The sequence below is a fragment of the Ornithorhynchus anatinus genome, chromosome 11 (genome assembly GCF_004115215.2).
Source record: "Ornithorhynchus anatinus isolate Pmale09 chromosome 11, mOrnAna1.pri.v4, whole genome shotgun sequence".
Classification (NCBI taxonomy): Eukaryota; Metazoa; Chordata; class Mammalia; order Monotremata; family Ornithorhynchidae; genus Ornithorhynchus; species Ornithorhynchus anatinus.
Genome location: NC_041738.1, coordinates 13,853,766 through 13,924,056, shown reverse-complemented (window position 1 = coordinate 13,924,056; position 70,291 = coordinate 13,853,766). Strand labels below are relative to the sequence as shown.

General features: G+C 55.8%; 1 protein-coding gene across 3 annotated transcripts; it reads left to right on the top strand.

The window, feature by feature from the left end:
- The first annotated feature begins 32,881 nt into the window (after positions 1 to 32,881).
- CCR7 (C-C motif chemokine receptor 7) lies at positions 32,882 to 51,766 on the top strand. 3 transcript variants are annotated; one of them, XM_039913620.1, is made up of 4 exons: positions 34,119 to 34,887; positions 35,600 to 35,657; positions 40,554 to 40,606; positions 49,656 to 51,766. In XM_039913620.1, the coding sequence occupies exons 3-4, from the start codon at positions 40,562 to 40,564 to the stop codon at positions 50,748 to 50,750; spliced, it is 1,140 nt and encodes a 379-aa protein (XP_039769554.1). In that variant the 5' UTR covers positions 34,119 to 34,887; positions 35,600 to 35,657; positions 40,554 to 40,561; the 3' UTR covers positions 50,751 to 51,766. The 3 variants fall into 3 exon arrangements, with proteins under 3 accessions (XP_028930344.1, XP_039769554.1, XP_028930345.1); XM_029074511.2 differs by lacking the exons at positions 34,119 to 34,887; positions 35,600 to 35,657 and adding an exon at positions 32,882 to 32,973; XM_029074512.1 differs by lacking the exon at positions 34,119 to 34,887 and having other exon boundaries at positions 35,291 to 35,657.
- Positions 51,767 to 70,291: the final 18,525 nt, after the last annotated feature.

The following is a 70,291-nucleotide window of genomic DNA, read 5'->3' as shown; positions in this document are numbered from 1 at the left end:
AACTAATGAATGAGCGGTCAGTAAGAGTCTCGAGGGGAAAACGGGGATGACGTTAGAAGGCCCCTCCCGAGCCACGCGGATGACGCCAGGGAGAAAAACATCACTCGCGTTAAAAAAGAATGAAGCGATATCGGTTAGGCACTTAATACGTCCCAAGCATCGTACCGAGCACTGGAGTTTATATGAGGTGATCCGGTTGGACACAGTCCCCATCCCACAAGGGGCTCACAGTCTACGCAGAAGGGAGAAGAGGTATTTCACCCATTCTTACAGACGAGGGGACGTAGGCACGGAGAAGTTGAGTGTCTTGCCCAAAGTCACGCGGCGAGCAAGGGTTCGAACCCGGGTCCTCTGAGTCTTTCCACTAGGCCAGGGTGCTTCTCCGCGCTCCCTCCCTCCACCATGGGAGATCTGTCTTCGGGCGGGATGAGACGTTGGTCTGAGGTAGGAAGCGTCTTGCTCGGGATCCACCGTTCTACACCTTGATTCTATTATTCTGTTAATGAGATGTACGTCGCCTCGATTCTATTTATTTGCTATTGCTTTAATGAGATGTTCATCCCCTCGATTCCGTTCATTGCTATCGTTCTCGTCTGTCCGGCTCCCCCGATTAGACCGTGAGCCCGTCAGACGGCAGGGACCGTCTCTGTCTGTTACCGATTTGTCCATTCCAAGCGCTTAGCACAGTGCTCTGCACATAGTAAGCGCTCAATAAATACTATTGAATGAATCAATCAACCCCAAGACCCTCTAAGCAATGTCCTGTAGGCCAGCAAGCCGGTGCTAAGCCACCGCTTAGCAGAATTCCAGCCCTGAAGCGTAACTGCTGTAGGGACCAGCTTTTACTCTACAGGCGGGGTGGGGGGACACACGGCCCTGCATCGATACGAAACTCTTATTAATTAAATCGGTGATAGTTAAAGCGTTCACCCTGTGCCGAGCACTGGGGTAGGTGACCAGCTAGAAGTCAGGCCCTGTCCCACACGGGGCTCGCGGCCTAAGGGAGCGGGGAGGACTTTTCCCTCCGCTCCCTCTCTCCTCCCCCTTCACCTCCCCTCGGCTAAGCCCCCTTTCCCCCCTCTCCCTTCCCCTCCCCTCAGCACCGTGCTCATCTGTATATATTTTTATTACCCTATTTATTTTGTTAATGAGGTGTACCTCCCCTTGATTCTATTTATCGTGATTAGGTTGTCTTGTTTTTGCCCGTCCGTCCCCCCCGATTAGACCGTAAGCCCGTCAGTGGGCGGGGATCGTCTCTGTCTGTCGCCGATTTGTCCATCCCCAGCACTTCGTACAGCGCTCTGCCCCTAGGAAGCGCTCAGTAAATACTATCGAATGAACGAATGCTATTGAACCCCCATCTGACAGATGAGGAAAGGGGCGCGGAGAAGTCAAGTGGCCGGCCCAGGGTCAAACAGCCGGCTAGTGCCGAGCTGGGTTTGGAACTCAGGTCTTCTGATTCACGGGCCTGTGATTTTTCCATCAGGCCGTGCTGCTCGCTGTTGATGTAGCGTGCCCACCGCCGGGATCTTGCCCAGACAAGCCCCTTTCGGGGGGACCAGAAACCCTCACCACTCCCCGCCCCGGCCCTCGCGAGGTGTGGGTAAAACCCCTTCTCCCTCCCGACGCTGCCCAAAACAACCCCGAGCCCTTTCCAGAAATAAATCGCTCAGAAGTGAGTTGTCACCGCGTGCGTTTTGTACACAGAAACTTCAGTGTCTGACTTGGGTAATTTTTCACCCGATTGTGGTTTCCTGCCAATCTGTGAGCGGTTGGAACATTTAGCAGGCCACCCTAGGCGCTTCCCGACAAGTGCAAACATCAAAATGGATGCTGCTCACTGAAGCCGGCCCTCCAAACACGATAGAGCTCTTCCCGTGTGTTCTCGCTGATTTCTTTCCCACAACGGGTTCGCCGGTGGGAATAGACTGCCCCCACCACCCTCGGCATCGAGCCGCTGCCCTGGAGAGGAGAGAGGCTGCTGCTTTGAGCCTCCAAAATGGCTCCGGGGTACGGCGGGCTCGTCCCGGGGAGACCTGCCCCTTGGTTTGGGTCGGGTACCTCTCCCGTTTCCACCCGAGCCCAGATCGTGGGTTTCCTGTCACGGCCGCCGGCCTCCGAGCCGGTCTCGGGGGTCCGACGTGGGCCGTGCTCATCCGGCCAAGGGTCCGGGCCTGCCCCGCTGGTCCCCCAGAAGGACCTCCCTCCCAAGATGGGACGCCCCCCCCCCCCATCCCACGTCCACCAAGAGAATTCCTCGGACCCCACGGGCGGCCAGTCACGTCCGTCGCGTCAGCGTCCGGTCACGTGTGACCATCTCCCCGGCCCCGGATGGATTTCGGGATATTTGTTATTTGTTGGGTTTGGCTAAGACGTGAAACCTTCCAGCATCCATGAAATCCCAGCACGTCCAGCTCCACCCCAGACGCCCCCCCGCCCAGCTAGATCTCGATCGTCTAGATCGGGCCCAGAGGCAGGAGGAATGAGAGCTCAATCGATCCCTCCAGCGAGGGTACGGCGCGTTCTCTGCGTCGGCTTGCGGTCGACCCCCTGAATCAGGAAGACTGTCATCTGTAGAACCGAAGGCAGGGGTGTTTTCGGTCTGAGTCCCTGCAGGACCCCGTGGGTCTCGGGAGTTGTGATTCATACCGGGAAGGTTCGGGGCCCCTCCCAACAGCCTCTCCTTCTCAGTCAGGACAGCCGAGCTTCGCTCATCTCCACCTGAAGGTTCGCGGTCCGGACCGGGGCCCGCCGGGTCGGACGAGGGCACGGCCGACGGGGAAGTTCACCTCGGGACGCGAGGAGGGCTGGAAAGTAGGGCGCACGGTGCGCCCACCCAACGGCCCAGGCCGGGTTTGCGGGGGACCATCCTGAGCGGGTCTTGCTCCGCGTGGTTCTGCTGCAAGTCAGACCGGCCGAGTTTTGCGGCTTCGACAACCTGTTCCCTTAGAGGATGTAGCTCTAAAGACTCGCGAGCGCAAACATCGAAATGGATTTTGCTCGTTGAAGCCCGCTCACTGTTCTTCTCCGCTTGGGCCCGGGCCTCTACCCTCCGCCTCCGGTTTCGGGACTTCCCATTTCCCCGGCACCGAAATAATCCCACCCATGGGTACGCCCCCACAGTCCCTGGGGTCCTCGGGCCTTCTCTTGCTCTCCCCCCGACCCCCACGCGTTTTTCGGGGTCGGGAAAGGTTAACTCCAGATATAAAAGAAGAGCCAATCGGCGCCCTCAGGATCTTTCACGCCAACGCCTACGGACTGTTCACTCTCCCTCAAGCCGGGATGTGGGAAGCCTCGGGGCTCCCGGGGCCACCCTCCCCCACCCCCTACCTTTTTTTTTTTTGGTGTGCGTTTAATGATTTAGTTGTGTTACCAGCAAATCCTCTTAGCGAATGACTCCGGCGAATGACTCCCTGGCCGGGCAGAACCGGTTCTCAGAGCAACGCTTAATTCTCAGTGGTTTCTGCCAGGGAGACTGAGGTGCCCCAGCTGCAAGTATAAACATGCCAAGTGGGGAATTCGGCCAGCGATGAGCGTGTCTGCCGTGAGCGCGTCTGCTGGAAGGCCCCACACCCGGTGACTGCGTACCCGGGAAAGTCCCCAGAAAAGATCCACGGCGTTAGAGGGGCAAATGACCTCAGAAATCTCAAACGTGGGGAACCGGGCAGCCCGGAGGGTGCTTGCGGGAGGGAGGGAGGGAGAGAGAGCATTTCTGTCAGGTGTCTGTGACCACAGTGAACCACTCACGGGGTCATTCTGGAAAAAAAAAAAATCCGCCTGACTCTAAGGAACAGCCTCTCTGAGGTTCCGAGGAGGAAGGGGCCCCGGTTCACAGATGGGTGGCCTCCAAGAGTCTAGTGCAGCCGTAGGAGATGGAGTCCCGGAACCGGATATCGCCCCCGTAAAGGCGCCGTGGAAATGGATTCATTTTGACCCTCAAAGAACGGACTCCAGCCTCCCTCCTGCCCCCCTCCACCTTCCCCACGCCCTCCACTGCCGCCAACGCAGACGTGGGGGCGGATCTCCCCTTTGGGCACTTGCCGCCTGGGGGAGGACACGGGGGCACCCAGGTGGCTCCAGACTGGCTTCTTCCTGCCCTGGGAATAGAAGGAATGCCAACTGGGTGCTCCTGCGATGGTTATCTTGTCCTCTTTCCCAGGAGAGAGAAGGGGAGGGAGCCGGTCCCACAGGAGGGGGGCAGCCGGGCGGGAGGCCGGGCGGCTCCCCGCCCTTGGCATTCCCTACCTGGGACCCACCGCCGCCTCAAGGACGGGTATAGTCAGAGCACTCGGCTCCCCGTCGGCCATCTGCCAGCCTGGCGGGTCCCAAAGACAGAACCCCGAAGATAATAATGAGGGAAGAAGAAGAAGAAGGAGAAGAAGAAGAAGAAGAAGAAGAAGAAGAAGAAGTGAAAATCATAATAATGATGATAATATTCGTTGAACGCTCACTATGTACCAGATACCGTACCGAGTGCCCGGGCGAGTACAAGCAAATCGTTTCGGACGCGGTCCCTGTCCCAGGTGCGGCTCACAGTTTCAACCCCCATTTTACAGACGAGGTAAACCGAGGCTCAGAGAAGTAAAGCGCCTTGCCCGAGGTCACGCAGCAGACAAGTGGCGGGGCAGGGGTTAGAATCCATGACCTCCTGACTCCCAGGGCCGTGCTCTAACGGGGCAGCGGGGCGGGGGCAGAAGATGCCGAGCCCCTCTCCTGGAGGCCAGGTCAACCACCCCCCAGGCCGGAACTCAACCTCGAACTAGAGTGTCCCCTACCAGGTGGACCAGGGGGGACCCTCACCTAAGGTCCCATTGGGTCGCTCAACAAAACAGAAGCATTCCTTGAACCCGCAGAGTACGTTCACTCTGCCCTAGCGCCGTCACATCCTTGATCTCATTTTCTCTCCCCCACCTTCCCTCTAGGGTAGGAGGGAGGACCTCTCGGCACTTCCCACTCGGCCATACGGCTTCCTTCCACCTGCCCCTCCCATCCCCGAGGAGGGGAGGCGGAGGTTTAGGGAAACTTCTTAGAAGCCTCAGCCGAGGGGCCCCGGATTCATTCAATTAGCATTTATTGAGCGCTTACTATGTGCAGAGCGCTGTACTAAGCGCTTGGAATGGACAAATCGGTAACAGATAGACACGGTCCCTGCCCTTCGACCCCCAGAAGCCCTCCCTCCAGTCAGTCAGTCGTATTCATTGAGCTCTCAGCTCTAAGAAGCAGCGTGGCGTAGTGGACAGAGCCCCGGGCTTGGGAGTCAGAGGTCACGGGTTCCGATGCCGGCTCCGCCACCTGTCATCGGTGCGACTTTGGGCAAGTCACGTAACTTCTCTGTGCCTCCGTTCCCTCATCCGTAAAATGGGGATTAAGACTGTGAGTCCCCTGATTACCTTGCATCTACCCCAGTCTTAGAACAGCGCTTGGCTCGTAGTAAGCGCTTAACGAGTACCGTTATCATTATTATTACAATATAGCAGTAAATAGACACAATCCCTTCCCACAGCGACCTTAGAGTCTAGAGGGGGAGACAGACATTAATGCTAAGGAATGAATTACAGATACGTACGTAAGTGCCGGGGGCCTGGATCGGGGGGATGAATAAAGGGAACGAGTCGAGGCGACGCAGAAGAGAGTGGAAGAAGAGGGAAGGAGGACTTAGTCAGGGAAGGCCTCTTGGAGGAGGAGATGTGCCTTCAGTAAGGCTTCGAAGAGGGGGAGAGTAATTGTCTGGCGGATATAAGGAGGGAGGGCGTTCCAGGCCAGAGGCGGGATGTGGGCGAGAGGTCGGCGACGAGATAGATGAGATCGAGACATAACGAGGAGGTTGGCATTAGAGGAGCCGAGTGTGTGGGCTGGGTTGTAGTAGAAGGGTAGTGAGGTGAGGTAGGAGGGGGCAAGGTGATTGACCGCTTTAAAACCAGTAGTGAGGAGTTTGTGTTGGATGTGGAGGTGAATGGGCAACCACTGGAGTTTCTTGAGGAGTGGGGAAACGCGGCCTGCACGTCTTTCCTAGAAAAATGATCCGGGCAGCAGAGTGAAGTATGGACTGGAGTGGGGAAAGACGGGAGGCGGGGAGGTCAGCGAGGAAGCCGATACGGTAATCGAGGTGGGATAGGATGACAGATTACCATAGTAAGGACGGATTTTAGCGCCTTCGCCAAGGTGGAACCGACTCCATTTAGTGCTGGATTGCTATGCGGGTTGAACGAGAGAGAGGAGTCGGGGACGATGCCGAGGTTAGGGGCGCGTGACACGGGAGAGACGGTGGCGCCGTCTACGGTGATGGGAAGGTCACGGGGAGGACGGGGTTTGGGCGGGGAAGATGAGAAGTTCTGTTTTAGACATGTTAAGTGTGAGGTGACGGGAGGACAGCTGGTTAGAGCTGTCTTTGAGGCAGGAGGAGATGCAAGACCGCAGAGAGGGAGAGAGATGTGGGGCGGAGATGTAGATTGGGTATCGTCAACACCAAGAGGCGGCAGCCGAAGCCACGGGAGCGAAAGAGTTCTCCGAGGGAGCGGGTGGAGGTGAACAAGAGCAGGGGACCCCGACCTGAACCTGGAGGGATCCCCACAGTTAGGGGGTGGGAGGCAGAGGAGGAGCCCGTGAAAGAGACCGAGAACGAGCGGCCAGAGAGGCAGGAGGAGAACCAGGAGAGGACGGCGTCATGAGGCCGACCCGAGATAACGTTTCCGGGAGAAGGGGGTGGTCCGACGGTGGCGGAGACAGCTGAGAGGTCAGGGGGGATCAGAAGCAGCGCGACTCAGTGGAAAGAGCCCGGGCTTGGGAGTCAGAGGTCAGAGGTTCGAATCCCGGCTCTGCCACCTGTCAGCTGCGTGACCGCGGGCGAGTCACTTCACTTCTCTGGGCCTCGGTTCCCTCATCTGTAAAACGGGGATGAAGACCGTGAGCCTCACCTGATGACCCTGTGTCTCCCCCCAGCGCTTGGAACAGTGCTCGGCACGTAGTAAGCGCTTAACAAATACCAACATTACTATTATTAGGAGGGAGAAGAGGCCATTTGGTTTGGCAAGGAAAACAGTGATGGCCTTTGAGAGGGTGGTTCCTCTGGAGTGAAGGAGATAAAAACTAGATTGGAGGGGGTCAAAGAGAGAATTGGAGGAGAGGAACCTGGGACGGTTGGACGCTCGAGGAGTTTGGGGAGGACTGATAGGAGGGAGATGGGGTTCTAACTGAAGAGAGACGTGGGGTCCAGAGAGAGTTTTTTTCAGGTCAGGGGAGATATCGGCACGTTTGAAAGCAATGGGGAAGGAGGCACTGTAGAGCAAACGGTTGAAGATAATAATAATCATTATTATTATTATTATTACGGTATTTGCTAGGTGCTCACCGTGTGCCGGGCACCGTACTAAGCGCTGGGATGGATACAAGGTAATCAGGTTGGACGCAGTCCCTGTCCCACACGAGGCTCACGTTCTCAATTCCCCATTTACAGGTGAGATAACTGAGGCACGGAGAAGTTAAACGACCTGCCCCAGGTCACTCAGCGGACTGGTGGCGGAGCCGGGATTGGAACCCATTGACCTCTGACTGCCAAGCCCGTGCCCTCTCCACTAAGCCACGCTGCTTCTCAGGTGGAGGGGGTGGAGTTTGAGAGAAGGCAGGAGATTTCCTCTAGAGATACTGCTGGGAAAGATGGGAGACCTGAAGAAGGGGCAGGGGAGAATTTTAGGGCGATCGTGCCCGGTAGACTCAGTTTTCTCAATAAAGTAGGTGACCGCGGTCATTAGGGGCAAGGGGTCGGGGGGGAGGCGGGGGCGTCAGGGGGTTCGAGGAGGGAGTTGAAAGTCCGGAACAACTGGCGAGGGCGACGGGCACGGGTGTCAGTAAGGATGAGAAATAATTTCGCCGGGCAGAGGAGAGGGCAGAGTTAAAAGCGCCGGGCTGCGGCTTTGAAAGCGAAAGCGGCTTCTGGGTTAACAGTCCTTGAGTCCCAGAGATGATTGATTTCCCTTTCACGGATGTAATAATAATAATTATCGTTTCTGTCAGGTGCTTGCTGTGTGCTACGGGACTGTGGGAAAGTCACAACTTCTCTGTGCCTCAGTTACCTCATCCGTTCTGCCCTCCTCCTCTCCTACCGGTCCTCCCCACGGAGGCTCTGCTCCCAAACCTGCCGGGAGCCCCGCTCGGTGGGGAGGACCGCCCGGCGAAAGAAGGGGACGAGAAAGGGCCCGTGGCTGAGGTCGTATCCGTGTCCCTGTGTGGTTTAGCGGAGAGATGACGGGCCTGGGAGGCAGCGGACCTGGGTTCGGATCCCCGCTCCGCCCCTCGTCTGCTGTGTGACCTCGGGCAAGCCGCTTAACTTCTCTGGGCCTCGGTTACCTCATCTATAGAATGGGGATGAAGACCGTGAGGCCCCACGTGGGGCAACCTCCCCAGCGCTTAGAACGGTGCTTGGCACATAGTAAGCACTCAACGAACGCCATAATCGTCATTATTCTCAGCACTGATATCTCTACCCACATCAGCCGGGTCTCCTAACTGCAGCAGAGAGCACAGGAAGGGAGGGAACGAGGCGAGGGGAACAGACCAGAGGAGAGGAAGGTGAGGCCTCCACTCTAGCAGGCTACAGGACTAGGGGTTCTGTCTTTCCCGGGATTGAACCCCTCCCTCCCCAGCCTCCCCTTCCCACGATTTCTTGTTCTCCAACCCTCCTAGACCGCGAGCCCGGGTGGGGCAGGGGCCCCATCCGATCTGATCATCTCGTGTCTGTCCCGGGGCTTAGCGCGGGGCTTGGCCCGCAGTGAGACGCCCAATGAATCCCATCGTTATTTCCCTCCCTTGAACCTGGAGAAGAGGGGGCCAGGGGACCCCACCCGTACGCACCCCCCAGGATCCGTTCCTGAAACTCAAGAGGCAGAGAACCCAAGCCCCCTTGTCTCCCCGAGAGAGGAGGGGGTCTGGGGAGCCGTCTAAAGGGTCCCTTTGGGAGCTCTAGAAGCATCCCGGGGTCTGGGGAGGGAAGAGACCCCTGGACCCGAGCTGGACCTGGCCCGATCGGGGCCTGGGGGGGGCTGAGTAAATGACCCAGGTTCCTGGAGGGCAGGGGACCTTAGGCCTGTTCTCAGACCCCAGACCCCGACACGAGGCCCCTGGAGACTGTAAGCTCACCGTGGACGGGGAACGTGGCTGTTTAGTGTTACACTGTACCTTCCCAGATGCTTAGCACAGTGGCCCGCACGCAGTAAGCGCTCAATAATTACGACCGAACGAAAGGACACGAAACCCAGCCACCGGGGCTGCCTCGGCCTGGCCCAACCCCTGGCCCGTGAGCTCCCCGGGGGCAGGGATCGTGTCGCTCAACTCTGTCGACCGTCCTCTCCCACGAGCTCAGTCCAGGGCTCTGCACGCCCAAGGTGCTCAGTAAATACCACTGATGGATTTGTGGCTCAGGCCACTTGATCTGTTCAGTGGAGGGACCCTCCCAGCTCTGCTCGGGGATGGAATCTATTAGGGGATGGAAGCGTGGCCGGCTGGGGAGGGGAGAAGAGAGAGAGGTCATTGCGAGGAGTCCTTTTTTTTTTTTTGATGGTATTCGTTAAGCACTTACCGTGTAAGCACACAATCACCATACCCCCTCCTATCTCACTTCTCTACTCTCCTACTACGACCCAGCCCGCACACTTCGCTCCTCTATCGCTAATCTTCTCACCGGACCTCGATCTCATCTGCCTCACCGCCGACCTCTCGCCCACGTCCTGCCTCTTGCCTGGAACGTCCTCTTCGTACTCGAAAGACACCGACTCTCCCCGCCTTCAGAGCCTTCTTTTAGGCCCGTCTCCTCCAAGGGGCCTTCCCCGACTGAGCCCTCTTGTCCTTTCCTTCCACTCCCTTCTACATCGCCCCGACTCGCTCCCTTAATTCATCCCCCCTCCCGGACCCACAGCATCCATACGTAACTGTACTTGCTCGTATTAATATCCGTCTCCCCCTCTATACCGTACGCTCACCGTGGGCGGGGAACGTGACCGACACGGCTACGCCGTACTCTCCCGAGCGCTCGGTACAGTGATCTGCGCGTAGTAAGCGCCGGATGCATTCGATTCACTACGTGCCCGTCACCGCGTTAAGCGCTGGGGTAGATGCGGACTAATCGGTTTGGCCCCAGTCCGCGTCCCGCATGGGGCTCACGGTCTCGATCCCCATTTTACAGATGAGCTGACCGAGGCCCAGGGAGGTGCAGCGACTTCTCCAAAGTCACACGGCAGACCGGTGTCAGAATCGGAACCCAGGTCCTTCCGCCTCCCAGTCCCCTGCTCTACCAAGCCGCTTCTCCGAGGTGGGTGAAGAAGGGAGTCGACTGGAGGGCGGCGGGATCGGGAAGAGGATCGGCCGGGAAGGGGTCCACCCCGGGCCTTCTTTACTGATGGGAGTGATGACCTGACTCCCACCTCTCCTCCTGTCGGGGACCACCAACCTCCCGGCTCCCCCCACCCTCCCAAACCCCCTGTCACCACCACCGGGACTCTGTCCCCAAGGCAGGATTGCAGAAGACAGGGACAAGAAGACCCCCCCCACAGCCCGCCCCATCCGGCCGCAAGTTCCCGATGCTCACCCGGAAGGGAAAGGGCTTGGGCCGGGCGGCGGAGGGGGTGGAGATGGAGTCGGGGGAAGGCGGGGGAGGGGGCACCAGGCCCTCAGCCTGGCTCAGGCAGAGGGTGAATGGTGGAGGAGGGGAGGGGAGAGGAGGGGAGGGCAGGGGAGAGGATGCGAGAGGAGGGGAGAGGAGGGGAGGGCAGGGGAGAGGAGGGGAGGGGAGAGGAGGGCAGGGGAGAGGAGGGGAGAGGAGGGGAGGGGAGAGGAGGGGAGGGCAGGGGAGGGGAGGGGAGGGCAGGGGAGAGGAGGGCAGGGGAGAGGATGCGAGAGGAGGGGAGAGGAGGGGAGGGCAGGGGAGAGGAGGGGAGGGGAGAGGAGGGGAGGGCAGGGGAGAGGAGGGCAGGGGAGAGGATGTGAGAGGAGGGGAGAGGAAGGGAGAGGAGGGGAGGGCAGGGGAGAGGAGGGGAGGGCAGGGGAGGGGAGGGGAGGGCAGGGGAGGGGAGAGGAGGGGAGGGCAGGGGAGGGGAGGGGAGGGCAGGGGAGAGGAGGGGAGGGGAGGGCAGGGGAGAGGAGGGGAGAGGAGGGGGGGTAGGGGAGAGGAGGGGAGGGCAGGGGAGAGGAGGGCAGGGGAGAGGAGGGGAGAGGAGGGGGGGTAGGGGAGAGGAGGGGAGGGCAGGGGAGAGGAGGGCAGGGGAGAGGATGCGAGAGGAGGGGAGAGGAGGGGAGGGCAGGGGAGGGGAGGGGAGGGGAGAGGAGGGGAGGGCAGGGGAGAGGAGGGCAGGGGAGAGGATGCGAGAGGAGGGGAGAGGAGGGGAGAGGAGGGGAGGGCAGGGGAGAGGAGGGGAGGGCAGGGGAGAGGAGGGGAGGGCAGGGGAAGGGGGGTATCTACAGGTAGTTTCTCCTGTTGTGTGGCCACTTAGCTCCACCACCTGGGCAGTGTTCGGCATAGCAGCCGTGGCGTCTCCCCAGCCCCTAACTCATCGGGCTACTCATTGGACTCTGTGGCCGGACCCGCGCTAAGCGCTGGGGACCATACCAGCCGGCTAAATGAGACCCGGTCCCTGTCGCCGCAGGGCTCAGAATGGAAAGACCCGGTTTCCACGAGAGTAGCCCGCCTCGGCCCCTGCCTCTCCCTCGGCCTAGAGACCACTGGGGCGGGGGGGCGGGGGGCGATGGAGGTAGCCCCAAGCCGGCTGGGCTTGCTGCCAAGCGGTCGAGCGAGCCGTGAGGCCGCGGGGAGCCGGCGCACGGCAAGCACTCAGTAAGCATCGTCGACTGACTGATGAAAGGGCAGGGACCGTCTCTCTCCGTTACCGATTCGTCCCTTCCGAGCGCTTGGTACAGTGCTCCGCACATAGTGAGCGCTCAAAAAAGACTACTGAATGAATGAAGACGATCGGCTGGGGAATCTGCCCCTTCTTTTCGATCGTGCATCCGGTCAGGCGTATTTATTGAGCGCTTGCTGGGTGCGGGGCACTGTACTGAGCGCTTGGGAATGTACAATTGGGCAACGGGTAGAGGCAATCCCTACCCGGCGACGGGCTCACAGTCTAAAAGGGGCAGGCAGAGAGTAGGAAGAAACAGGTAGACAGGCGTCGGTGCCATTCTCTCCTTCCCCGCACCACGGGCCGGGCGCGGAGCCCCAGGACTGCTGTCGGGGCCTCCGGGGCTGGGTGTGGAGCTCCAGGTGACCAGCGGGGCCCCCGGGACTGGACGCGGACCCCCGGTCCGCCAGCAGGGCCCGGTGCGGACCCCCGGGGCTGGACGCGGACCCCTGGCCCGCCATCAGGCCTGGGCGTGGAGCTCCGGGGCCCCCAGAGATGGGTGCAGAGTCTGACCTAGATCTCGAGGTCCCCGGGGCTGAGCGACGGAGGCCTGACTAGCAGCGCTTCTCCCTGGGGTCGGCATCACCTAGCAGAAGGTGTTGCACAGAGCTGCGCGAGCGGAAAGCCGCAGCAGATGAGAGCGAAGGGGGTGAAGAGCGCCCAGGAGGCCCACGTGTGGAGAGCAGAAAGTCCCCCGGGGCGTGGGAGCGGAGCGGTGACGAACTCCTGGCTGAGGCTGGAGACTCTCTGCAGCTGAGCGCCAGGCCCCTCCACATCCCCCCCCACCACCCCGGCCTGCTCCAAATCCCAAAACCCCTCGGGGAAGGCCGGATCTGCTCCTCTCCTTCCTGTAGGCTCTTGGCATTCCGTGGAGTTTCACGAAAACCTGAACGGGAAGTAAACAACATCCCTAAGAGATCTCCACCGACAGGGTTGCCTACGTGCCCTCATCGCGCAGAGCTCTGTACCGGGCCCCTGCCGCGGGCGGGGCTCCGTGCTGGGTGTCTACTGTATCCCGAGCGTGACACCACACCCCTAACCGAATGCAGAGCACTCTACCAGGCCCCTGCTGGGTGCAGAGCTCTGCCCGGGGCATCTACCTCGTGCGGAATGCTGTACCGGGCCCCCGCTGCGTACAGAGTTCTGTACGGAGCGTCCGCTATATCCCGAGCGCGATACTAGGCCCCGAACGGCGTGCCGAGCGTCGTACGGGGTCCCCGCCGTGTGCAGGGCTCGGTCCCGGGCATCTGCCTCGTGCAGAGTGCTGCGCCGGGCCCCCGCTGGGTGTGCGGAGTTCCGTTTGGGGTGTCTACTCTACCCCGGGCATGATCCTAGGCCCCGTCTGCGTGCAGACACCGTATGATGCTCCCGCCGTGTGCAGGGCTCTGTCCCACGAATCTACCTTATGCAGAGCGCTGTACTGGCTCCCTGCTGGGTGTGTAGATTGCTGTACGAGACCCTTACCGTGTGCAGGGTCCCGTACGGGGGGGTCTGCTGCATCCTGAGCCTGATCCTGGGCCCCTACCTCTGTGCGGAGCACTGCGCCGGGCCCCCGCTGTGGGCGAAACTCTATCCCAGGCAGCTACCTTTTGCAGAGCGTCGTACCGGGCCCTTACCGCGTGCGGAGTTCTGTGAGGGGTGTCTGCTGTACCCTGAGAATGATGCCAGGCCCCAAACTGCGTGCAGAGCACCGTACGGGGCTCCTACCGGGAGCAGAGCACCGTACCGGGCCCCTGCTTGTGTGCAGGGCTCTGAACGGGGGGGTCTCCTAAATCCTAAGAATGATACCAGGTCTCTACTGGGTGCAAAAACACAGTTCCGGGCTCCCGCCTCGAGGGCAGAGCCCTGTACGCGGCCTCTGTTGTGTGCAAAGCGCCGTGTTGGGCATCTGTCGTGTGCAGAGCACAATAGCGGGCCCCTGCCGGGTGCAGAGCACGGTACCAGGCACCCGTTGTGGGCAGGGAATGGCGGTGGGTACCCACTGTGGGCAGAGCGGAGTACCAGGCACTCGCTTCGTGCAGAGGGCTGTCCTGGGAGCCCACCGTGTGCAGAGCGCCGTACGGGACGCCCACCGTGTACAGAGCGCCCGCAGCGCTCCGGAAGGGGTGTTTGTTGCGTGGAGAGCACTGTGCCGGCCACTTGGTGAGCAAACGCCGCAGACAGCCTGATAGGGAAGCCAAGCAGCGAGCAGCCGCCAATTCGGAAGTCGGTCCCGACTTAGAGGCGAAGTAAAAACACTGCAAGCCCACGAGAGAAAGAAACCCATCCAGGAGACGCCAAGTCCTCGTGAGTCGGGGCTCCAGGTGCCGAGCCTGTTGGCCCCTCCGGACGGGAGGGTGAGGGCCCTCCGGCGACACGAAATCTCGTCCACTTTTAGAGCGATGGGAAGACGGGGACCGTGGCCGCAGCTGTGACTGCCTCTGAACCACAAGGAACCCGAAACTGCCCCTTTACCCACGCTGCCTTGCCGCCCTTGTTGGATTCATCTTGGTCCTCGTCCCCTAGATTTTTTTTTTTTGGTTTTTGATGTTTCGACTCTCCTTAGGCGGAGCCAGAGACGGTGTTGTTTCCCAGCGCTTGGATCGGCCCTTCTGAATCCTCCTACTCTTACTCCCCTTCTAGACTGTGAGCTCACTGTGGGCAGGGAGCGTGTCTACCAACTCTGGCTGGTTGTTCTCCTCCCCGCGCGGTCCTCTGCGAACGGCTAGTGCTCGATTAATACGATCGATTGATTACTCTGCTACAAGCAGACTGGCGTAAGGAGGGAGGGCAGGTGAGTCAGGGATGGATGGATGGATGGATGGATGGATGGATGGATGGATGGATGGATGGATGGGGGCCAGGGGTGTGTGGGGATCTGAGGGGGTGATTTGGAGGGGGTGGAGAGCACGCGGATGGGGTGGCCATGTGGACCGAGTGGAGCGTACGGGCGGGGTGGACCGTGTGACCGGGGGAGAGTGGACGGGGTGGTCGGTGTGGACGCTGCGGAGGCCGCGTGGGGTTTCCCGGCGGATCGCTACGGTTTGGGAGCTTCGAGACCCTTCTCAGCGGTCCCGGCTGCCTGGCGGCTCCGGGACCTGGGCAGACACCGAGGGGGCGGGGTCGAAGACCGGCCCGGGCGACCACGGGGAGACGGCGAGGGCGTCTCCCCTGGCCGTCGGCCCAGCCGGGGACACCCGCGCTCCGGCCCCGTGACTCCGTCGATCGTATTTCATCCGATCGGTGGTATTTTTGGAGCTCTTACTGTGCGGCCGAGCGCTACACTAAGCGTTTGGGAGAGGAAAACAGACTTGGTAGCTGCATTCCCTGCCTACAAGGAGCTTACAGGCTAGAGGGAAGGCAAACCTTAAAAATCAGTGAAGGATATGTAAATCAGTGCTGCGGGGCTGAAGTTGGGGGCGAATAAAGGGTACCAAGCCAAGTGCGAAGGTGAAGCGGAAGGGAGAGGGAGTAGGGAAAATGAGGGATTAGTCGGGGAAGGCTTCTTGGGGGAGACGGGATTTTAATAAAGCCTTGAAGGTGGGGAGGGGTGGTGGTCTGCTGGATATGATGGATCCCCCACTGCCCTGGATGGGGCCTGGGAGAGTCCCATCCGCTTTCCCGTGCCCGTGAGACAGTTCAGCGGAATCCCAGGAATCAACTGTCGGCCACTGCTCCCAGCACCGAGATCTCAGGTGCCCCGGCTCCGGGCCCAGAAATCATCATTTATTCATTTATTCATTCGATCGTACTTACTGAATGTTTACTACGTGCAGAGCACTGTATTAAAACACTTAGGAGAGTGCAGTCTAATAAGGAGCAGACCCATTCCCTGTCCACAACGAGCTTACGGTCTAGAGAGGGGAGACGGACGTTAATAGGTGGGGCTGGGAGGGGGGACGAACAACGGGGGCAAGTCAGAGCGACGCAGAAGGGAGTGGGAGAAGAGAAAATGAGGGCTTAGTCAGGGAAGGCCTCTGGGAGGAGATGTGCTCTCGGTAAGGCTTCGAAGTCAGGGAGAGTAAGTGTCGGTCAGATTTGTGGAGGGAAGGCACTGCGGACCAGAGGGAGGACGTGGGCGAGGGGTCGGGGTGAGACAGATGAGATCGAGGCGCGGTGAGAATGTTAGCGTGTGGAGGAGTGAAGTGTGAGGGCTGAGTTGTAGTAGGAGCGTAGCGAGGTGAGGTAGGAGGGGACGAGGCGATGGGAGTGCTCTACGGCTAACGGCGAGGAGTCACGGCCAACAGCCTCCCCTCCCCCAGCTCCCGGCCCCCGTCTTCCCGGTCCAACGTTCGCCACGCCGCCCCCGGAAGGGTCAGACAGGAGAGGAAGTGAGCGCGGAGCCCCCAGCAGAGCCGAAGCCCCGACGATAGGCCCTCTCGTGTCCCGCCTCCAGAGTCGGAACTCTTCCGCTTCCGGGAAGCTTCCAAGATTGAGGGTTCCCACCCCACCCCTACGGGCCCTGCCTCGAGTTCAAGTGTCTCCAGCAAGCCCCCTTCGGCCCGGGGCTCCCGTTGGCCTGGACAGTTGAAACCGCTCTGCCCTTTCTGTCCTTTGAGTTTGCCCAAATCCACGCCCTGTCCTCTGTCTTCCATTGACACAGTGTACGTGCGTTTGTGTGGGTCCGTCCGTCCGTTCCCCCCCCACCCCGATCTGTAGAGTTCGTGTGTGAGAGGTCGTTCATTCACTGAATCGTATTTATGGCGCGCTGACGGTGCGCGGGGCCCCGTGCTGGGGGCTTGGGAGAGTACGGTGTGACGACAGACACGTTCCTGCCCACGACGAGCCGACGGTCTAGAGGATGTGTCCTACCTCCCCCGTCGGCACTCTGCTTGTGTGTGATCTACGGTACGTGCTGGGCAAACAGGGCTCGACTGCTGCTGCTACTGTTACTGTCACTGCTTCTAAGAATAATAATAATACCGTTGGCATCTGATAAGCGCTTACTCTGTGCCAGGCACTGTTCGAAGCGCTGGGGTAGTTACAAGATAATCAGGTTATGCCACATAGGGCTCACGGTCTCCATCCCCATTTTCCAGATGAGGTAACGGAGGCACCGAGACGCCCGGGGTCACGCAGCCGACAAGCGGCAGAGCCGGGATTGGAAGAAGAAGAAGAAGAAGAAGAAGAATGTTGGTATCTGTTAAGCGCTCACTACGTGCAGAGCACTGTTCTGAGCGCTGGGGTAGATACAGGGGAATGAGGTCGTCCCACGTGAGGCTCACAGTCTTCATCCCCATTTTACAGGTGAGGGAACAGAGGCCCAGAGAAGCCAAGTGACTCGCCCGCAGTCACACAGCTGACAAGGGGCAGAGTCTGGATTCGAACCCATGACCTCTGACCCTCGAGCCCGGGCTCTCTCCGCTGCTTCTCTACCGATGGCTACCGCTGACGGCCGGCGTGAGCCGGGAGGGGAGGCAGGTCGGGAGAGGGCTTCCCCGGCCCCGGGCTGCCCTTCCAGGGGCCGGGGGGCCGGCTCGGCTCGCTCTGCCCGGCCCGGCTCTCCACCCTCTGGGGGAGCTGGTGAATGCATGTACGAGTGAGTGTTTGACCTCAGATAAGCAACCCCCCGGTGGCCTCTCCCTCTCTCCTTCCTTCTTAGCCTGTGAGCTCCACGTGAGACGGGCGCTGTGTCCGACCCGTATCTCCCCCGGCGCTTAGAACAGTGCTCGCCACGGAGTGACGAAACCTCCTCCCCACTGGCTTTAAAGCAGTCCGCCACCTGGCCCCCGCCCACCTCAGCTCGCTACCCTCTTTCTACGACTCAGCCCGCACGCTTGGCTCCTCTCCCGCCAGCCTGCTCGCAGTGCCTCCATCTCGCCGCCGACCCCCGGCCCACGTCCCGCCTCTGGCCCGGAACGCCCTCCCTCCTCAAATCCACCAGACTCTGCCCCCCTTCAAAGCCTTCCTGAAGGCCCACCTCCTCCAAGAGGCCTTCCCAGCCCCTCCTTTCCTCTCCTCTCCCCCCCCGTTCTGTGCCGCCCTGACTTGCTCCTTCCCTTCGTCCCCTCTCCCGGCCCCACGGCGCTTCTCTACACATCTGCAGTTTTTTCATTTGTACTGAAGTCTGTCTCCCCCTTCCCCGTAGACCGTAAGCTCGCCGTGTCCGTTTAGTGTCGTACTGTACTCTCCCAAGTGCTTAGTACACTGCTCTGCACGCGGTAAGCGCCCGCTAGCTACTAGTGAATGAAATACCGTAAAACGAAACACCCGCCCTGCCCTCCCCGGCTTGACCCAACCGGTCCCGGGATGGACAAGACGGGCAGATCTTCGACACGACAGAAGCCCCGAATGAGGCCCGGGAGGCGGGCGGACGGGGAGAGGGACAGTCAGAAAGACACTCCCGGGGGGGGGGGGGCACAGCGGCTCTCCCTCCCCACTTGTTTTGCTTTCTCGATGGAGGGATTTTTGTTTTCTCATTTTCTACTTCTTTGTCTTTCTTAACCCCAACGCCCCGCGACAGTCCCTGGTGTGTTTTTGAAGTGGCTTTTTGTTATTCTGTTACACCTTCTCTCGTCTCCGTTGCTGGGGAAAATACTCTGTTAGTTTGAAGTAGGGGAAATAACCTGAGGTGCAGCCCTCCCTCTCTCCCGTCTCCTCACGTAGAGGCGGGGCTAGGGAGAGGGAACTTTCTAGGCACGGGGTCTGGGGCGGAGAAGGGACGGGAGACGTCGGCCGCGCCCCGGCCCACCTTGGAAAGAGACCAGGCCGTGGGCTGAAGCTGGCCGAGACGTTTCCTCCCTCCGGGACGGCGGCAAGATTTATCGGGCCCTTTCTGTCAGTCGGTCGTATATGTTTGAGCGCTTACTGTGTGCAGAGCACCGTGCTAGGCGGTTGGGAGACTACTACGTAACAGACCCGGTCCCTTCCCACGGGGAGCTTGCGGTCAAGAGGGGGAGGCATAAATATAAATATAAACGCGGACGGAACACTGGAATGGCCCCCTGGTCAGTGCAGAGCACTGCCTGGACGTCTACCGTGCCGGCTGCTTGTGGTTTGCGGAGCACGGAACGGAGCGTCTACTTTGAGTGGAACGCTGTACTGGGCACCACATGACACATAAGGCAGTACAGCTGATATGTTTTCATCCCTTTTCTGGACGCCTACTGGGTGCAGGGCCCTATACTGACTGCTTAACCGTGCAGAGCACTCTACTAGGCACCTAGCCTGTGCGGAGCACTTTACCGATCGCCTCTGCTGTAAGCAGAGCGCTGTACTGAGTGCTTGTGGGGTGAAGGGCGCTGCGCTGGCCGTCCACCACGAGCACTACGCTGGGCTCCTACTGAAGGAACAGCCGCTAGACTTTAAGCTCCTCGTGGGTTGGGTCCTCTCGATAGAGCTCCACACATCGAAGGCCTAGTGGATAAAGCCCGGGCCTGAGAGTCAGCAGGTCCTGGGTTCTAATCCCGGCTCCACCACTTGCCTGCCGTGTGGCCTTGGGCGAGTCGTTTCGCTTCCCTGTGCCTCAGTTACCTCGTCTGTAAAATGAGGATTCAGACTGTGAGCCCCATGTGGGACAGGGGCGGTGTCCAACCTAATAATAATAATAAAAGAATATTGAAGCACTTACTATGTGCCAAGCGCTGTACTAAGCGCTGGGGTGGATAGAAGCAAATCGGGTTGTCCCCTGGGGGGCTCGCAGTCTCAGTCTCCATTTTACAGGTGAGGGAACCGAGGCCCAAAGGAGCGACTTGTCCAACGTCCCAGGGCAGACAGGCGGTGGAGCCGGGATTAGAACCCGTGACCTCCTGACTCCTAGGCCCGAGCTCTATCCACTACGTCATGCTGCTTCTCAATAATAATTGCATTTGTTAAGCCCTTACTATGTACCAGGCACTGTACTAAGCGCCGGGGTGGATACGAGCAAATCGGTTTGGACGCAGGCCCTGACCCACAGGGGGCTCACAGTTTCAAACCCCATTTTACTGATGAGGCAACTGAGGTAAAGAGAAGTGACTCACCCAAGATCACACAGAAGACAAGTGGCGGATCGGGATTAGAACCCATGAACTTCTATCCACCCCAGCCCTTAGCACAGCGCCTGGTGCATAGTAAGCACTTTACAAATATCATCATCAATCATCATAATGAATACTATTAATTGACTGATGGAAAGTCAGTTGCCGGCAGAGCAATAGACCGGGCGCTTGGGAACATCCTTCCGAAGAGAAAGGTGAGGCCAGAGGTTAAAGGGGGAGACGGGCAGATACCTGGGAGCCCATGCGGTCTGTTCAGTAAACATTTAACGGATACTAGTATTATTAACGATAACAATAATAAGGAAAATACTTGGGCGGCTACCGGTCAGAGTCAGCCCGAAATGACAGGGTGGATCGGCGGGGTTCAGTGGAACGAGCCCGGGCTTGGGAGTCGGAGGTCACGGGTTCGACTCCCGGCTCTGCCGCCTGTCGGCTGGGTGCCTGTGGGCGAGTCACTTCACTTCTCTGTGCCTCAGTGACCTCATCTGGAAAATGGGGATTTACTGCGAACCTCACGTGGGACGACCCGATTGCCCTGTACTTCCCCCAGCGCTTAGAACAGTGCCCTGCACCTAGTGAGCGCTTAACAGATACCAACATTATCATTATTATTATTATCCGGGCAGGGCAGAGCTGACTGATGGGATCGGCCAGGGAAGACTTCCCAAAGGTGACCTGTCCGTCCGCAGGGAGGGACGGTCCGGTCTGTCCTCGATTTCCCTCTCAGTCGGAGTCGCGCGGGGCGGGGTCCCGCGGGCACCCGCGTCGGCCGACCGCGGGATCCGAGGGGTGGGGGAGGGATGGCGGAGGAGGCAGCAGAAGCAGAGAAGCAGCGTGGCTCAGTGGAGAGAGCCCGGGCTTTGGAGTCAGAGGTCGTGGGTTCGAATGCCGGCGCGGCCGCTTGTCAGCTGTGACTCTGGCCGAGTCGCTTCACTTCTCGGTGCCTCAGTGACCTCATCTGTAAAATGGGGATTAAGACCGTGAGCCCCACGTGGGGCGACCCGATTCCCCTGTGTCTACCCCAGTGCTTAGAACAGTGCTCGGCACACAGTGGGCGCCTAACAAATACCGACGTTATCATTAAAATGGGCGACGTCCCGGGGTCAAGCCTCAGTACAGTGCTCTGCACGCAGTGAGTACTTAATAAATACGGTTGGATGAACGAATGACCCAGGGAAACCTGAGGAAAATTCCAGTCTTCCCTCCTCCCCGTGCCCACCCTCCGAGGCTCCCTCCCTCACTCCTCCCCTTCTCTTCCCAACTTTCCCTTCCTTCACAGCCTGCCCTCTCCCTCCCTTTCTCCTGCCAGTTGGGCCCTTTCCTTCCTCTTCCCAGAAAACAGTGAGGGAGGCTTAGCTGACAGGGCAGGGGGTGAGAGGCGGGAAGCTCAGGGGGAGACCCCAGCCTCCTTCCACCGCTGCAAGATTTTCCTCATGTCCACCCGCCCGGCCTCAACCTCCCCTCGTGCTTTCCTCGAGGCTCCTCCCCACCCTGAAGGGTCAGAGACCGGGAATGGGGAGAAGGAGGAGGAGGGAAGGGGAGGAACGGAGTGGGGATTGGGGAGGACAAACTAAACCCTCTAGGCCCACACCGCACACCCCAGTCATAATAATAACAATAACTGTGGTATTTGTTAAGCATTTACTGCACCGAGCACTGGGGTGGATACAACGATGATAATAATGTTGGTATCTGTTAAGCGCCTACTAGGTGCAGAGCACCGTTCTGAGCGCTGGGGGAGATACGGGGTAATCGGGTCGTCCCTCGTGAGGCGCACGGTTAATTCCCATTTTCCAGATGAGGTCACTGAGGCCCAGAGAAGTGAAGTGACTTGCCCGCAGTCGCACGGCTGACAGGTGGGATCAGGTCGGACACGGTCCCTATCCCACGGGGGGCTCACAGTCTCGATCCCCATTTTACAGATGAGGGAGCTGAGGCCCAGAGAAGTGAAGTGACCCGCCCAAGGTCACACAGCAGACAAGTGGCAGAGCTGGCATTAGAATCCTTGACCTTCTCCCAGGCCCCTGCTCTATCCAGTGCACCGTGCTGTCACTCCTCCCCCGGCCCACGTGTCTTCCCGGTTGCCCTCCCATCCCTTTCTCCCCTCCCCAACCAGTGAAGCGGGCGTGTTGAGAGGAGCGACGGGATACAGGTGCCGGGTTCGAGTTCTGCCTGACCGGGCCCCCCCAGAACCCACACTCTCTGACTCTGTGCTGTGGTTCCCCCATCCCTGGTGGCTGTGGGAGGGCTACCGGACCTGACCCGAGTCCTGGAGGATCCTGGCAGATGAGCAGTCTGCGCAAATCTGGAAATTTCAGTCCTCAACGAGGCCGGATGAACCTGCCCCCATCAACCCCGGTCCGAAAGCCAGAACGCCGGACTAGCCTTCCCCGGTCAAACCCCCCCCCCTCCCGCCTCCCAGGCTCCTGGCCATCCAGTGGGCCGGGGCGACTTGGGAGTCAGAAGGTCCTCGGTGCTAGTCTCGGCTCTGCCACTTGTCTGCTGGGTGACCTCGGGCCAGTCACTCAACGCCTCCGTGCCTCGGTTACCTCATCTGTTGAACGGGGATTACGGCTGTGAGACCCATGGGGGACGTGGACTGTGTCCGGCCTGATTACCTTGTGTCTGCCCCGGCGCTTAGTACGGTGCCCCGCACATAGTAAGAATTAAACACCGTAGTTGTTATTATTTATTAGGACCCCACCGAGCCTTTTACTTCCTCTCCCAAATCGCGCCTTCCTACTGGGCACGGCATGGGACAGGGCTAAGGTCTCCCGGTACAAACTGACGTCCAGCCGGGTCCGCCGCCGTGGGCCCCGAGGAGACCGTTGGCACCGCTGCCCGGGCACATCGAGGCCGGAGCGGGGACTGGGCGGGACAACCGGCGGGATCAGGCCGGAGGAGCGGCGTCCTGGGTCTGAGAGGAAGTTCATTCACTCACTCGATGGTATTTATTGAGTGCTTACTGTGTGCGGAGCGCTGTACTGAGCGCTCGAGAGAGTACAACGCAACAATAATACTAATCATGTTGGTATTTGTTAAGCGCTTACTATGTGCCGAGCACTGTTCTAAGCGCTGGGGTAGACACAGGGGAATCAGGTCGTCCCACGTGGGGCTCACAGTCTTCATCCCCATTTTAATGTTGGTATTTGTTAAGCGCTTACTATGTGCCGAGCACTGTTCTAAGCGCTGGGGTAGACATAGGGGAATCAGGTCGTCCCACGTGGGGCTCACAGTCTTAATCCCCATTTTACAGATGAGGGAACTGAGGCACGGAGAAGTGAAGTGACTCGCCCACGGTCACACAGCCGACAAGTGGCAGAGCTGGGATTCGAACTCATGAGCCCTGACTCCAAAGCCCGTGCTCTTTCCACTGAGCCACGCTGCTTCTCCAAACAGACACGTTCCCTGCCCGCAGCGCCCTTCCAGTCTAGAGGTCAGGGCTGCGGCAGGCCGGCGGAACGGGAACGCGAGTGAGGATTTCAGAGTCCCAGGGGGTCGGGAGGATGAATTCGGATTCGCCATTCCCCAACACCACCCCGGAATCAGGGGACAGTTCAGGGTGTTCGTCGGTCCATCCTGAGTCACTGGGGAGAATTGGAGGCGGAGAGGGGCGGGTTAGGGGTGTTGTATGGTCCGTGCCGGATCACTTGGGAGGGTCGGGAATGGAGAGGGGAGAGTCGGCGCTGCTGGATGATCCGTGCCGAGTCAGAAATGGAGAGGGAAGAGTTGAGTGGGTAGAATTGGAACTCGCACCCCCAGACCTATGTCTCTAGCATCCCTACTAGGCTTAAGCTAGTAATAATAATAATAAGGTTGGTATTCGTTAAGCGCTTACTATGTGCCGAGCACTGTTATTTAGCGCTGGGGTAGATACAGGGGAATCAGGTCATCCCACGTGAGTTAACCCCCATTTTAATAATAATAATAATGTTGGTATTTGTTAAGCGCTTACTATGGGCCGAGCCCTCTTCTAAGCGCTGGGGTGGACAGAGGGGAATCAGGTTGTCCCACGTGGGGCTCACAGTCTTAATCCCCGTTTTACGGATGAGGTCACCGAGGCACCGAGAAGTGAAGCGACTCGCCCACAGTCACAGAGCTGCCAAGCGGCCGGGCCGGGAGTCGAACCCCCGACCTCGGACTCCAAAGCCCGTGCTCTTTCCGCTGAGCCACGCGGCTTCTCATTTTACAGATGAGGTAACTGAGGCCCAGAGAAGTGAAGCGACTCGCCCACAGTCACCCAGCTGCCAAGCGGCAGAGCCGGGAGTCGAACCCATGACCTCTGACTGCCAGGCCCGGGCTCTTTCCGCTGAGCCAGGTTGCTAGTAGAGGGTGGGGAATCGTGTTTACCGACTCTCCCTAGTGCTTAGTACAGCGCTCTGCACACAGTAATTGCTCAGTTAATACCACTGATAGATTGATCGATCGATTGATTGCTCCAGTTGCCTTCCTCGCCCACCCGGTGGCCCTCCCGGGCCCGTCCTCCGGGATACGGAGACACATCCCATTTTATCCGCCTCTCCGTTCCGGGCCCAGCCCGGCCGCCCCCACCGGCCATCCATCCCCACCCCCTGCCCCTCGCAGTGTAAGAAGACAGAAACTGCAATCCGATGCTGGCCATGAAGACGCGTAGGAGGACAGACCATGTCCGGACACTCTGGTGCCCGCAGAGAATCGATGGGCGGCGTGGGAGGGAGATGGAGCGAAGAATGTTGGCAGAGTCGGTTTTGGAGGAAGGGAATAGGGCAAGGGGGTGAGATTATTGCCGTCCAAACCTGGAAGCCATCCTGGAGGAGGGGAGGTTTGAATTGTGAATGGAAGGAGTTCGGGGGTGAGGCCGATGGAGCGTCCAGCAAGGGACAGCCCTCAGCCCTAAACTTTCCTCTCCTTTACGAGGGGCCAGACTCCGCGGCCCCCGTCCCCCCCGCCCCAGGACTTAAAGGGTCGAGGCCCAGTTTCAGCTCAAAGCAAGATTCGATAGTATTTTTTGAGCGCCTACTATGTGCAGAGCACTGTTCTAAAGGCATTGACCCGACTGAGGCTTAGGTGGTCAGAGGCGGGGAAGGAGGTGGGGGGAAAGGGGCGGGGGGGGGGGGGGTCACAGGCAAGGCTGGACCTAGAAGCAGCTGTCCCTACTATGCCTAACCTCATCCTCACTTCATCAACATCATCATTCGTTCATTCAGTCGTATTTATTGAACTCTCAACTGTGTGCAGAGCCCTGTACTAAGGGCTCAGGAGAGTACAGTACAATCATCAGAGTTGTGATATCTGTTAAGCCCTTACTATAATAATGTTGCCATTTGTTAAGCGCTTACTATGTGCAGAGCACCGTTCTCAGCGCCGGGGGAGATACAGGGTCATCAGGTTGCCCCACGTGAGGCTCACAGTCTTAATCCCCATTTTACAGATGAGGTTGCTGAGGCCCAGAGAAGCGAAGTGACTCGCCCACAGTCACACAGCTGACAAGCGGCGGAGGGGGGATTCGAACCCATGACCTCTGACTCCCAAGCCCGGGCTCTTTCCACTGAGCCACGCTGCGTCTCTATGTTCCAAGCACTTCACTCACCACTGGGGTAAACGAAAGATAACCAGTCTGGACCCGATCCCTGTCCCGCGCGGGGCTCACAGTGCGAAGCAGCGGGGCTTAGTGGAAAGAGGCCGGGCTTGGGAGTCAGAGGTCGTGGGTTCTGATCCCGGCTCCGCCCCTTGTCAGCTGTGTGGCTTCGGGCAAGTCACTTCACTCCTCTGTGCCTCAGTTCCCCCATCTGTCAAATGGAGATTAAGACCGTGAGCCCCACGTGGGACAACGGATTACCGTGCATCTACCCCGGCGCTTAGGACAGAGCTCGGCACGTAGGTGCTTAACAAGTACCATCATTATTAGTAGGAGGAAGAGGAAGGAGAACGTGTATTGCATCTCCATTTTACAGGTGAGGAAAGTGAGGCACAGGGAAGTTAAGCGATTTGCCCACGGTCCCACAGCGGGCAAGTTGCAGAGGGCTGGTATTAGAACGCAGAGTCCTAGGCCTGGGTTCGTCCCACTAGGCCGTGCTGCTTCTCAGCTCTGTCTCCTCCCCCCAGCTCTGTCCTTCTCCACAGCTGTCCCCTCCCCTCTCCCCCCAGCCCCCCAGCTCCGCCCCACCCCACAGCTGCCCCTTTCCCCACAGGCCTGGGTAGTCTCCAGCCACACTGGAAATGGAAACCGTCCCCTCCTTTCCCTTTTCACCTTCTCTCCTGGTACCTAGCCAGAAAACAAACACCGAGACCACCCCGCCCCCACCCCGCCCCACCCGCACCGTCGACCTGGCAGTATCACCCATCGATTCAAAAACAAGAAGCTTCCCGGAACCCAAAACCCATGATTTTTTTCTTTCTCTTGCTCTCCCTCTCCTCCGCCCGGCCCCCAGGAAACACAAGCTCCCCCCCGCCGTAGCCGCCGCGGACGCTGCCAAGGATCTCTCCTCTGCTAGCAGGTGCCCACCTTTCCCTCCTCCCTCTCCCCTCCCCACAACTCCACCGTCGCTCCGCTCCTGGGGATGGCGAACCCAGGGCAGGGAGAGGAGCTCGGTCGGGGAGGCCCGGTGGAGGTTGTCCGGTTGGGGGGGCAGGAGGGGAGCCTGCCGGGGGGTTGAGGCTGCCGACCCTTTCTCCTCTGGGCACACGAGGGGCGGACCTGGCTAGTCCCAGCCTCGGCCCCCGTGGGGCCGGGCAAGCAGTGGACACCAGCCCGTCGCCCCGGGGTCGGGTGAGGAGAGGCCACGGAGGAAGCTGCGTGTTCAGTCATTCCTTGTCAGTCAGTCATAGTTATCGAGCGCTTACTGTGGGCAAAGCACTGTGCCAAGACCTTGGGAGAGTACGATAAAATAATAACCAGATAAGTTCCCTGCCCACAACCAGCTTACAGTCTAGAGAGGACAGACGGTAATATAAATAAATAAATTGCAGACACGTACATAAATGCCGTATGAGGAGGAGGGATGAACAAAGTGAGCAACTGAGAAGGGAGCGGAAGAAGAGGAAAGGGAGGCTTAGTCAGGGAAAACTTCTTGGAGGAGATGTCCCTTCAATTCAATCGTATTTACTGAGCGCTTACTGTGTGCAGGGCACAGTACTAAGCGCTTGGGCGAGTGAGTACAGCATAATAATAAACAGACACATTCCCTGCCCACAACAAGCTTACGGTCCGGAGGCGAAACCTAGGTCCCGCAGAGATTTGAACTCGGATCCCTGGGTTCAGAGTACTACCCGTTACACCATGGGGCCGCGTGTTTTGCCCCTCTGCCTCTGACCCACCCCTGACTCCACCCGATGATGCCGTCTCCCGTTCCCTTCTGCACTGCCCTGGTACTTGGATTTGTACGTTTTATTCACCCCTCCTTCAGCCCCACAGCACTCTATGTACGCATCTGTAATTTAACCTATTTACTGATGTCTGTCTCCCCCTTTAGACTGTAAATTCACTGTGGGCAGGGAATGCGTCCACCAACTTCTGATATATTGTTCTCTCCCAGTCCTTAGGACATGCGCTGCACACAGTAAGCGCAGCCCGATAAATACGATTGATTGATTGACTGATTGAGGTCACCGGGGGATGTCACCAATCCCTAGGAGTCCCGCCCTCCGCCCTCCCCCCCCCCCCCCCGAGGCTCCACCCAAGGGGAACGGGTCAGTCTGAGAGGTAGGTCGCCTGACCCTGCACCCCTGACCCTCCCAGAGGAGGATCTGAAATCAGTTGGTCTTTCCCAGATTTTGAACCAGGGATCTCTCCTTCCTTCCTCCACCAACCTCCTTTACCACTGTCGCTCCCGAGACCCCTGCAGCCTCGGTTTCACCCGCCGGAAAAAGGGGAACATGAAAACTGATGACCTGCCACGAAGCCATGAGAAGCGGTGGGGCCTAGTGGAAAGAGCACAATCCTGGGAGTCCTCCGACTCCGCTGTGCCGCTTGTCCGCCGTGTACCTTGGGCGAGTCACTTCTCTGTGCCTCAGTTCCCTCCTCTGTAAAATGGGGAATTAAGGACTGTGTCCAACCAGCTATATCGTATCTACCCCCAGCACTTAGTAAGTGCTTAACAAATACCATAAAAAAAGCCCCCCAGGTTGACCCTCCCTCCCAACTCCGGGAGCCAAACAGTCAAGACAGGCCCCCGCCCCAAAAACAGACCTGCGGGGTGAGGGGCCTGCTCCGTGCCCTTGTTGCTCAACAGTGGAGACAAGGACCCAGGAATTCACCCTGCTGCTCATTAGAGCCAGGAGGCAAGTTCTTCATTCCCCACAAAAATGAAAAACAGAAGGGAGAAAGGTCAGAACTGAGCAGGGGATTGCCTGGGAAGGGCAAAGGGGAAGTCGCAGGGAAGGCGGCGGGGGGGAGGGGCTGTAGGTGCCGCTGAGGCCGAGCCCTGGTCAAGGAGGAACCGTGGCCATGGGGAGTCGGGAACCACTAGATTTCTCCAGTGACGCTCTCAGAGAAAGGAAAATGCGAGGCCCACGCCCTCGGCGGGAGGGTTCAAATACGACAGTTCCAGGAGATGTGTCCTCCCACATCTGGGGCCGAAAGCACGGAACACCCCCTCCCCTCAGTCCATCTGTAGGAAACTGAGGCAGGGATGATCAGGGCCTCATTCACGCATTCATTCATTCAATCGCATTTAGTGAGGGCTTACTGTGTGCAGAGCACTGTACTGGGCACTTGGGAGAGCAATCAGCAGACACATTTCCTGCCCACGATGAGTTTACAGTCTAGCGGGGCGTGACAGACAGTAATATAAATAGATAAATTATAGATATGTACGTAAGTGCTGTGGGGCTGGGAGGGAGGAAGAATAAAGTCAGGGTGACACAGAAGGGAGTGGGAGAAGAGGAAAGGTAGGGCTTAGAGAAGACCGGCTGCTGTGGGGGTCTTTGTGGTCTGGGCCCCTCGGTGGGGACGCGGGGAGTTCCCTGAGGTTCAGATTCCTCTGTGAGGGATTTCCGAGGTCTTGGGTCCTCTGTCGCATAGTCCTCTTTTGAGGAGGGGTCTTTAGCCGATCCTTTCCCCGCCCTCTCCTCACTCTGGCTCCCGGGGCAGCGGCTACTGCTGATTAAAGACTAGGTTGCTGGTGAAGTAGTTGGTGCCAATGTTGATGATGATGATGATGATGGTATTTGTTAAGCACTCACTACGTTTCCAGCACCGTTCTGAGCACTGGGGTGGATACATGGTTGGACACAGTCCCTGTCCCACATGGGGCTCGCAGCATCAATCCTCATTTTACGGATGAGGTGACTGAGGCGTAGAGAAGTCGAGTGACTTGCCCAAAGTCACACAGCTATCAAGTGGCAGAGCCGGGATTAGAACCCATGCCCTTCTGACTCCCAGGCCTGTGCTCTATCCATTGGGCCATGGGTGATCGTGCTAGTGTTGGTGATGGTAGAAGTGGTGAAGAGGTGATGGTGGGGCTGATGATGCTGGTGGGGCTGGTGGTTACGGTGGTAGGGCTTGTGGTAATAGTAATAATAATAATACTATTCGTTAAGTGCTTACTATGTGCCAAGCACCGTTCTAAAATCTGGGATAGCTGTAGGCGATTAGGTTGTCCGACGTGAGGCTCACCGTCTTGATCCCCATTTCGCTGATGAGGTAACTGAGGCCCGGAGAAGTTAAGTGACTCGACCCAAGTCACACAGCTGACAAGTTAGCGGAGCCGGGATTAGAACCCACGGCCTCTGACTCCCAAACCCGTGCTCTTTCCACTAAGCCACGCTGCTTCTCTACGGTGGTGATACGACTGGCGGCATTGATGGATATGGTGGTGGCGGGACGGTGGGTGATCATGGGTCCGGAGAGGGTGATGGGGCTTCCGGTAGGACGGGTGGTGATGGTGGGTCTGGTGAGGAACTGGGGTTTATTTCTGCTGACGCTATGATGCCTGTCTACTTGTTTGTTTTGTTGTGTCTCCCCCCTTCTAGATTTTTTGAGCCCATCGTTGGGTAGACATTGTCTCTATCTGTTGCAGGCGCTTAGTACAGTGCTCTGCACACAGTAAGCGCTCGGAAAACGACTGAATGCATGAACGCGTAGCGCTGCTAGGTAATGACGTGGGTTACTAATGGTGATGGTGGACTGGTGGAGGTGATGGGTCTGGTGATGGTGGTGGTGGTAGGCCGGCGATGGTGTGGGGTTGGTGGGGGTGGTGACGGTGAAAGCCGGTGATTGGTGGAGGGGTTGGGGACTGTGAAACTGGTGATGGGGGTGGGGTTGATGACGGTGGTGTTGCCGGTGGCGCTGGTGACGATGATGATGATGGCGGGGAGGGCTGGTGGCCGTGGTGGTTCTCGATCACGATGGGGTCAGGGCCGGTGACGGAAATCCTGGAGGTGGTGGGATTGGTGTAAACTCCTTGTGGGCAGGGAATAATAAAAATAATAACGTTGGTATTTGTTAAGCGCTTCCTATGTGCGGAGCACTGTTCTAAGCGCTGGGGTAGATACAGGGTAATCAGGTCGTCCCACGGGAGGCTCACAGTTAATCCCCGTTTTACAGGTGAGGTAACTGAGGCCCAGAGAAGTGAAGTGACTCGCCCACGGTCACACAGCTGTCAAGCGGCAGAGCCGGGAGTCGAACCCATGATCTCTGACTCCCAAGCCCGGGCTCTTTCCACTGAGCCACGCTGCTTCTCTAATGTGTCTACCAACTCTGTTATACTGCACTTTCCCACGCACTTGGTACAGTGTTCTGCACACAGTAAGTGCTCAATAAGTACGATCGACTGATTGGCCGGTAATGCTGGTGACAGGAGCGGGAGGGCCGGTGACGATGGCAAGTCTGGTGGTGGTGGCGGTGATGGTGAGGTGAATCGATGATAGTGGTGGAATAGATGACGGGTGGTGGGGGTCGGTGGGGTGGAGGTGATGGTGTGGTGATGGTGATGGTGGGGCTGGTCGAGGTGGGACTGATAAGATTCTATTTATTTCTATTGTTTCTGCCTGTCCCTCTCCCCCGATTAGACTGTAAGCCCGTCAAAGGGCAGGGACTGTACCTGTTACCCATTTATACATTCCAAGCGCTTAGTACAGTGCTCTGCACATAATAAGCGCTCAATAAATACTATTGAATGAATGAATGGTGGTGGTGGTGATGATGATGGCTTTCGTTAAGTGCTTACTATGTGCCAAGCACTGTTCTGAGCACTGGGGTAGATACGAGGTTTTCAGGTTGCCCACGTGGGGCTCACAGTCTTAATCCCCATTTTACAGATGAGGTCACTGAGGCGCAGAGAAGTTAAGTGACTTCCCCAAAGTCACCCTGCTGACAAATGGTGGAGCGGGGCTTAGAATCCACGACCTCTGACTCCCAAGCCTGTGCTCTTTCCACTGACCCGTGCCGCTTCTCAGTATAATGACGGTTTCTGTCAAGCGCTTACCGTGTGCCAAGCGCCGAAATAGATATCATCGTGTCCCACGTGGGGCTCACAGTCTCAACCCCCATTTTACAGACGAGGTGACTGAGCCGCAGAGAAGTGAAGTGACTTGCCCGGAGTCACACGGCTAAGTGGCGGAGCCGGGATTAGAACTCATGACCTCTGACTCCCAAGCCCGAGCTCTTTCCACCGAGCCACGCCGCTTCCCTGGGGCGAGCGATAGGCCGGCGGGGTGGTGGGACCTGCGACGACGGCCGGGCTGGTGACGGTGAGGTGGTGACCATGGGGTCATTCCAAGCGCTTAGCACAGAGCTCCGCACACAGGAAGAGCTCAATAAATACGACCGAACGAACGGGGTCCGGCTGGTGATGGTAGCGGGGGCTGGAGGGCAGGGGGAGAGAGATTTCCCTGGGGAGTAGGATCCCAGCTGTGTCCCCGTCAGCAGTGTTCTGCCACACTTGTCAGCTGTGTGACTGTGGGCAAGTCACTTCACTTCTCTGGGCCTCAGTGACCTCATCTGTAAAATGGGGATGAAGACTGTGAGCCCCAAGGGGGACGACCCGATTCCCCCGTGTCTCCGCCGGCGCTTAGAACAGTGCTCTGCACATAGTAAGCGCTTAACGAATACCAACATTATTATTATTATTATCATCATCAGAGCAGGGGGTCTGGCAGTACGAAGGCCAAGGGTCCCACTCCGGGCTCCGCCACTTGTCTGCCGTGTGACCTCGAACGAGTCACCTCGCTGCTCTGTGCCTCCGTCACCTCATCTGCAAAATGGGGATCGAGACCGTGAGCTCCGCTTGGGACAGGACCGGGGTCCAGTCCCATCTGCCCGAATCCACCCGAAGGGTTCAGTACGGTGCCGGGCGCATCATAAACGCTTCACGAATCCCCCCCGGTTATGATTATTATCTGCTGCCCAGTGACTTCCCTCCTCCCACCCAGGCTTCCCAGAGAAGGGGTGGATGCGGGAGGCCGAGAGGGTGGGTGCGGTCTGCCAGGAAGCGGGGGGATGGACGGGGTGACCTCTTCAGGTCCCTCCCGGCTGATAAAACTGCCCCTTTTTCTCCCGGCCCCTCTTCTCCACGCCCTCCCCCCACCCCCGCCACCCAATCTCGCTGCTCCACCCGCCCCCCAACACCCACCCTCCCCTCTCCCCGCATGCCACCCTGCACCCAGCCTTCCTCCCACCCCGACCACCCCACCCACTTCCCCCCACACCTCCCTTCTCTCCCCTCCTCGTCCAGCTCCATCCCCCTCCCCCGACCCCCCCCCCCCACCCCATCTCGAAGCCTCAGTTTCCCCGACGATGGAGAAGCATCAGGACACGAACGTCACCGGCGAATCAGGGGCAGGCGGGCACCTTGGCATCGCCCTAGGAGGGGGAGTCCGTCTCCAGCCGAGGCCCAGCTCCGGGTGTGGGGGGGGGGGGTCTTCTCCTGGGGGGGGGGGGTCCCGTCGGGGGCAGAGGCTGAAGCCCGGGGTGGGTGGGATGGGGAGGGGCGGCCGGAGAGAAGAGGTTGGAGGGGAGAAGGGGATGGAGGGGGGGCGGTGGGAGAAGAGAGGTTGGCAGGGGTCGGGGGAGGCGGGGGCGGGGGCGGGGTTGGCCGTGCCAACCTCCTTATAAAGGACCGGTCCTGGGGCGGCGCCAAGCCACTTCCTCAGCCGGCGGGGGGTCCGGGCCTCCGCTCCCGCTGCTGGCCGCTGCTCGGGGACCATGGATCGCGGTGAGTGTCCCACCCACCCACCCCCAGGCGGGGGTCCCCCCGACGCCGCCGAGGCACAGGTGGATCGCGGGGCAGAGCCGGGCTGCCCTCCGAGGGGTCCCTCGCCCCCCGCCGCCCACCGTCACCACCCACCCGCCCCCGCCACTGCGCCATTCCCATCCAACTCAACTGGTCCCTTCCCCAGCCTCCGCCCAGGGCATCCCCGAAAGGGCATCTCCAGCTCCCGGGCTGGATATCCCGCTCTGCCCGCCTTGGGGTCGCCCCCCCCCCCCCCGATCCCTCATCCCCCTGCCCCCCGGCAGAGCCGCTTCTGGCCCCGCGAGCCTCGGTAGCCCCGGAGTGGGGCTTCAGAGCCACAAGAAGGGCTTGGAAAGAGAAGGGATGTTGTACACGTGCACCGCCCCCGGCCCAGCGGAGACCGCAAGGCCGGGACACCGGGGAGCCAGGGGCCGCAAGGCGCCGGGAGGGAGTCCCGTGATAAAAATTACGATGATGATGATGGTATTTGTTAAGCGCTTACTACGTGCCGAGAACCGTTCAGAGCGCTGGGCGGGGGGGGGGAGATACAGGGTTATCAGGTGGGGGAGTCGCAGTTTGAATCCCCATTTTCCAGATGAGGTAAGTGAGGCGCAGAGAAGTGACTCGCCCTAGGTCACACGACAGACGGGTGGCGGAGGCGGGAATAGAACCCACGTCCCCTGACTCCCAAGCCCGGGCTCTTGCCACTAAGCCTCGTTGCAGAGAGGAAGAGAGGGAGCCTGGAAGAGGTGAGGGAGGCGGGAAAGGAGAGGCAGCGTGGCCTAATGGATAGAACGCGGGCCTGGGGGCCGGAAGGACCTGGGTTCTAATCCTGGCTCCGCCACTTGTCTGCAGCGTGACCTTAAGCGAGTCACTTCACTTCCCTGTGCCTCAGTTCCCTCGTCTGTGAAAGGAGGAATGAGCCCCTGAGCCCCATGTGGGGCAGGGATTGGGTCCAACCTGATTAGCCTGTACCTACCCAGAGCTCGGTACAGTGCCTGGCACAGGGTGAGCCTTCAACAGATATCCTTTTAAAAAGAGAGAGTGGCAGGGAACCAGGAGGCGGGGAAGGAGAAAAGCAACCTGGAAGAGGTGAGGAAGACAGGGAGGCGGGAGAAAGGGAGACAAGATGCTGGGAGGGAAAGAGGGAGACGGGGGAGGGAGCTCTCCATACTTCCCTCGCCAGGTAGAGACTGCTGAAATTCTCTTCCCCAGAGCAAGTGAGCTGAGTACAGATATGTGATGAGCAGATAACTTCGGTCTAACCACTTTCGACTGTCTTTTAAGAATGAGTTTCTGTTGCACTTTGAATTTTACAAGATCCTCGAGTAGGCGAAGGAGGGGCAGCTTTCTAGTCGCTCACTCCAATCCGGTCTCACCAGGGCCTTTTCACTACTTGAATGAGAGTACGAGTATTACTGGGGGGCCTCGGGTGGCGGATGGAGGGGAGGAGGAGGTGCGCTGATAAGATCGAGAGGCAGTTAGTTAACGGTCAAAACTGCCCGTGGCCCATAGAGAGCCCCTTCCAAGAAGTGTTTCTCGGGTTCAGTCAGAGAGAGAGAGAGACTCGGGGTGGTTTGAGGAGGTGTGAAAGAGAGGCAGGGGAATGGCCACTCTGGCCGGGAGATCCCCGTTTTCTCCCCCTCTTCCCCAGGGAGCCCAGGCACTCACCTGACTGGTGACGAACCCCTCTCTAATGTTCCGTCAATCGATTGTATTTATTGAGTGCTCATCATGTTCAGAGCACTGTACTACGTGGTCGGGAGAGTACGGAACAACAGAGCTGGGGCACGCATTCCCTCTCCACGGCAAGCTGTTCCTCAACGTCTTTGTTTATCCCCATTTAGGGGTTCCGGCACACGGGGGCAGGCCTGGGGGAGCTGACTGTCCTCTAAGGTCTGGATAAAGGTTTGATGAGCTAGGAGATAACCCGTTTGGATAATCCATGGAACCCCCTTCTCTATGCCCTCCTCGCCCTACTCGCCACCATGTTCACAACTAGCCATTTGGGAGGCTGTAACCAGTTGAGTTGGCAGGAGGACCCTGTCTTCCCAGAGGCTTACAAAACACTATTATTATTATTATTATTACCATTAATATTGTTGCGAAGCGCTTACTGTGTGCTAAGTGCTGGGGTCGATACAAGATAATTAGGTTGGACACAGTCCCTGTCCCACATGGGACTCTCAATCTAAGTAGGAGGATGAACAGACGTTGAGTCCCAATTTTACAGGTGAGAAAACTAAGGCATACAAAAATTAAGTGACTTGCCCCAAGTCACACGACGGGCAAGTGGCAGAGCCAGAATCAGAACTCAGGTCCTCTGACTCCCGAGCCCGGGCTCTATCCAGGAGGTCACGCTGCGCTTCAATGTTAGCATTCTGGGTTCCCGGCCCTCCATCCGCGCTTCTTCTCCCGGACAAGTAGCTGTCTGCAAGGTTGGGTTATTTTCCTGGGTGATTTAGAAGACCAAAGAAACTGGGATAGTAAAAGACCCTCCTCCCTCAAGGGACCCTTTAGGTTAGTGTTGCCTCCAGGGGGTTGAAACCTTCCCCCACCCCCCATTTTTTTATATTTATTTTTTTTTTTTGGTGTTCGGTTGTCTAAGGCAGGGGACTGTATCCGGTGACCTGCCAAGATCCCTTCCCGATCTCGGATTCCAGGAGGTTTGTGAGCCTCCCCAGGTCCCCTACTTGTGCAGTGGGGGAAGGGAGATGAATGGGTGTGGGGGGTGGAAGTGGGGAGGCAGTGGGGGGGGGTGGAAGGTGGGAGAACTCAGCGGGGACATGGGGACAGAGCTTTGAGGGACTCATGAGGAGGGAATGGGAGGTAGGGTCAGACCACCCGAAATCAGTCAGGGGGAGAGGGAACGGACATGGGAGGGCTATTCGGGGCCAAGCCAGGCTAGTCAGATGCAGGATGAATTTAGGGGGAATTCTCCCCGGGTTATTTAACACTGCCGGAAACTCCAAGGCAGAAAACTCCCAACCTCAGCAGGGCCCAGGAACTCCCCGGCCAATTCCCAAGTTCCTGAGTCGGGGGACCAGGGGCCCGGGTGACAGACGGAATCCTCAGGCCGTTTCATGCATTGCAGCAATCGGACACACTTCCTCTGACCCCCAACAGAGAGGGATTTCCCCTGGACTCCTGCCCAGCTCCTGGGAGAAATCCCGGCCCAGCCCCTGCCCCCTAAACGAGCCCAGCCTTAGCCGTGGCCCCCAAGAATCATCTGCTCTGAGCCACGGGACCAAGGCAGTGGCTGGGGGTGGGGGGCGAGGGGGAAGGGAGGGCCTGCCTGGGGAATGAGAAACCAGGACTTGTGGTTGTGCTCATCATCCTAAATCTATCGATACCTCGGGGACTTTCACGACCCCTTCCTGGCAGAGCCAAATTCTCCCTCCTTCAGCAGGGACATTTCAAACCTCAGGGCGGGGGGAGGGAGAGTGACGAGGGTTGGGGAAGAAGATCTGACTCCAAACGCCAGGGAGAGATGAATCATGCTGGTGATGGGTGGCTTCAGTTCCCACAAACTTGGGCCGGTGCCTCAGCAACAACCTCATAGAGAAGGGGGCCGGCTGGAGCAGGGCCGGGGCTGGGCGGGGTCTGGGCCTGGGGCTGCGCTGGGACCGAGGCCGGGTGGCAGGGTAGGGCTGAGCTGGTCCCCCTCCCACTCCCCAAAATCCACCGTCTCTCACCCTTCCCGTGTGTCTCTCAAGAGGAAAACGTCTGCCCATTTTCAAAACCTACTCTCTTCACTCGCGCATCCAACCCCATCCCCACACGGCTTGTAACAACACTTGCACCCACTCTTATTTCCTCCCCGGCTTGCCATTTTCAACCGCCCACTCTCTGATGGCTCCTTCCCTTCTACCTTCAAAGCCACCCACGTCTCCCCTACCTGAAAAACAAAGCCTTCTGCGGACCCCCAATCCAATGCCCTGGGCAGGTATTGTCCCATCCTACCCCTTCCCTCCCCAACCAAACTCCTCAAACACGTTGAATTCACTCGCTGCCTCCACCTCCTCTCCTCCAGCTTCCTTCTTGACCCCCCACAATCCAATCCACGTTCCCTTGGCTCCTCTTGAGACTGGTCTGCTTTCTCCAATATCACTCCCACCTCCTACCTGCCAAATCTAACAGACCCTACTCCATCCTAATCTCCTCTGAAATCTCAAGTGCCTTCGAAACTGTGGACCAGCCGCTTCTCCTGAAAACATCGCCTTTGTTTTTAATAATGGTAACGGTAATTACGGTATTTGTTAAGCGCTTACTATGTGCCAGGTACCGTACTAAGCACCGGGATGGATACATGCATATCAGGTTGGGCACAGTCCCTGCCCCACTTAATAATAATGTTAATAATGTTGGTATTTGTTAAGCGCTTACTATGTGCCGAGCACTGTTCTAAGCGCTGGGGTAGACATAGGGGAATCAGGTTGTCCCACGTGGGGCTCACAGTCTTCATCCCCATTTTACAGATGAGGGAACTGAGGCACAGAGAAGTGAAGTGACTTGCCCACAGTCACACAGCCGACAAGTGGCAGAGCTGGGATTCGAACTCATGAGCCCTGACTCCAAAGCCCATGCTCTTTCCACTGAGCCACGCTGCTTCTCCAAGTGGGCTCCACTTGGGGCCCACGGTCTCAATCCCCATCTTACAGATGAGGTAACTGAGGACCGGAGAAGTGAAGTGACTTACCCGAGGTCACGCAACGGACACGAGACGGAATTAGAACCCATGACCTTCTGCCTCCCAGGGCAAATCTCTATCCGCCACACCATGCAGCTTCTTCTTTTTTCTGACCGAGATTTCTTCTGGATCTCCTTCTTACCACTCTGGTCGAGTCTTCTCAGTCTCCTTCACCAGCTCTTCCTCTGACTCCCACCCCTTAACTGTGGGTGTCCCGCAAGACTCAGTTCTGCACCCCTTTCTCATCTCAGTTTACATTCATTCCCTCGGGGAGCTCATCCGCTCCAGTAACTTCAACCTGTCCCCACTTACGTGGATGACTCCCCAGTTGGCCTCATTAGTGGAAAAAGCACGGGCCTGGGAGGCAGGGGACCTGGGTTCTCATCCTGCCTCTGCTTCTTGCCTGCTCTGTGACCTTAGGCAAGTCCCTTCACTTCTCCATGTCTCAGTCACTTCATCTGCACCTCTTTCCTTCTACTCAGACTGTGAGCCCCGGGTGGAACAGGGACTGTATCTGACCAAATTATCTTGTATCTGACCCAGCATTTAATACAGTGCTTGGTACACAGTAAGCACTTAACAAGTACCATTAGGCACATCTCCTCTAAGAGGTCTTCCCTGAGTCCTCATTTCCTCTTCTCCCACTCCCTCCTGCGTGGCCCTGACTTGCTCCCTTTATTCAACCCCTCGCCCAGCCCCACAGCACTTATGTACAGATCTGTACTTTTATTTATTTATATTAATGTCTGTCTTCCCTTCTAGACTCATCGTGGGCAGGGAATGTGTCGGTTACACTGTTACACTGTACTCTCCCAAGCGCTTAGTACAGTGGTCTGCACACAGTAAGCGCTCAGTAAATACGATCGACTGACCGACTGACTCCTCCCTGATCTCTCCAACACCTCTCCTCTCCAGTCCATACAGCTGTCTGTTAACTGGATCATTTTTCTAAAAGGGTCGGCCCAAATGTCCCCACTCCTCAGAAACCTCCAACGGTTGTCTAATCCCCTCCACTTCAAGCAGAATCAACCAGCGGTACTTAACTGAGCGCTTCCTCTGTGCGGGCCACTCTACTGCGAGCTTGGGAGAGAATAATACAGCAGAATTAGCAGAAATGTCCCCCCGCCCACGATGAGTTTACAGTCTAGAGAAACTGCTGACCTCTGGCTTTAAACGCCTCCATCAGCTCTCTCCCTACTACATATCCATTCTCTTCTCCTTCTACACCCCAGCTCGGACCCTTGGTTCTTCTCGTTCTCACTGTCCCTCGTTTTTTTCTCCCTCCGGCCTCTGACCTCCTACTCACACCCTTCCTCCTGCCTGGACCTCCCCCTTCAAATTCAGTAGCCCGCAGCCCTTCTGAAATCGCTTCTCCTCCGGGAAGGCTTCCCCGATTGATTTCTAATCTACCTCCCCCCCCCCCCCCCACCAATCCCTCAACTGCCGTTTCAGCACTTCCGCACCACCTAGGCACTTCATGACTCTCAACCCCCGCAGCACTTGCAAGCATCTCTTTACACTCTAGTGCTTCCTCCTGACTATAATTTGTCTGTCTCCTTTGCTGGATTCTAAGCTCTCAGAGGGCCGGGCTGGTGTCTGCTAGTTCTACTGAACTCTCCCAAGTGCTGAAAACAGTGTTCTGCATAGAGTAGGTGCTCAGTGAATACTATTAACTGACCGATAGGACTGTAGACCCCCCCAGGGCTGCATTCAGGGTGGGGTTTCTGGTTGCTCCGTTTGGAACCCCGGTGGGCTAGGCTGAGTGAGGTGGGGGGGGCCCGTGGGGAGCAGAGCTTCCGCCAATGTGACCCTGTGACCCCGGGACCGTGGGAACCTCAAGTCGCCCTCCTGGTGGGTGGGCCTGGGGGGTAAGGGAAACCGTGGGTCCAAGGATACCCACCCCACTGGGCCGGAACGGCAGGGTAGCCACTGGACAGGAGAGGGCAACGCGACTACGAGGCCAGATGCCGGAAGGAGGTCCAGAGGCTAACTCAAAAGTGGGGAGGCAGAGAGGGACGCCCCATCCTTTTGAAAAGCAGCATGGCTTTAGTGGATAAAGCACGGGCCTGGGAGTCAAAAGGACCTGGGATCTAATCCCAGCTTGCCACGTGTCTGCTGTGTGACCTTAGGCAAGTCACTTGACTTCTCTGGGCCTCAGCTGCCTCATCTGTGAAATGGAGATTAAGAGTCTGAGCCCCCAAGTGGACGGTGTCCAACCTGATTCACTTGTATCTACTCCAAGTGCTTAGAAAAGTGTTTGGCATACAGTAAGTGCTTAAGTACCATGATTTTTAACAGGAGTGATGATGGTGGTATTTATTAAGTGCTTACTGGGTGCCGAGCACTGTATTAGGCACTGGGGAAGAATTCGCAAGTGGGAATTAGACAGTCACTTCCTTCCGGGGCTCCCATTCTGTTTATCTCTGGGCTCAGCCCAGCAGCCCTAGCCTGGTGCCCAGGGTCCTCTCTGCCCGTCGTGCCATCCCTGCCCCTGGCCACGGAGAGGAATGTGGGCAGAGGATGAGGGGACAGGGAAGGGGGCCCCCAAAATAATGTGGAGCAGACTGATCTAGTGGAAGGAGCACAGGCCTGGAAGCCAGGGGACCTGGGTTCTAATCCCGATTCTGCCACTTGCCTGCTGTGTGACCTTGGGCAGGTCACTTCTTTGTCCCTCAGTCTCCTCATCGGTAAAACGGGGATTCAATACCTGCTCTCCCTTCTACTTAGGCTGTGAGCCCCGTGTGGGACAGGGATTGGATCCGACCTGATTATCTTGTGTCTACCCCGGTGCTTGGCACATAATAAGCGCTTAACAGATACCACTATTATAACGGCTACAGTTACTGCAAATATACCCTCTTGTCTCCCCCAGGAGCACCCATGAAGTCTGTGAAAGCTGTGTCCTTTCTCTGGATCATCTTCCAGGTAAGACTGACACCCTCCCCCCGACACAGCCCCACCCCTCATCTATCTGGGGTGGTGGGGTAGGAGAATCCAGCAGGCAGGAGGTCAAGAGGCCGAGCCCCGCTCCCCTCCGCTGCCTGTCACTCATCCGCTCTGGGCTCTTTTCCCACTGGACAGCCCAGTCCCGGAGGCGGGGATGGAATGAGGGGTGAAGTGGACAACCCCTCTGGTCTTCGGGGAGAAAGGCGTGGGAGAAAATCAAATCTCACCCATGATGTGTGTGCACACATACATGGGCACGTGAAGGCCAAGCATGTAAAAACGCAGGCGCTCATGTGGCAACACACAGGTAAGCAGCATTCAAGCAGCCATTTCATTGTGGCCCCGTGGCAAGGAAGGCAGGGAACGTGATGAACCCAAGGAATGCAAATAGCTCAGGTAATGTAGGAAACGCTGGGCCCCGGTCCCGTAATTCCTGGCGGCCCCTCCCACTGACCAAAGGCCACTGCTTGCCACGTGTTGAGGCCAAGGACCCTCACTGTCCCTCCTTGAACTTCCCCGGTCCCACTCACCACGAGATACCCCCTCCCCGACCCGGCTCCTGCTCCCCTTCTCTGGTACACAGAGCTCGGGTTAAAACAGGAAGCCGCAGTCAAGGTGTGATGAGGCCGGAAGAGGGGTCAGCTTTCCAGGAAAGCAGGGGGGGACGGGGGTGGGGGGGCACTGCCAGCCGGGGCGAGGGGAGGGGAGGATCTGGGCCCCCGCCCCCGCCCCAGCTCAGAAGCCAAGAGCAGCCACAGCCCCCAACATCCTGCCCAGATGAGCCCCATAGTGAAAGTGCAGATCGGGTTGTGGCCCCGCCCCACCCTTAGCCATCTTCACGACTCCCTGCAGAAGCGAGAGCCTAGTTCGGGCCCAGGGGGATTCTCTGGAGGAAGATGGCGCAGTGGATAGAACACGGGCCCGGAAGTCAGAAGGTCATGGGTTCTAATCCCAGCTCTGCCACTTGTCTGCTGGATGACCTTGGGCAAGTCACTTCATTTCTCTATACCTCATTTAACTCATCCGTAAAATGGGGATTGAGATTGTGAGCCCCACCTGGGACAGGGACTGTGTCCAACCCGATTAGCTAGTATCCACTCCGGTGCTTAGTACAGTGTCTGGCACATGTAGTAAGAGCTTGATAAATACCAAAATTAGTAGTTGTAGTAGTAGTAATAGTAGTATCCAGCAAAGGCACACTTCTCCTGGCCGGGACATCTCGGACATGCCCCTGCCTCTGAGCCGGGTTCCCCTCAGCCTTCCCCAGGTGGAGCGGGAGAGACGGGCAGAGGTGTCGAGGCAGAGGAAGAGGGGGTCGGCACAAGAGGATCAGAGGGCGAGGCGGTGACTTCACCCTCTGACCGGGATTTCTGGGTCCAGACTCTGCCCTCTGACGGTGTGGCAGTCACTTCCCCAGCACTGCATACCTCAGGTCAAAATGGGAAAAAGAAAGGTGACCGAGAAAGCCTTCAGTGGAAGCTCCCTGAAGGAGTTGGGGGAGCAGCCGAGGAGGGAATCCAGGACCCCTCCAGCCCCCCACGATCCATCCTCGCATGGAGGATTGGGGGGTGGAGGGACGGAAGAACGGGAAGCGGGAGAAGGTGTTGGTTGATAGAATTCTCTTCCTCATCCTCAGCCCTCCAGCCACACACACACCCCACCTCACCGTACCCCACCACAACCCAGAACTGGGAGCCAGCCAGTCAACCAATCAATGAACGGTATTTATTGAACACCTACAGTGTGCAGAACACTCTGCTGAAGCTCGAGAGTGTACAACAGAACCAAAAGAGAAGGTTCCTTCCCTCAAGGAGCTCACGGTCAAATGCGGGAGGCAAACAGACACTAAGTCTACCTCGTTTTCCCCAACCTCTCTCCTTTCCTGCGCTCTCATATTTCAGTTTCTTCACAGATCTATCCACCACTGGTATTGATTGAGCACTTACCCTGTGCAGAGCACTGGACTAAGCGTTTGGGAAAGGACAGTACCCAGAGTTGGGAGAAACGTTCCCTCCCCACAAGGAGCTTCCGGATGTCCCCCTGATGCCTCAAGCACAATAAGTTAAAAACTGAACTCCTCATCTTCCTTCCCAAATCTACTCCTCCTAACTTTGCCATCACAGTGGAGGCCGCCACCCTCGTCCCCGTCTCTGAAGTTTGCACGATTGCTATTACCTTGACTCCTCGTTCTTTCAACTCTAACGTTCATTCTGTCCCTAAACCCTGACAGCTTTTCCTCCACAGCATTTCCTAGATCTGCCCCTTCCCCGTAATAATAATAATAGTACTTGTTAAACACTTACAATATTCCAAGAGCTGTTCTAAGAGCTGGGGTAGATACAAGTTAATCAAGATGGATGCAGTCCCTTGTTCGACATCCTTGACGCACACTTTTATCCCCCTTTTACAGATGCGGTTAGAGGAACAGAGAAGTGAAGTGATTTGCCCAAGGTCACACAGCAGACGTATGGCCGAGTCGGGATTCAAAAGAAGCCCCAGCCTGACCCCCAGGTCCCGGCCTAGTGGAAAGAGCCCGGACCTAGGAGACAGAGGACCTGGATTCTAATCTCAGCTCTGCCCCTCCGTCTGCTGTGTGATCTTGGGCAAGTCACTACACTTCTCTGTGACTCAGTTCCCTCGTCTGCAAAATGGGGATTCAAAACCTGTCCTCCCTCCTACTAAGACTGTGAGCCCTACCTGTGTCGTACCTTACATCTTGTATCTACTCCATCGCTTAATACAGTTCTTGATGCATAGTAAGTGCTTAACAAATACCATAATTAGTATCGTCGTAAGGGTTAGGTCACCGGCTCCCTGTTCCGGGGGCTCCGACTTCTGTGTCAGCCTCTTCACTGTTCTCCCTGCTTCAGGTCTGTCCTCTTTCCAGACCATACTTTGCTCTGTTGAATCTTTCTAAAACAACTTTCTACACATGACTCCTCATTCCTCAAAAACCTTCAATGTTTTGGGGTATTTTTATGCCATTCGTTCAGCACTTACTATGTGCCAAGTTCTGTACTGAGAGCAGGGATAGATACAAGATAATCAGGTCAGACATAATCCCTGAGGCACAATCCCTCAGTCCCTGAGGTGACTGAGGCACAGAGGAAGAGAAATGACTCACCCAAGGTCACACAACAGGCAAGTGGCGGAGCCGAGATTAGAACTCCAGCTCCCCTGACGCCCGGACCCATGCTCTTTCCGAAGGCCACGCTGCTTTGACAGTGAAGTTACTCATTCTTTTCAGATACTGGCTTTCCCCTTCTAACTCACTACTCTCTTCTCCCACTACGCTCCAGCTCGCTCTCTTTTTTCCTCCCAAATAACCCTCCTGGTTGTCCCTCACTGTCAACTCTTCTGCTTACAGCACCTTGCTCATCCAATCAGTCAATCGATCACTCAATAGTGAAAAGTATTTGTAGAATACCTATAATAGGCAGAGCATCGATCCAAGTCCTTAGAAGAGAACCGTAGATATAATCGACCTGATTAGTGCACCTAATCAGTTAAAATCTAGTGGAGGAGGCAGACACTGAAAATAGATTCCAGATATGAAAAGGAAATAGGTACAGAAGTCAGTGCTAAAGTAGTTGTTTGGTTGTTGTAGTAGGGTAGGAGGGCTTGGAGAGAGGGTGGGTACTGTAGTAAGCGACGTGGCCTAGTGGGTAGAGCACAGGCCTGGGAATCAGAGGACTTGAGTTCTAATCCTGACTCTGCCACGTGTCTGCTGTGTGACTTGGCCAAGTCATTTAACTTCCCTGGGCCTCAGTCACCTCATCTGTAAAATGGGGATTAAGACTGTAAACCCCGGGTGGGACATGGGATGCAACCGATCTGATTAACTTGTATCTACCCCAGCACTTAACACAGTGCCTGACACACAGTAAGCACTTAGCAAATAGTTTTAAAAGTGCTTAGGTGGCCCAGAAGTGTTGAACAACAGAATGGGAAATGTAAAATGGAGATATTAGAAATTAATCAGGAGAGACTTCCTGGAAGAGTTGTGACTTTAGAGAAACAACACTGCCTCTTGGAAAGAGCATGGTCCTGGACCTAAGGGAACCTGCGTGTTAATCGCTGCTCTGCCCCTTGGGTGCTATATGACCTTAGACAAGTCACTTAACTGCTCTGTGCCTCAGTTTCTTCACCTGTAAAATGGGGATCCAATTCCTTTTCTCCCTCTCCCTTCGATTTTGAGCCCTCCGTGAGACAAGGACTGCATCCAACCTGATTAATTTCTATCTACCCCCGTGATTAGAACAGTGCTTGACACATAGTAAGCACTTCAGAAATATTATTATTATTGCTATAACTGTTACTATTACTTTGAAAATGGGGAAAGCTGCGAGTGAGCGAAATTGAAAGAGGAGCAAGTTGCAGACAGGGATGGAGAGGGTGTGAGCAAGAAGTTGGGAATGGAAGAGAGGAGAACGAGGCACAGTGAGTAGATTAACTTGAGAGGATTGAAGAGTGTAAACCGGGGTGTAGAGGGAAAGGAGAGTGGATAAATAGGAGGGAGAGAGTTGATGGAGTGACTTAAAGTCGATGGGCAGGAGTTTCTGCTTGATGTGAAGAGGTGTGGATAACCACATGAAGTTTGTGAGGCATTGAGAGATGGGGTGCAGAATGACATTCGGAAAATCATCTCGGCAGCAGAGTAAAGTTTGGACTGGAGAGGGGAGAGAGTGGAAGCAGGGAGATCAGCGAGAAGGTGGATGAGTCAAGCCACAATATGCCAGGCCGGCGTAGTGTGAAGAAGCATAAGATGGAGAAGAAGGAATGGAGCTTGGAAATAATGGTGGATGAAGAAACAGCAGGATCCAGTAACGGACTGAATAAGTGTTGAAAAAGAAGGAGGAGTTAAGAATTATGCAAAGGACATGGATTTGACAGTCGGGGAGGATCGTGGCCTTGTCAACTGGTTAGATAGAGGAGAGGATTTGGAAGGGAAAATGAGGCGTTTTGTTGGGGACATATTGAGCTTGAGGTGCTGGCAGGATATCTATCTAGACATGCCCTGGCAGCAGGAGGAAATGCAAGAAAGACTGAGGTCAAGGCTAGGCAGGTCAATTAGGGAGTCAGAGGGGTAGAGGGGATTATTGAAGCCGTTGGAGCGGATGAGCTCCCGGAGGGAGGTAGTGTCCAATGAGAGGAGAAAAGGACACAGATCAGAGCCTTGAGGGACGCCAATAGTTAAGGGGTGGGAGGCTGAGGACTGGGAGAAGGAGACTAAGAGGATTGGCCAGGGAATGGTAAGAGGAGAACCAGGAGAGAAGAGTTTCCAGGTCCACATGGTCAAAAGCATCCAAGAAGTGGAGAAGAATTAGGATAAAGTAGTGGCCGTCACACTTGGAGGTCATCGTTGACCTTGGAGATAAAGCCCTGGGCGGAATGAAGGGGGTAGAAAGTGGATTGCAGACGGTCAAGAAGGAGGTAAACAAGGGTAAACAACCCACTTGTGGAGTTTAGACAGTAAAGGGAGAAGGGGGAGAGGATAGTAGTGGCATGGTGCACGCAGTGGCTTCTAGAGCAGGTTTCTTAGGTGAGGGGAGTCATGGTTTGGTTTGAAGACAGAGAGGAAGGAGCCACCAGAGAGAAGAAGAGTGGGAGCTAGGGTTTTGGGAAGCTGAGATAGGGATGGAGGCAGAAGCAGGAACGGAGGGGGTTGACTTTGAAACCCGGCCAGAGTTTGCCTGTTGGGAGACGGCTGGGAAAGATGAGACTCAACTCTCTCAATCAACACCCTGTACACTGTAAGCTCGTTATGGGCAGGGAACCTGTACGCTAATTCTGATGTAGCATACTCTCCCAAGAGCTTAGTACAGGGTGGTGCACATAATAGGCGCCGATTGATTGACGGACTGGATGTGGGGGTGGGCAGAAGTTGGGGAGGGAGAGGCTTCAGGGAGCTCACACATGCTGGTTTCTGTTTTGTCAGTCAAGTAATCAGGGGAAAAGGTGAGGGAGGGAGGGACACTGGGAGGCTCATGGATGGGAGTTGAAGGTCTGGAATAATTAGTTACGATGAGTACCGTATTGGTTAGGCGCTTACTGTGTCGAGCATCGTTCTAAGCACATGGCAGATAGAAGGCAATTTGGTCGAGTGCAGTGTCTGCCCCACATGAGACTCACAGTCTAAGCGGGAGGGACAACAGATGAGGAAACTGAGGCACAGACAAGTGAAGTGACAGGTGAAGTGACGGAGCTGGGCTTAGAACCCAGCGGGCAAGGGGCGGAGTCAGACTAGGAACCCAGGTCCTCTGAATTCCAGGCCTGTGCTCTTTTCTCTGGGCCACGCTGCGTATTTACCACGTCAAGATGCTGTTATATTAAGGAAGGATGAATCGGAAGTGGTCAAAGTTGGCCTGGTGTCTGGAATCCTGCCAGCAGCGCTTGACGGCCCGAGGGTAGGAGAGGAAGAAGCAGGAGAGTGGATGGAGGGACAGGGAAGGGAGGGCGTTGGGTTGAGAACAGCAGAACGGGCAGTGTTGAAGGTGTGCATTTGTGACTCCAGAGAGGGGAGGTTGAGTAGGGCGTTCAGGTAGGTTACAGTGACCTTGGATAATTAGAGGGGACGAGATCTAGAGATTGGGCTAGAGATTGTGTGGGGAGAGAAGAGTTTCGCAGAAAAAAAAAGAGAGAAGGCAGGGAATGAGGTTATAGTCAGAGTATGACTGCAGAATGGGTGAGAATAGAAATAGAAGAATGACTAGGGGTGATGAATCATAGTGTGTCTCAGTTGGGGGATGGATAAGATAACATTCACCCAGGAGCTGGGCAGAATCGAGGGGTAAGGAAAAAGTGATGGCTGTCGGGGGTGGGGAGCGTCACCAGCAAGGTCCACATGGATGTGAAGCAGCATGGCCTAGTGGATAGAGCACGGGCCTTGGAGTCAGGTCCTGGGTTCTGATCCCAGCTCAACCGCTTGTCTGGTGTATGACCTTGGGCAAGTTGCTTAACTTCCCTAGGCCTCAGTTACCTCATCTGTAAATTGAGGATTGAGACTGTGAGCCCCACGTGGGACAGGGACTGTGTCCAACCCCATTTGCTTGTAACCACCCCGGTGCCCGGCACACAGTGAGCGCTTAACAAATTCCGTAGTTCTTAATTATTATCGTTAATTAGATCGGCGTCCCCGATGAACAGCACGGGGGAGAAGGAGAGAAAGGTTTGCACGTCACTCGGAAAAGTGAAGGTGGAGCCAAGGAGCCAGTAGATGAGAGCAGGCTCACTGACTAGGTAGTAGAAGCAGATAGATGACTTGGGCTTCAAAGGATGAGGTGAGGGTGGAATTGGAAAAGAGCGGCATAAACAGGCCAACTTATCCTGCTTTCCCCAAGAGTGGGGGGACGGGGAGAAGATGAGGGGCCCCCCTGGGAGACAGCAGCCAGGAGACAATGTGGCCTGGAGTCAGCCAGATCTCAGTTACTGGAAGGAGGAGGAGGAGATGCAACTGAGTTAGAACGAGGTGAAGAATAAAGGGGTTTGCCCACACTAGAGTGGGATTTCCCCAGGCTACAGCTTCATGAGGAAATGGGTTGGGGGATTTGGGGGGGGGTGATGTCAGGGGTCGGGGAGGGTGGGTTGGGTGGGATTGTGCTTGGGAGGGGTGCTCTGCTGGGGTTTGGGGTGTGGGGCAAGAGGACAGGCTCGTGGTGGACATTTGGAAGGGGTGGGAGTCATGGTGAAGTCCCAGGTCTTTGAGAAGCAGCGTGGCTTAGTGGAAAGAGCACGGGCTTGGGAGTCAGAGGTGGTGAGTTCTAATCCCAGCTCCGCCACTTGTCAGCTGTGTGACTTAGGGCAAGTCACTTAACTTCTCTGCGCCTCCATTACCTCATCTGTAAAATGGGGTTGAAGACTGTGAGTTCCACGAGGGACAAACTGATAACCTTGTCTCTCCCCCAGCGTTTAGAAAAGTGCTCAGCACACAGTACCATCATTATTCTGAGTATGATTATTCAAGGACTGACACCTCCAGGATCTATTCTCATCCCCCAGATGGAACTCCCTCTCACGTTAAATCCACCGGGCTACAGCTCTCCCTATCTTCCAACTCTCCTGAAATTCCACCTCGAGGGACTTTCCCTGGTTCATTTTCCTCTCCTCAGCTCATATCCTCCCATCTACCACCTCAATACTTTGTACTCCCAGCCCCTCTTAGCACAGTTGTACGGGCCAACGTCCAAACTGTACAACTTAATCACGTATTCGTTCACCTCCCCAACTTTTCATCCTTCTTTTTTCTCCTTCCTGTAAATCATCCCGTGTCTGCCTTCCCCATTCCTGATGACAGGGAGAGTGTCCCTTACTCTACTGCCCTGCCCGAAGGGCTTGGTTCAGTATTCTAAATTAACCCGGGAGGTGCTCAATAAATACCGGTACAGTTGATTGACTGATGGATGATGATGGACTGATTTACATGTAGCGGGAGTAGGAGGAAGAGCAGAAATAGCCAGGGCCCACCTCAGCTTGGTCACTGCCTCACCTTGAGATCCTTGGCCAGATCTAACGATAATAATAATTATGGTACTTGCTAAGTACTTACTTTGTGTGAAGCACTGTTCTAAGCACTAGGATAGATACAAGTTAATCAGTTTGGACGCAGTTCCTGCCACACATGCAGCTCACACTCTTAGTCCCCATTTTACAGATGAGGTAACTGAGGCACAGAGAAGTGAAGTGACTTGCCTGAAGTCAAACAGCAGAGATTGGTGGAGCGGGGATTAGAATCCAGATCCTCCTGACTTCCAGGCCTACGTTCTGCACACACCCAGTCCCCAGGGGCCCTGGGCCAGGAGCTCCAGAGGGGCAAGGTGGGTGGCTCCACTGGGGGTCTGGGTGCCAGCTGGCTGGACCGGACATTCAAGGGTCCCAGGCGGGAGGGGAGATGCGGGACCGGTCCAACCCATTCCCACGTTCCGGTTAGAGGTCACCCAGCCCGGGACCCCGCCTCCGGGACGGGGCCGGAACCGTCCAAGCTGGGTGGGCCCTCCCCCACGCCCCCTTCTCTGTTTCCTCCCCGCCTCAGGTGTGCCTGTGTGACGACGGGGTCACCGGGGTCACCGGGGTCACCGACGACTACAGCAACGAAGACAACAGCACGGTGGACTACTCCCAGTTCGAGGTCCTGTGCACCAAAGGAGACGTCCGCAGTTTCAAGGCCGTGTTCCTGCCGGCCGTGTACTCGGCCATCTGCGTCGTGGGGCTGCTGGGGAACGGGCTGGTGGTGCTGACCTACCTGTACTTCAGGCGGCTCAAGACCATGACGGACGTGTACCTGCTGAACCTGGCCCTGGCCGACGTGTTCTTCCTCCTGACCCTGCCCTTCTGGGCGGTGAGCGCGGCCCGGGCCTGGATCTTCGGGGCCTTCCTGTGCAAGGCCGTCTACTGCATCTACCGCATGAGCTTCTTCAGCGGCATGCTCCTGCTGCTGTGCATCAGCATCGACCGCTACTTCGCCATCGTGCAGGCCGTGCAGGCCCACCGGCACCGGCACCGCGTGGTCCGCGCCAGCAAGCTCTCCTGTGCCCTGGTCTGGGCCCTGGCCTTCGCGCTGTCCACCCCGGAGCTGGTCTACAGCCACACCCGGGAGAGCGACGGGGCCGTCCGCTGTTTCCTCGTCACCGACAACGTCCAGCGGTTCAACACGGGCGTCCAGGTGTCCCAGATGGTGGTGGGCTTCCTCGTGCCCTTCCTGGTCATGTTCTCCTGCTACCTGGTCATCATCCGCACCCTTTTGCAGGCGCGCAACTTCGAGCGCAACCGGGCCATCAAGGTCATCATCGCCGTGGTGGTGGTCTTCGTGGTCTTCCAGTTGCCGTACAACGGGGTGGTCCTGGCCCGGACCATCTCGGCCTTCAACACCACGGCCAGCCAGTGCGAGAAGAGCAAGCGTCTGGACGTCGCCACCGACGTCACCTACAGCTTGGCCTGCCTGCGCTGCTGCCTCAACCCCTTCCTCTACGCCTTCATCGGCGTCAAGTTCCGCAGCGACCTGGTCCGGCTCCTCAAGGACTTCGGCTGCCTCAGCCAGGACAGACTCCTGCAGTGGTCCACCTGCCGGCTGGGCCAGCGATCCTCGGTGGGAGTAGAGACCGAGACCACCACCACGTTCTCCCCCTAGGGCCAGGCCGGGGTTCCCCGTGGGCGTGGACATTGAGACCGCCATCACGTTCTCCCCGAGGAGCCGGGCTGGGGTTCTCCGTGACCCTGGAGATCTCCGCAGGTGTGAACGCCGAGACCGCCGCCGCCATGTTCTCCCCCTGGGGCCAGGTCGGGGTTCTACCTAAGCGTGGGAACCGAGACCACCACATTCTCCCACTTTGGGAGCCGGGCCAGGATTTTCCTGGGTGTGTGGATACCGGGACTCCCGCCGCGTTCTCCTCAAGGGTCCGGGACAGGGTTTTCCGTGGGCACGGACCCCGGCACCGCATTCTCCCCCTGGAGCCAGGGCGAGAGTGGACGTAGATTCCGAGACTACCCCCTTAGTGAACCAGAGCCACAGAACTTGGGGCAGGGATGGGGACTTTCTTCCTGATTAACTACGGGAGGAGAGAACCCCACAGAGAAACCAGTTGGAGAAAACGGCCCTCCTCGGAAACCTGGATGAGAGAGGACTTTCCAGAGAAACCAGGTGAGAGAGAGGATTCCCACCGTGTGACCTAGAGAGAAGGACTCCACAGAGGAGATCCAGGGGAGAAAGAAGGATATTGCAGAGTGAGTGGGGGGGAGAGAAAGAGCCTACAGTGGCAACCCGGGGAGAGGAGGGCCACCAGGAAGGGTCGGGGGAGAGAGAAGGACCCTGGTATCGGGGTATCGGAAGGTATCAGGGAGAGGTGGGTGACTGCTCTTCCTGCTGACAAGTATTGGGGCAGAAGACCTGGAAGAGTAGGTTGGAACCACGGATTCAGACTCAAGCTTCCTCCTCCCCGTCCAGCCGACCCGCCCGTGATTCCCGGTGCCTTCCCGCGGTCCCTTGTCCCAGCCCCGAGGAGTGGGCGGTGCGCTGGCCAGCTGCCTGTTGGGACCGCCGATTTGGGGCTGCCAGACCCCTTGCCCTGGAAATGTAGATTTTCTGATGATGATCTGTTTTCTGCTGCTGCGTCCACACTGCAATAAAATCAACAACACTTCATAATACCGAGGAGATGGTTACGTCTCTGGCTCCCCTAGCCAGGGTGGAGAAGGGAGTCGGGGTGGGGGGGGATTCCTTGGACCCTGTGAGAGATGGAGGGGTTCAGAGGACCTTTTCCACACATTTTCTGAAGAGAAAGCAGGCCCCTTCCTCCTCCGACCACAGGCAGCTCACCTACCAGTCAAGAATAGAGAGAAAGGGGACACCTGGAGGGGGTCAGAAGCACGAGTGAGTCAGTGAGGGGCCTGGTCTGGAGAGTCAGAGCGAAACCACAAAGATTCAGCCTGGGGTGTGTATGTGTGTCTGAGAGAGAGAGAGAGAGAAGGAGCCTGTATGCAGTTGGGGGCCAACCCAGGATCACTGGAGGTGAAGAGGTGTAGCTTCAGGACACACAGCACAAAACACTTCTGTCTCATCATGGGGTGGGGGGTGTTGGAGATATGATATGATACGGGCCGACGGATACAGAGGGTTTGGCCAGATCCGTGGCCAAGAACCATGGAATCGTGGATCTCTTGGGCAAAGTTGGGGGTGGAGAAGGGAGAGTTAGGGGTGTCGGATGGTCCGTGCTGGGCCACCGGAGGAGAGGGAGGGAAGGAGAGGGGAACATTAGGGTTGTCGGATGGTCCTTGCTGGGTTGTTTTAGGGAGAGTCGGGGATGAAGGAGGCTGGTTAGGGGTGTTTGATGGTCCATGCTGGGTCAATGAAGGAGAGACAGGGATGGAGAGGGGACAATTAGGGGTGTCGGATGGTAGGAACTGGATCATTGGCAAGTCAGGTTTGGGAGCCCAGGGGGCAGACAGTCCTCGCTCTGTCCCTCGTGCCATGGTAGCCTTATCAGACCCTGGGCTTAACCCAATGTGTCCTTATGCCCTTCTTTTTCCTTGGGCCCTGGCTTCCCCTCATTCCTCCCCTGGCTTCCCGGCTCTCCCTTCAGCTACGTACTCCCTGTGAAGCACCAGCTCCTCAATCCTGAATGAAGTTTCCTACCGTCTCCTCCAGCCGAGGCCCCCGCGATCCGGACCCTGTTTGTCTTCTAAAGCATGAGTCTCCAGCCCCACGGAGGCCCTGGACTCCCACCCATCCCTCTGCCCAGCTGGGGGACATGAGGGCAGCCGACTCCGTGTCCCGACCCCCATCCCCAAGACAGTCACCCGCTTCCCACGTTTCCTAGGACCCATTCCGGTTGCTGAAGGGCATGTCTTATAATAATGATGATAATAATAATAATAATAGCATTTGTTAAGCACTTTCAATGGGCTAAACACTGTACTAATCACTGGATAGATGTGAGGTTAATCAGGTGCAACAGAGCCTCTGTCCCACATGGGGCTCAGAGTCTAAGGGGAGGGAGAATGAGTATTGATTCCTCATTTTACAGGGGTGGAAACTGAGACACAGGGAAGTGAAGTGACTTGCCCGAGGTCATCCAGCAGGCAAGTGGCAGAGTTAGGATTAAAACCCAGATTTTCGGACTCCCTGGACCATGCTCTTTCCACAGAGCCCCACTACTTCTTGCAGGGTGGTGCCCCCCTAGCCTGTGACCCAGGGCCCTGCCCCACCATTATCCCCACAGACCCCACAGCTCCCACTCCGTGGTGATTATTAAGCTCTTACTATGTGCTAAGCACTGGGACAGATACAAGAGAAGCAAACCAAACCCAGACCCTGTCCCACACAGGACTGATAATCTAAGAGCTAGGGAAAGGAAGAATTTTATCCTCATTTTACTGAAGGGGAAGCCGAGGCCCGGAGAGATTAAGCAGGACCCTGGCTGAGCAAGAACTAGAGTCCAAGGCTATTGATTCCTGGTGGCGGGCACTTCCCACCAGACCATACTGCCTTACAAGAGCATAAATTTAACAGAAGCTGACAAAACCTTTGTTCGAGAGTTGAATTTAAAGCTTTATGGGAAACCTGCTAAAATAAAGATCTCATCCTCTAAGGATATATTTGTGTGGGTCTGTGTGTAAACTGAAAAAGTCTATGCAGAACCCACAGTCTAGGCCACACTGAGCACACAAATACATTCTTTTGTTGATTAGAATCTCCTATCCTTAGTCAATCCACCGCTCCCCTCCCAGCCAATTACATCAAAAACATCATTAGCGTCATCAGCCACATTTGGTTAGGTGCTTAGTTTTGTGCAGACTACTACTGAAGCCCTAAAGAGGCATCAAGAGTCCAGCCGGGGGGCAACCCAAGTCCGACTGTTCCTCCCAAAGAGCTCAATTAATATTATCATTACCAGTAATAACAATAATAATATTTGTGAAGCACTTACCACGTGCCAAGCATTCTACCTTAAGCACTGGGGCAGGGACGAGTTGGGTCGAACAAAGTCACTGTCCCACAGTCCAAGAGTGAGGGAGGAGAGGTGTTAGATCTCCATTTTACAGAGGAGGAAACTGAGGCACAGAGATGGCAAGTGACCTGCCCAAGGTCACACAGCAGGCAAGCGGTGGAGCCGGGATTAGAAACCATTTGTGAGCCAGGCTCAGAACCACCCCTGCATCCAGGATCTCTCATTTAGAGCCAGATTCAGGCAAGGAGCGGTGGTGCAAGTGCACATCCATAGCCGCCCCAGTGGTATTTATTGAGCGCTCACTGAGTACAAAACACTGTACTAAGCGTTTGGGAGAGTACGATACAACCAAGTTGATAGACCTGTTCCCCACCCATAATAAGCGTACAGTCCCATCTTTCCTGACCGTATAGAGGTCAATCAATCGGCGCTATTTACCGAGGATCTATTGAACAAGTGGATCGATGTCTATGTGATACCAATACAAATAAATAAAATTACAGATATGTGTCAAAGTGCTGTGAGTCTCAGAAGACGGGAGAGCAAAGGGAGGAAGTCAGGTTGATTTAGAAGGGAGTGGGAGATGAGGAAAAGTGGGGCTTAGTCTGGAAAGGCCTCTTGGAGAAGATGTGTCTTCAATAAGGCTTTGATGAAGGGGAGAGTGATGGAACACTTACAGTATGCAGAGCACTGTACTGAGCAGTTGGGAGAGTACGATACAACAGAGTTGGTAAAGTTGTTCCCTGCCCACAAGGAGCTCACAGTCTACAGTCTGTCGATGATTTTTCTGCTGCTCCCCCGACTAAATTTTAAATCTTAAGAGCTGGGATCAAGTCTACTGACTCTATTGATTCTCCCAAGTGCTCAGTACGGTGCTCTGTGCTAACAGGTGTTCAGTAAATACAATTGAGTGATTAATTGATTGTGGAAAGGGATGTATAGAACTTTAAAGACATCCTCATAAACCTTGCACAGAATCCACAGTAAATCACATTCTTTGACTTTCTCTCTAAGCAGTCTGTAACTTTCCCACCGTGACTTCTTGGGGCTGTGCCGCGATCAGTCGCTCAATCGCATTATAATAATAAATGTGGTACTTGTTAAGCGCTTACTATGTACCAGGCACTGTACTAAGCGCTAGGGTAGATACAAGGTAATCGGGTTGGGCACAGCCCCTCTCCCACACGGGGCTCACGGGCTTAATCCTCATTTTCCGCATTAACAGAGGCCCAGAGAAGTTAGGTGACTTGCCCAAGGTCACACAGTAGACCAGAGGCGGAGCAGGATTAGAACCCAGGTCTTTCTGTCTCCCAGGCCTTAGCTCTATCCACTAGGTCAAACTGCAACTCAGTGAGTACCTACTGTATGCAGAGCACAAAAGCTAAAGAGCGTAAAATAGCCCAGGGTTCAGTACACTGCATTCGGTAGTTGCTCAGAAAATCCATACTAATAGAACGTAGGCCCTGCCTTCAAGCTCGCTGTGGGCAGGGAATGTGTCTACCGACCCTGTTTTATTGTACCCTCCCCAGGGCTTAGTTTGAAGCAGCATGGCTTAGAGGATAGACCCAGGGGCCTGGAAGTCAGAAGGTCGCGGCTCCACCACCCATCTGCTGGGTGACCTTGTTCAAGTCTCTTTACTTCTCTGGGCCTCAGTTACCTTATCTGTAAAATGGGGAGTGAGACCGAGCCCCAAGTGGGATCGAATCTTCGTCCGACCTGATTTACTTGTAACCACCTCCAAGCTGAGTACGGCGCCTGGCACACAGTAAACGCTAAACAAATACGATCATTACTGTTATTATTATTGCAGCGCACTGCACACAGCAAGTGCACTGATCGGTTGATTGATTAAGGAGCCACCGGTCTGATGGGGGAGGCGGGACACACAAACACACATCGTGCTGGGTGTTTGGGAAGAATAGAGGGAGAAGGGGATGCAGTCCCTGTCCTTGAGGGGTTGCCGATCTGGTACGCAAATACACACCCAAACGCACACCCACACCGTACTATAAACTGGGAGAAGGATGGAGGGAAGAGCACACACAGTGGCTTGTTACCCTCAGGTCAGACAGGACAAGCACACAAACTCACACACCCACCTAAAGCCCCAGTGACAGAGGCAGGCAAAACACACCATAATAATGTTGGTATTTGTTAAGCGCTTACTATGTGCAGAGCACTGTTCTAAGCGCTGGGGGAGATACAGGGTCATCAGGTTGTCCCACTTGAGGCTCACAGTCTTCATCCCCATTTTACAGATGAGGGAACTGAGGCGCAGAGGAAGTGAAGTGACTCGCCCACAGTCACACAGCTGCCGAGTGGCAGAGTCTGGATTCGAACTCATGACCTCTGACTCCCAAGCCCGGGCTCTTTCCACTGAGCCACGCTGCTTCTCCCATGAGCAAACCAGAGGGCCCACTCAGTCCCGGAAACGTGGATGACGGGGAGAGTCAGAATCTAGGCCGATGGGGGGTTAATCTGGGAAGACCCCCTGGAGGAGGTGCATTCTTGGTAGTGTCCGGAGAGAGAGGGAAGTGGTTTTCAGGGAGGCGAAGGGCAGGCCTGGGCCCGGGGAGGAAGGGAGGCCCTGCCGTAAATCTCCTACCACGGGGTCACACAGCTGCTGACGGCCTCCATCTGGAGAGAGGCAAGCCCGCCGAGACTGGCAGAGGTGCAGGTGCCAGGGGCGGGGGCAGCGAGGAAGCCACAACCGAGACCAACCGAGACTTCAGAAAGCTTAGGCTCGAAAGCTGCCCCTCCGCCACATGTCCTGTAGTTCCTTCCGGGCTCAGCCCCGGGACTTTAGCCAGGAGGAAGTAGATTTAGGGCACAATGTGAGAGACTTGGGTTAGACCCCCAGGAGAACTTACTGAGCCCCACTCAGTCACCACTTCCATCCCCCCTCAGTTTATTCCCTCCCCCGGTCTCCCACCCCGAGGGTCGGGGCTCCCAGTGCGTGCCCGGCTGCCGTGCGCGGGCCGAGAATTTTAGAGTGTGCCGGGTGTCTCCGCTGCACAGCTTCAGATGGGGGGGGGGGAGATAGTGATAAGTGCACCAGGGCGGAGGGCGGCGCCGCGTGTACCCCACCGCTGAGGGCGTTTGCGTGTGCCCCAGGAGTGAGGGCGGCGGTGTGTACCCCAGCGCTGAGGGAGGCTGTGTTTATCCCGGCGCTGAAGGTTGCCGTGTGTGCACCGGATCTGAGGGAGGCTGTGTGTGTCCCGGTGCTGAAGGCGACTGGGTGTCCACCGATTCTGAGCGTGGCTCTGTGTGTACCCTATTGCTGAAGGAGGCTGGGCGTGCACTGATTCTGAGAATGGCTGGAGATACTCTGGTGGTGAGGGTGGAACCGTGTGCCCCAGGGCTGAGGGAGGATGTTGAAGTAAGGTAACCAGGGGTTGTTTTTGTCTTATGCTGTCAAGTCGTGTCCGACCCATAGCGACGCCGTAGACGCATCTCTCCCAGGACGCCCCACTTTCATCTGCAGTCGTTCCGGTAGTGGATCCAAAGACTTTTCTTGGTAAAAATCCGGAAGTGGTTTACCATTGCCGTCTTCCACCCAGTAAACGAGTCTCTGCCCCCCACTCTCCCCCGGGGTGCTGCTGCCCAGCACAGGTGAGTTTTGACTTGTAGCAGATGGCCTTCCGCTCGCTAACCACTGCCCAAGCTAGGAATGGAAAGGGTGTGCCTCTGCTTAACTTTCCCTCCTGCAGTCGTGACTGGTAGCGGACTGGAAACTCTCCAGGTGCGACCCAGAGAGGAGGAACCAGGGGCGGAGGACATTAATCAGGGAGGGCTTTCTGGAGGAAGTAGAGTGGCTTAGTGGAAAGAGCACGGCTTTGGGAGTCAGAGGTCGTGTGTTCTAATCCTGGCTCCGTCACTTTGCTATGTGACCTAGGGCGAGCCACTTAACTCCTCTCGGCCTCAGTTACCTCATCTGTAAAATGGGGATCAAGACTGTGAGCCCCACGTGGGACAACCTGATTACCTTGTATCTACCCCGGAGCTTAGAACAGTGCCCGGCACATAGTAAGGGCTTAACGAATACCATCGTTATTATTATTATTACAAGAAGGACCTTGGTCTGGCCAGTAGCGTGGCTCACTGGAAAGAGCACGGGCTTTGGAGTCGGAGGTCATGGGTTCGAACCCCGGCTCTGCCACTTGTCAGCTGTGTGACTTTGGACAAGTCACTTAACTTCTCGGTGCCTCAGTTACCTCATCTGTAAAATGGGGATTAAGACTGTGAGCCCCACGTGGGATAACCTGATTCCCCTGTGTCTACCCCAGCGCTTCGAACAGTGCTCGGCACATAGTAAGCGCTTAACAAATACCAACATTATTATTATTATTATTATTATTATTAACACTGATGCTGAGACGACGGTGGGGAAAATGCAGAGGATGGATAATGACGATGGCGACGGGGAGGACGTCGAAAATGACGATGATTTCGGTTCTCCGGAACTGAGACTGTTCTCCTGAGGTTTGGTTCCCTGGGATGGGGCGGTGAAAGGGGAGGGAGCTGTAGACTCTCTTTAGTAATAATAATGATCATACTTGCTAAGTGCTTATTATGTGCCAAGCACTGTTGTAAGCACTGAAGTAGATACAAGTTAACCAGGTTGGACACGGTCCCTGGCCCAGTTTGGGCTCACACTCTTAATTCCCATTTTTTACAGATGAGGTAAATGAGGCTCAGAGAAGTGAAGTGCCTTGACCAGGGTCACACAGCAGACAAGTGATGGAGCTGGTATTTGAACCCACGACCTTCAGGCTCCCAGGCTCGTGCTTTATCTACTGTACCATGCTGCTTCACTGCTACTGTCACCGCATGGGGGAGAGGGAAAGTGACAGTCCGCCAGCAGGCAGAGGGATGGCCAGAATGACCTCTCCAGGCCCATTTGGACTAAAGTGTCGGTAAGTATAAGGCTCCTGGTTGGACACACTATTGCAGTAGGTTGGGAAAGGAGAGGAAGGGAAGGAGAGGGGTTAGAGGAGAAGGAAAGGGGCTATCGCTTAATACAGTGCTAAGCATATAGTAAGCGCTCAATAAATATGATTAATTGATTGGTTAGAGGAAAGTTCATTCATTCAATAGTATTCATTGAGCGCTTACTATGTGCAGAGCACTGTACTAAGCGCTTGGAACGTACAAATCGGCAACAGATACAGTCCCTGCCCATTGAGGGGCTTACAGTCTAATCAGGGGAGACGGACAGACAAGAACAATAGCAATAAATAGAATCAAGGTGATGTACATCTCATTAACAAAATAAATAGGGTAATAAAAATATATATAAATGAGCGGACGAGAACGGTGCTGAGGAGAGGGGAAGGGAGAGGGGGAGGAGCAGGAGGAAAGAGGGGGGAAAGGGGGCTTAGCTGAGGGGAGGTGAAGTGGGGGGTAGAGAGGCAGCAGAGGGAGCAGAGGGAAAAGGGGAAGCTCAGTCTGGGAAGGTCTCTTGGTGGAGGAGAGCTCTCAGTAGGGCTTTGAAGAGGGGAAGAGAATGAGTTTGGCGGAGGTGAGGAGGGAGGGCATTCCGGGACAGCGGGAGGAGGTGGCCCGGGGATCGACGGCTGGTTAGGCGAGAACGGGGGACGGTGAGGAGGTGGGCGGCGGAGGAGCGGAGCGTGCGGGGTGGGCGGTGGAAAGAGAGAAGGGAGGAGAGGTAGGAAGGGGCAAGGTGATGGAGAGCCCTGTAGCCTAGAGTGAGAAGTTTTTGTTGCGTGCGGAGTTCGATAGGCAACCACTGGAGGTTTTTAAGGAGGGGAGTGACGTGCCCTGAGCTTTTCTGCTGGAAGATGAGCCGGGCAGCAGAATGAAGAATAGACTGGAGCGGGGAGAGTCAGGAGGAAGGGAGAACAGAGAGAAGGTTGACACAGTAGTCTAGCCGGGATATTACGAGAGCCCGTAGCAGTAAGGTAGCCGTTTGGATGGAGAGGAAAGGGCAGATCTTGGTGATATTATAAAGGTGAGACTGGCGGGTCTTGGTGACGGATCGGATGTGTGGGGTGAACTAGAGAGCCGAGTCAAAGATGACACCGAGGTTGCGGTCTTGAGAGACGGGAAGGATGGTCGTACCATCCACAGTGATAGGGAAGTCAGGAAGAGGACAGGGCTTGGGAGGGAAGATAAGGAGCTCAGTTCTAATCTCAACTCCACCACTTGTCATCTTGGGCAAGTCATTTAACTTCTCTGTGCCTCAGTAACCTCGTCTGTAAAACGAGGTTTTACAGACTCGTTTACAGACTCGTCTGTAAGATTGTGAGCCCCATGTGGGGCAGGTACTGTGTCCAACCTGATCAGCTTGTAACTGCCCCAGTGCTTAAAACAGTGCTTGGCACAGAGTAAGTGTTTAACAAATACCATGACTACTATTATTGTTGTTGTTATTATGAGGAGAAGGAAGAGGAGGATTGTGAATCATTGTGGTCAGTGATTGTCTTTATTACTGTATTACACTTTCCCAAGCGCTTAGTACAGTGCTCTGCACACAGTAATTACTCAACAAATACGAATGAATGAATGAATAAGGAGGAGGAGGAGCAGAAGGGTGACTGTGGTGAGAGGAAGCTCTCTGGTTCAGGGCTGAGGTAGAGAGGGGTGCAGAGTGGGAGGGAAGTAATCTATTTTTTTTTTCCCTTTCAAACCCTCCTCGGGAGCAGCCTCCAGCCACCAATCAATCAGTGGTATCTACTGGGCGCATACTATGTGCAGAGAACTGTACTAAGCACTTGAGAGAGTACAAAAGACTTAGCAGACACGTTTCCTGCCTATTACGAGTTTACAGTAAACAGCTCAGTACAGTACCTGACACCTAGCGAGCGCCTAACAAATACCATGATGATGATGATGATGACGATTCGGGGGGGACAGACATTAATATGAATAAATAATTTATAATATATAACTTAAAGATATGAACATAAGTATTGAGGGGTTGGGGGTGAGGCGAATATTACATGTCTAAAGGTCACAGATCAAAATGCATAGTCGACGTAGAAGAGAGGGCGAGACAGGGAAAAGAGGACTTAATCGGTGAAGGATTTTTGGAGAAGATGCGACCTTAATAATACTTTGAAGGTGGAGGGCATATATGGAGGGGGAGAGAGTTCCAGGCTAGGGGGAGGACGTGGAAAGGGGGTCAACGGCAAGATAGACGAGATCGGGGAGGAGTGAGTAAGCTGGCATTAGAGGAGCAGAGTGTGCGAGCTGGACTGTAGGAGATTAGTGGGGTGAGGTCTCTGTGCCTCAGCTACCTCATCTGTAAAATGGGGATTAAGACTGTGAGCCTCACGTGGGACAACCTGATGACCCTGTATCTACCCCAGCGCTTAGAACAGTGCTCGGCACATAGTAAGCGCTTAACAAATACCAACATTATTATTATTATGGCACAAGCTTATTGAGGGATTTAACGCCACTGGTAAGGAGCCCAGTCACTGGCTCATGGGCTTCAATAGGTGGGATTTATGGAGCGTTTACTCTTTGCAAGACACCACGCTAAGCACTAGAGAAACCAGGAGCTGAAAGTTAGAGGTGAATGCCAGAGTGGGTGGAAATCCCCCAAAAACTGTGGTTCTGCGAGTAACTGTGTTTAAACATGACTGACAGAGAGAAAGAGAGAGAGAGAGAGAACGTGGGGGTGTGGGGGTGTGCGTACACGTAAACCAGTGGTAACGGTGCTCAAGCTCAACCCGAGGGGTTGAGGAACAGTGTGGTGTAGTGGGTAGAGCCTGGGCCTGGGAGCCAGAAGGACCTGAGCTCCAGTCCCAGCTTCTCCACTTGTCTGCTGAGTGACCTTGGGATAGTCGCTTCGCTTCTCTGTGCCTCAGTGACCTCGTCTGCAACATGGGGATGAAGGCAGCGAACTCCACGTGGGATATGGTCCTTGTCCAACCTGATTCTATCTACCCCAGCACTTAGAACAGAGCCTGGCACACAGAAAGTGCTTAACAAATACCATAAAAAGAAAGAGGTCTGTCCTTGAGGGATGGCAGGAGCTGGCTGGGCTGGGCGGAGTAGTCGGGACCCTAGAAGTCTCAGATCCTAGCTCCCTCGGAGAGGGAGAATGGTCCAGTAGGAAGGGATTCTGGGCTGGTGGTGAGGTGGGGCCAGAAGGTCTCCCAAACTACTCCACCTCCACCCCCCTTCTGTGAGCTGAAGCACTGAGTGCGGGATTACAGTCTGGAGACGTAAGCTTGCTGTGGGCAGGGCATGTGCCTACCAATTCTGTTGTATTGTCCTCTCCTAAGTGCAGGATAAAAACTATTGATTGATTGATTAATTGGAGCAGGTTGGAACAGCCTGGTGTGCGGACTGGGGGGAGACATCCCCCGCCCTCGGACTTTAACTCCACCAAAAACATCCAGAGATTCAGAGCAACTGGACCTGTCTCGGAAAGGGAGAGGAGAGGAAGGGTAAGGAGAGGGTGAGGGGGAAGCATATCGTTCCAGTCACTTCTCACCTCTCAGCCCAAGGCTGGGGAGGTTCGGAGTCCCCGGACCTCCGGCCTCCGGCCTGGCTACTTGCACCCCACCCTACTGAGGGGCAGACAGACACCCCACCCCCCGGAAAGGGTCTGGGCGGCACTGCTGACGGTTCTCAGTTCACATGCAAATGTGCTGCTTCTGTGGGAACCGAAACTCGCTTTGTTTTTACTTCAAAAGCCGCCCCCCTCCAACCTCCCCCATCCTCGGACCGTGTCTACACGATCCCAGCCCACCAGAAGGGGAAACGGTTCGGGGAAGAACTAGAGACTAGAACTAGAACTAGAGAGAGGTTGGCTAGAAACTCTAGCCACCTCTGTAGGTCATCTGGTCCATCCCTCTGCCTCCAGGCAGGCCTGAATATAATCCTCAAGTTGAGTGGGGGCCAGAGGGGTAACCCTGAAAGGTTGGGGAGAGGGGGGCTCCGCCTCCACTGGAAAAGATAAAGACAAGCCCCCTCAGCCTCGGGATTGAACGAGCCAAAATACCGTCTGGAGCATTTCTGGGAGGAGGGTCTGGGCATTCTTTCCCGGACCCACCTCCGATCTGTCAGGCCCAGTCCTGTGGCCGGCCAAGCTGGGACTGGGGGTGGGACGGATGGAGTAGGGAGATGGATATCTCGAGACCCCGGGCTGTGCCTTCTGTCTCAGTTTCCCTCTCCACCCCCACCACAACCTAGAGAAAGATGGGGTGGGGAGAGAAAGAGAAAGAGAGAGAGAGAGACATGGCTGGATTACCCAAATTCTCCTAATGGGTGTTCCATCCCACGCATTTTCCACCCATGATGAGACGTTATATGGGGGCAAACGTAATCTGCAAGCAAGCATGTGATTGACTGCGAGGCTTTCAGACCCACAGGAGGGGCAATGGAGGTGGAGAGAGAGGGGGTACAGAAAGGGCAAGTTTCAGCATCTGGACCTGCCAGGCTGGGCCCGGGGCTCCCCCCACCCACCAACACATGGGAAGGGACGAAGACAGAGAGCGTAGATGCTACTAGGATGGAATATCAGGCATGGGGAGGGGAGAGTAGGTCCACTAAGAAAGTCAAAAACACAACCTGATTAAAAAAAAGAAACATCAGGGAGCCCTGGGGGAAACAGGATGCAGGTTTGTAACCACTGCCGACGTGCTTGCTGGGGACACCCCCCACACCGCACAAGCAGCGAGGATGTTTGAGGGTAGAGCCTCTCCAGCCCCCAGCCCCACCGCCAAGCCAACGGCCTAGGGGCCATCAGCAGAGCAGACATCCAGCCGGTGCTGGTCAGCCGGTCCAGGGCAGTGCGGTTAAGCCTCCCCAGGCTCTTGAGACCTGGTTTCCCGGCAAGGACACAGTGACCTCAAACTGGGATGGAAACTTTCATTTTAGCTGTGGAGAGAAGCCGCTGAGAGTGAAAGGGAGAGGCCGGCTGAGTCGTCTGGCCCGGGCGGAGTGGTACAGGGCCCAGGAGGCGGGGTGACCGTCTCCAGGCCATCATCATCTCCCTTTACCGAGGACACAAATTTCGGGGAAGGGGAAGATGGGGTGGGGATGGAGTGACCCGACTGCAGGTGGCGGGGTTGGGGGGAGACCAGGGGTCCCTGCCCTCCCCCGCCCCAGGCTTGCCATAAATAAATTGCCCAAAATGGCTCCCTTGGGACTCAGCCTTCTAGAATGGGGACTTGGAGTATGCCCGTTGGAGAATTAGGCAGCCCCCAGTGCGCATACTCAGCCTGCAGTTCTATAATAATAGCAATAATAATTATAGTATTTGTTAAGCACTTACTATATGTCAGGCACTGTACTAAGCACTGGACCCAACCCCCGGGACCCCTGGCCAGTAGGTGAGGTCATTTCTGGGCAGAGCCTCTACTCCCTTTGGATCCGACCTCAGAGGAGTCGGGATGTGCCCCATCTTCGCCGCCACTGAAACTTTTTTCCGAACCTGACCCGCCCCCATACCGGGAGGGACCGCTGAGGCTGGACGTGGGTGGGCAGGCAACGAGCTGTTTTCAGGAAACTCGCCTCTTCGTCTTTTTCCCAAGAAAGTCACTTGACTTCTCTGTGCCTCAGTTTCCTCATGTGTAAAATGGGGATTCAATTTTCCCCTTTAGACTGTGAACCCCATGGGGGACAGGGACTGTAGCCCATCTGATGGTGCCGGATCTAGTCCAGTGCTTCACGCAATGCTTGGCACATAATAATAATAATAATAATGGCACTTATTAAGTACTTACTCTGTGCTAAGCACTATTAATAATTCCAGTATTTGTTAAGTCCTTACTGTGTGCCACAGTACTGGGGCGGATACAAGCAAATCAGTTTGGAAACAGTCCCTGTCCCACATAGGACTCACGGTCTTAATCCCCATTTTACAGATGAGGAAACTGAGGCGCAGAGAAGTGAAGTGGCTTGCCCAAGGTCACGCAGCAGACAAGTGGCAGAGCTGGGATTAGAAGCCACATCCTTCTGACTCCGGGCCCGTGCTCTAACTGGTAGGCCATGCTGCTTCTCCAACCACTCCAAATTTGCCAGGAATCAGTGGCACAGCAGGTTCTCATGGTTGCTCACTCCAAATGGGAAGTGCCCCCATCCCCCGAAACCTAAAATGCTGAATTTCCACCTCGCTTAACCCAGGTCTCTGACCCAACCCAAGAGCTACCAGTTGGAGCTCAAAAATCCTATAAGGGTGGTTTTCTGGCCTATTCATTCTTTAATAAAAATTGAAAATTATGGTGTTCAGAGCTTACTCTGTGCCAAGCACTGTAGATAAGTCGAGAAGCAGCATGGCCTAGTGGAAAGACCATGGACCGGGAGTCAGAGGCCCTGGGTTCTAATCCAGACTCCACCACTCATCAGCTGGGTAAATGGGCAAGTTACTTAACTTCTCTGTGCCTCAGTTACTTCATCTGTAAAATGAGTATTAAGACCATGAGTCCTATTTGGGACATGGAGTGTGTCCAACCTGACTAACTTGTATCTACCCCAGAGGTTAGTACAGGGCCCAGAACATAGTAAGCACTTAACAAATATCATTAAAAATAAAAATAGAGAACAGTCCCCATCCCACATGGGACTCACATTCTAAGAGGGAGAGAAATCAGGTATTTAATCCCCATTTTACAGATGAGGAAATTGAGGCCCAGAGAAGCCAAGTGACTTGCTCCAGGCCACATGGCAGCCAAGTCTCAGGTCCCCTGACTTTCCAAGAGGCCTTGCTGCCCTTTGAAGTCTGACCCCTCCCACTCACCTTTCCCCATAAGATCCCTTCCCCCCTTTCCGCCCCAACACCCCAAAATCAAAATCTGCCACCTACGCAAAGCCTAATCCCCGGCCTGGCTTTGCTGTACTGTGTGACCCTAGACAAGGGCCTCTGCCTCTCTGGGCCCGCAGGATCTGGAACTCAGCATCCCCCAGGGACAGAGACGTGCGTCAAGCGTCTGAAAAGAGCTGCAGAAGCCCATTCTGTAGCAGCAAATCCCCCGTTCCCCACCACCTGCCATCCACCCTCCTCCACAGCCTCCTCCCCCTCCCCCCCGCCCCCCCGACCCCAGCATCTGTTTCCCAATTGCACCTCCGTTTCCGGGCAGTGGGGCAGGGCAGAGAGCAGGTGCACCCCTCCCCACCCAGCCCTTCCCGGGGGGAAGTTAAAAAGGAGCAAGTGGAGGGGAAGTTTGCAAAGGGAGAGGCCTCTGGGCAAGCAGCCAGCTTTCAAAGCCTGGGGATGTCACTCCAATCTGCAGGGGGGAGGGGTTTCAGAGTCACCACATGGCATGGCATCTAAATTGCGGGGGATGGGTGAGTCCCCCTTGCCTGCTTTCAATGGGAAAGGAAGAGGGGGAAGGGGAACGATCCCTCAGACATCCCCCGGTGGTCCTGAAATTCACTGAGGATCCAGCAGTTGGTGTCCTGAGAACCCTAAAGGCAAAAAATTAAAAAAAGATGGGGGAGTTCTGAAGGAAAGTGGATGCAGCCCCCTCCCCTCCACCACCACCAGGCCATCTCCCTCCCAATGCCAAGGCAGGGACTTGGAGGGGAGAGGGAGGGGAGAGGCCGGAGAGACACAGTCTAGGATGGGTCACTTCACTGACCCGCCTTGACCGGCCCTGGTTCCTGCCTCCACCGGGTGGAAGGGTGGAGGAAGTAAGTGAAAACTGCCCTCTCTCCCTCCCTCTCCTGCCCCCTTCCTCCTCTGTCCCTTGTCCCTCTACCCCTCTTAGCCCCTCAACCCTCTGCCTCTTTCCCTCATCTTTCTCTCCCTCCTCTATCCTGTCCTTCCTTTTGATCTCTCCCATCCGCCCAGTGTGGCCAGATTTCTGAATGCCTGCAGAGTGGGTAAATGGAACCCATGACAGCCAGACCCCCTCGGGCAGAGGCAGGGAGCCCTACAACCCATTCGAGGCAACCCCCAGCTCCCAGACCTTTAAACCCCCAGTGGGGAAGAAGGAGTTTTTCCTCCCCACCCCCAAAGCACAGAGGCGGAAAAGGAGACTGCCTGGGGTCTTGCCTGGAGGCAGGAAGATGGATCGGATGACCTCTCTGGGTCCCTTGGGGTTCAAGCATGGTGTGGCCCTAGGTAATCTGTTCGTGTATATGTGGATCAATGAATGTACACCCTGACCCTCCCAGGAACACACACCTACACAAAACACACAAACCCAGCCTCCCACCGATGAACACAAAGACAGGCACACATATACGGAAACAAGTGCGGTTTAGTGGTCATCCACGTCCTCTCCCACCATCCCCACCTCCAATTTTCAGAGAGATTCTGATGCATTTTTCACTTACCTTCCCTCCTTTACCTCAAACACAAACTCCCCAAAATCTCCTTCTTGTCTCTCCGCCTCCCTTCCACCCCAACATCCACTCTCTCATCCTCATTAACTGTTTCTCAAGAAGAAGAAGTTCCAAATCTATCCCCTCCACCTGAACCTTCGACCCCATTCTTTCAAATCTTCTACACACTTCTTCCTTGACCACCATCTCTAACTGTTCAACTTCTGATAGTCTTTCCCCTCTGCCTAAAAACACATCAAATATCTAAAAACGAGAAACCTCTCTGGACCGTTCGGCAGCAATCATCTCCCCCATCTCCCTCTTCCCATTCCTGTCTGAACCCCCAGAATGGGTTAGATAGGCCTACTGCCTCCATTCCCTTGCCTCCAACTCCCTTCTTGCTTCTCTACAATCCAGTTTCCGCCTCCTTCACTCCACTGAGACCACTCTTTCCAAAGTCTCCAACAACTTTCTTCTTCCCAAATTCAGCAAACTCTACTCCAACCTAATCCTTCTGTACCTCTCTGGTACGTTCAAAATGGAGGCTCGTTCCCTTTTCCTGGAAACGCTACCTGCCCTATCTATTTGTACGAAACACTGTACGGAAAGCAGCGTGGCTTAGTGGAAAGAGCACGGGCTTGGGAGTCGGAGAACTTGGGTTCTAATCCCGGCTCTGCCATTTGTCTGCTGTGTGAGCTTGGGGAAACCACTTAACTTCTCTGGGCCTCAGTTACCTCATCTGTAAAATGGGGATTAAGACTCTGAGCCCCACATGGGACAGACTGATTACCTTCTATCTACTTAGAACAGTGTTTAACAAATACCATAATTACTATTATTATTCCAGTTATTGCCCCATCTCCCTCCTTCCATTTCTCCCCAAACTCCTTGAGCGAGTTTGTCTAAACCCACTGTCCTGGGTTCTTCCATTCCAATTCTCTCCTTGACCCTCTCCAATCTGGCTTCCGTCCCCTCAATCCACAGAAACCACCCTCTCAAATGTCACCAATGCTCTCCTTCTTGCCCGATCCAACAGCCTCTACTCCATCCTATCCACCTCAACCTCTCAGCTGCCTCCGACACTGTGGGCCACCCCCTTCTCCTGGAAACATTATCCAACCTCGGTTTCACTGACACTGTCCTCTCCTGCTTCTCCTCCTATCTCTCTGGCCGCTCATTCTCGGTCTCTTTCACGGGCTCCTCCTCTGCCTCCCACCCCCTAACTGTGGGGGTCCCTCAAAGTTCAGTTCTGGGTCTTCTGCTATTCTTCATCTACACCCACTCCCTTGGAGAATTCTTTCACTCCCATGGCTTCAACTACCACCTCTATGCAGTTGACCCCCAAATCTACATCTCCAGCCCTAAGAGAAGCAGCGTGGCTCAGTGGAAAGAGTCCGGGCTTGGGAGCCAGAGGTCATGGGTTCGAATCCCGGATCTGCCACTTGGCAGCTGTGTGACTGTGGGCAAGTCACTTTACTTCTCTGTGCCTCAGTTCCCTCATCTGTAAAATGGGGATGAAGACTGTGAGCCTCATGTGGGACAACCTGATGACCCTGTATCTACCCAGCGCTTAGAACAGTGCTCTGCACATAGTAAGCGCTTAACAAATACCAACATTATTATCTCTCTCCCTCTCTCCCTCGCTGCAGTCTAGCATTTCCTCCTTCCTTCAAGACATTTCTCCTTAGATGTCTGGCTATCACCTCAAATTTAACGTGTCTAAAACAGAACTTCTTATCTCCCCACCCAAGCCCTATCCTCCCCATGACTTTCCCATCACCGTAAACAGCACCATCAACCCTCCTGTCTCACAAGCCTCTAACCTTGATGTTATCCTTGCCTTCTCTCTTATTCAACCCACATAATCAATTCCTCACTAAATCCTGTCAGTTCGACCTTCACGACCTCATTAAAATCGCCCTTTCTTCTCCAGCAAAGTGCTACCCGTTAATCCAGTCGGCTCAGTGTTTAATACAGTGCCCGGCACATAGCAATGGCTTAACAAATAACATCATCATCACTTATCCTATCCTGCCTTGATCACTATATCAGCCTCCTTGCTGACTTCCCAGCCTCCTGTCGTCTCTCCCTACTCCAATCCATACTTCACTCTGCTACCTGGACCATTTTTCTATGAAAACTTTCAGGCCATGTTTCTCCATTCCTCTAGAATCTCCTGCGGTTGCCCATCCACCTCTGCATCAACAGAAACTTCTCACCATTGGCCTTAAAGCACTCAATCACCTTGTCCCCTCCTACTTCACCTCACTGTCCTCCTACTTCAACCCAACTCACACACTCAGCTCCTCTAATGCTAACCTTCTCACTGTACCTCAATCTCATCTATCTCACCGCCAACCTCTTGCCCACATCCTGCCACTGTCCTGGCACGCCCTCCCTCCCTCCTCATATCTGACAGACAATTACTCTCCCCACCTTCAAAGTCTTATTGAAGGCACATCTCCTCCAAGAGGCCTTCCCTAACTAAGCCCTCTTTTCCTTTTCTTCAATTCGCTTCTGCATCGCCCTGACTTGCTCCCTTTACAGCCCCACAGCACTTAGGTACACAGCTGTAATTTTATTTATTTGTATTAATGTCTGCCTCTGCCTCTAGACTGTAAGCTCACTTTGGAAGGGAATGTGTCTGTTATATTGTTATATTGTACTCTCCCAAGCGTTTAGTACAGCGCTCTGCATACAGTAAGCATTCAATAAATATGATTGATTGACTCTATTGCCTAGATCATTCTCCTAAAACATCATTCTGCATACACCTTCTCACTCTTCAAAAACCTTCACTGAAGTTTACCCAGTCCTCTTCACATTAAGAAGATACTCCTGGGTTTAAGATGCTTAATCAACTCTCCCCCTTTCTTATCCACTCTTCCTTCTCACTCCCCCCAGGCTCACGCTCTTCATTCTCAAGCTAACACCCTTCCTCCTGCCTGGAACTCCCTCTTCTTTCATAACCAACAGACTT

Coding starts and splice junctions, on each gene's coding strand:
- CCR7 (XM_029074511.2), top strand. Junction 40,607..49,655: donor TTCTCTGGATCATCTTCCAG/GTAAGACTGACA, acceptor TCCCCGCCTCAG/GTGTGCCTGTGTGACGACGG.